We start from the raw sequence: 70,568 nt of genomic DNA, 5'->3' as shown, positions 1-70,568 counted from the left end.
CGTGGATTTCCTGTAAGGAGTCTGTACGTTCTCTCCGTGACCGTGTAGGTTTCCTGTAAGGAGTCTGTACGTTCTCTCCGTGACCACGTGGGTTTCCTGTAAGGAGTCTATACGTTCTCTCCGTGACCACGTGGGTTTCCTGTAAGGAGTCTGTACACTCTCTCCGTGACCACGTGGGATTCCTGTAAGGAGTCTGTATGTTCTCTCCGTGACAATGCTGGTTTTCTGTAAGTAGTCTGTACACTCTCTCCGTGACCACGTGGGTTTCCTGTAAGGAGTCTGTTCGTTCTCTCCGTGACCACGTGGGTTTCCTGGAAGGAATCTGTACGTTCTCTCCGTGACAGTGTAGGTTTCCTGTAAGGAATCTGTCCGTTTTCTCCGTGACCATGTGGGTTTCCTGTAAGTAGTCTGTACACTCTCTCCGTGACCACGTGGGTTTCCTGTAAGGAGACTGTCCGTTCTCTCCGTGACCACGTGGGTTTCCTGTAAGTAGTCCATACGTTCTCTCAGTCACCACGTGTGTTTCCTGTAAGTAGTCTGTTCGTTCTCTCCGTGACCACGTGGGTTTCCTGTACGTAGTCTGTTCGTTCTCTTCGTGACCACGTGGGTTTCCTGTAAGAAATCTGTACGTTCTCTCCGCGACCACGTGGGTTTCCTTTAAGAATTCTGTACGTTCTCTCCGTGACCACGGGGGGTTCCTGTAAGGAGTCTGTACGTTCTCTCCGTGACCACGTGGATTCCCTGTAAATTGTCTGTACGTTCTCTCTGTGACATTGTGGCTTTCCTGTAAGGAGTCTGTACGTTCTCTCCATGACCACGTGGGTTTCTTGTAAGGAGACTGTACGTTCTCTCCGTGACCACGTGGGTTTCCTGTACGGGGTCTGTTTGTTCTCTCCGTGACAATGCGGGTTTCCTGTAAGTAGTCTGTACGTTCTGTCCGTGAGCACGTGGGTTTCCAGTAAGGAGTCCATACGTTCTCTCCGTGACCGTGTGTGTTTCCTGTAAAGAGTCTGTACGTTCTCTACCTGACCACGTGGGTTTCCTGTAAGTAATCTGTACGTTCTCTCCGTGACCACGTGCATTTCCTGTAAGGAGTATGTACGTTCTCTCCATGACCACGTGGGTTTACTGTAAGGACTCTGTTCGTTCTCTCCGTGACCACGTGGATTTCCTGTAAGGAGTCTGTACGTTCTCTCCATGACCACTAGGGTTTCCAGTAAGGAGTCTATACGTTCTCTCCGTGACCACTTGGTTTTCCTGTAAGGAGACTGTTCGTTCTCTCCGTGACCACGTGGGTTTCCTGTAAGTAGTCGGTACACTCTCTCCGTGACCACGTGGGTTTCCTGTAAGGAGTCTGTATGTTCTCTCCGTCACCACATGTGTTTCCTGTAAGTAGTCTGTACGTTCTCTCCATCACCACGTGTGTTTCCTGTAAGGAGACTGTTCATTCTCTCCGAGTCCACGTGGGTTTCGTGTAAGTAGTCCATACGTTCTCTCTGTCACCACGTGTGTTTCCTGTAAGTAGTCTGTACGTTCTCTCCGTCACGTCGTGTGTTTCCTGTAAGTAGTCTGTTCATTCTCTTCGTGACCACGTGGGTTTCCTGTAAGAAATCTGTACGTTCTCTCCGTGACCATGGGGTTTCCTGTACGGAGTCTCTACGTTCTCTCCATGACCACGAGGATTCCCTGTAAATTGTCTGTACGTTCTCTCTGTGACATTGTGGCTTTCCTGTAAGGAGTCTGTACGTTCTCTCCATGACCACGTGGGTTTCCTGTAAGCAGTCTGTACGTTCTCTCCGTGACCATGTGGGTTTCCTGTAAGGAGTCTGCACGTTCTCTCCGTGACCACGTCGGTTTCCTGAAAGTAGTCTGTACGTTTTCTCCGTGACCACGTGGGTTTCCTGTAAGGAGACTGTACGTTCTCTCCGTGACCACGTGGGTTTCCTGTACGGAGTCTGTTAGTTCTCTCCGTGAACACGCGGGTTTCCTGTAAGGAGTCTGTACGTTCTCTCCGTGACCACGCGGGTTTCTTGTAAGGAGACTGTTCGTTCTCTCCGTGACCACGTGGGTTTCCTGTAAGGAGTCTGTTCGTTCTCTCCGTGACCACATGGGTTTCCTGTAAGGAGTCTGTTTGTGCTCTCCGTGACCACGTGGATTTCCTGTAAGGAGTCTGTATGTTCTCTCCGTAACCACGTGGGTTACCTGTAAGGAGTCTGAACGTTCTCTCCGTGACCACGTGGGTTTCCTTTAAGGAGTCTATACGTTCTCTCTGTGACCACGTGGGTTTCCAGTACGGAGTCTGTACGTTCTCACCGTGACTATGGGGGTTTCCTGTACGGAGTCTGTTCGTTCTCTCCGTGACAATGCGGGTTTCCTGTAAGTAGTCTGTACGTTCTGTCCGTGACCACGTGGGTTTCCAGTAAGGAGTCTATACGTTCTCTCCGTGACCATGTGGGTTTCCTGTAAGGAGTCTGTACGTTCTCTACCTGACCACGTGGGTTCCCTGTAAGTAATCCCTACGTTTTCTCCGTGACCATGTGCATTTCCTGTAAGGAGTATGTACGTTCTCTCCATGACAACGTGGGTTTACTGTAAGGACTTTGTTCGTTCTCTCCGTGACCATGTGGATTTCCTGTAAGCAGTCTGTACGTTCTCTCCATGACAATGCGGGTTTCCTGTAAGTAGTCTGTACATTCTCTCCATGACCACATGGGTTTCCTGTAAGGAGTCTGTACGTTCTCTCCGTGACCGTGTAGGTTTCCTGTAAGGAATCTGTACGTTCTCTCCGTGACCACGTGGGTTTCCAGTACGGAGTCTGTAGGTTCTCTCCGTGACTATGGGGGTTGCCTGTACGGAGTCTGTTCGTTCTCTCCGTGACAATGCGGGTTTCCTGTAAGTAGTCTGTACATTCTGTCCGTGACCACGTGGGTTTCCAGTAAGGAGTCCATACGTTCTCTCCGTGACCATGTGTGTTTCCTGTAAGGAGTCTGTACGTTCTCTACCTGACCACGTGGGTTTCCTGTAAGTAATCTGTACGTTCTCTCCGTGACCACATGCATTTCCTGTAAGGAGTATGTACGTTCTCTCCATGACCACGTGGGTTTACTGTAAGGACTCTGTTCGTTCTCTCCGTGACCACGTGGATTTCCTGTAAGGAGTCTGTACGTTCTCTCCGTGACCGTGTAGGTTTCCTGTAAGGAATCTGTCCATTTTCTCCGTGACCACGTGGGTTTCCTGTAAGGAGTCTGTACGTTCTCTCCGTGACATTGTGGCTTTCCTGTAAGGATTCTATACGTTCTCTCCGTGACCATGTGGGTTTCCTGGAAGCAGTCTGTACGTTCTCTCCGTGACCACGTGGGTTTCCTGTAAGGAGACTGTTCGTTCTCTCCGTGACCACGTGGGTTTCATGTAAGGAGTCTGTACATTCTCTCCGTCACTACGGGGGTTTCCTGTAAGGAGTCTGTATGTTCTCTCCGGGACCACGTGGGTTTCCTGTACGGAGTCTGTAGGTTCTCTCCATGACTACAGGGGTTTCCTGTAAGGAGACTGTTCGTTCTCTCCGTGACCAGGTGGGTTTCATGTAAGGAGTCTGTACATTCTCTCCGTGACTACGGGGGTTTCCTGTAAGGAGTCTGTACGTTCTCTCCGTGACCACGTGGTTTTCCTGTAAGGAGACTGTCCGTTCTCTCCGTGACCACGTGGGTTTCCTGTAAGGAGTCTGTACACTCTCTCCGTAACCACGTGGTTTTCCTGTAAGGAGACTGTTCGTTCTCTCCGAGTCCACGTGGGTTTCCTGTAAGTAGTCTGTACGTTCTCTCCGTGAGCACGTGTGTTTCCTGTAAGTAGTCTGTTCGTTCTCTCCGTGACAACGTGGGTTTCCTGTACGTAGTCTGTTCGTTCTCTTCGCGACCACGTGGATTTCCTGTAAGAAATCTGTACATTCTCTCCGTGAGCACGTGGGTTTCCTGTAAGAAGTCTGTACGTTCTCTCCATGACCACTAGGGTTTCCAGTAAGGAGTCTATACGTTCTCTCCGTGACCACTTGGTTTTCCTGTAAGGAGACTGTTCGTTCTCTCCGTGACCACGTGGGTTTCCTGTAAGTAGTCTGTACACTCTCTCCGTGACCACGTGGGTTTCCTGTAAGGAGCCTGTATGTTCTCTCCGTGACCACGTGGGTTTCCTGTAAGGAGTCTGTACGTTCTCTCCGTGACCACGTGGGTTTCCTGTACGGAGTCTGTTAGTTCTCTCCGTGACCACGCGGGTTTCCTGTAAGAAGTCTGTACGTTCTCTCCGTGACCACGTGGGTTTCTTGTAAGGAGACTGTTCGTTCTCTCCGTGACCACATGGGTTTCCTATAAGGAGTCTGTTCGTTCTCTCCGTGACCACGTGGGTTTCCTGTAAGGAGTCTGTTTGTTCTCTCCGTGACCACGTGGATTTACTGTAAGGAGTCTGTATGTTCTCTCCGTAACCACGTGGGTTACCTGTAAGGAGTCTGAACGTTCTCTCCGTGACCACGTGGGTTTCCTTTAAGGAGTCTATACGTTCTCTCCGTGACCACGTGGGTTTCCAGTACGGAGTCTGTACGTTCTCACCGTGACTATGGGGGTTTCCTGTACGGAGTCTGTTCGTTCTCTCCGTGACAATGCGGGTTTCCTGTAAGTAGTCTGTACGTTCTGTCCGTGACCACGTGGGTTTCCAGTAAGGAGTCTATACGTTCTCTCCGTGACCATGTGGGTTTCCTGTAAGGAGTCTGTACGTTCTCTACCTGACCACGTGGGTTTCCTGTAAGTAATCCCTACGTTTTTTCCGTGACCATGTGGGTTTCCTGTAAGGAGTCTGTACATTCTCTCCGTCACTACGGGGGTTTCCTGTAAGGAGTCTGTATGTTCTCTCTTGGACCACGTGGGTTTCCTGTACGGAGTCTGTTCGTTCTCTCCGTGACCACATGGGTTTCCTGTAAGGAGTCTGTAGGTTCTCTCCATGACTACAGGGGTTTCCTGTAAGGAGACTGTTCGTTCTCTCCGTGACCACGTGGGTTTCATGTAAGGAGTCTGTACATTCTCTCCGTGACTACGGGGGTTTCCTGTAAGGAGTCTGTACGTTCTCTCCGTGACCACGTGGTTTTCCTGTAAGGAGACTGTCCGTTCTCTCCGTGACCACGTGGGTTTCCTGTAAGGAGTCTGTACACTCTCTCCGTAACCACGTGGTTTTCCTGAAGGAGACTGTTCGTTCTCTCCGAGTCCACGTGGGTTTCCTGTAAGTAGTCTGTACGTTCTCTCCGTGAGCACGTGTGTTTCCTGTAAGTAGTCTGTTCGTTCTCTCCGTGACAACGTGGGTTTCCTGTACGTAGTCTGTTCGTTCTCTTCGTGACCACGTGGATTTCCTGTAAGAAATCTGTACATTCTCTCCGTGACCACGTGGGTTTCCTGTAAGAAGTCTGTACGTTCTCTCCATGACCACTAGGGTTTCCAGTAAGGAGTCTATACGTTCTCTCCGTGACCACTTGGTTTTCCTGTAAGGAGACTGTTCGTTCTCTCCGTGACCACGTGGGTTTCCTGTAAGTAGTCTGTACACTCTCTCCGTGACCACGTGGGTTTCCTGTAAGGAGTCTGTATGTTCTCTCCGTGACCACGTGGGTTTCCTGGAAGTAGTCTGTACGTTCTCTCCGTGACCACGTGGGTTTCCTGTAAGGAGTCTGTACATTCTCTCCGTGACCACGTGGGTTTTCTGTAAGTAGTCTGTACATTCTCTCCGTGACCACGTGGGTTTTCTGTAAGGAGTCTGTACGTTCTCGCCGTGACTACGGGGGTTTCCTGTAAGGAGTCTGTATGTTCTCTCCGTGACCACGTGGGTTTCCTGTAAGGAGTCTGTAGGTTCTCTCCGTGACTATGGGGGTTTCCTGTACGGAGTCTGTTCGTTCTCTCCGTGACAATGCGGGTTTCCTGTAAGTAGTCTGTACGTTCTGTCCGTGAGCACGTGGGTTTCCAGTAAGGAGTCCATACGTTCTCTCCGTGACCGTGTGTGTTTCCTGTAAAGAGTCTGTACGTTCTCTACCTGACCACGTGGGTTTCCTGTAAGTAATCTGTACGTTCTCTCCGTGACCACGTGCATTTCCTGTAAGGAGTATGTACGTTCTCTCCATGACCACGTGGGTTTACTGTAAGGACTCTGTTCGTTCTCTCCGTGACCACGTGGATTTCCTGTAAGGAGTCTGTACGTTCTCTCCATGACCACTAGGGTTTCCAGTAAGGAGTCTATACGTTCTCTCCGTGACCACTTGGTTTTCCTGTAAGGAGACTGTTCGTTCTCTCCGTGACCACGTGGGTTTCCTGTAAGTAGTCGGTACACTCTCTCCGTGACCACGTGGGTTTCCTGTAAGGAGTCTGTATGTTCTCTCCGTCACCACATGTGTTTCCTGTAAGTAGTCTGTACGTTCTCTCCATCACCACGTGTGTTTCCTGTAAGGAGACTGTTCATTCTCTCCGAGTCCACGTGGGTTTCGTGTAAGTAGTCCATACGTTCTCTCTGTCACCACGTGTGTTTCCTGTAAGTAGTCTGTACGTTCTCTCCGTCACGTCGTGTGTTTCCTGTAAGTAGTCTGTTCATTCTCTTCGTGACCACGTGGGTTTCCTGTAAGAAATCTGTACGTTCTCTCCGTGACCATGGGGTTTCCTGTACGGAGTCTCTACGTTCTCTCCATGACCACGAGGATTCCCTGTAAATTGTCTGTACGTTCTCTCTGTGACATTGTGGCTTTCCTGTAAGGAGTCTGTACGTTCTCTCCATGACCACGTGGGTTTCCTGTAAGCAGTCTGTACGTTCTCTCCGTGACCATGTGGGTTTCCTGTAAGGAGTCTGCACGTTCTCTCCGTGACCACGTCGGTTTCCTGAAAGTAGTCTGTACGTTTTCTCCGTGACCACGTGGGTTTCCTGTAAGGAGACTGTACGTTCTCTCCGTGACCACGTGGGTTTCCTGTACGGAGTCTGTTAGTTCTCTCCGTGACCACGCGGGTTTCCTGTAAGGAGTCTGTACGTTCTCTCCGTGACCACGCGGGTTTCTTGTAAGGAGACTGTTCGTTCTCTCCGTGACCACGTGGGTTTCCTGTAAGGAGTCTGTTCGTTCTCTCCGTGACCACATGGGTTTCCTGTAAGGAGTCTGTTTGTGCTCTCCGTGACCACGTGGATTTCCTGTAAGGAGTCTGTATGTTCTCTCCGTAACCACGTGGGTTACCTGTAAGGAGTCTGAACGTTCTCTCCGTGACCACGTGGGTTTCCTTTAAGGAGTCTATACGTTCTCTCCGTGACCACGTGGGTTTCCAGTACGGAGTCTGTACGTTCTCACCGTGACTATGGGGGTTTCCTGTACGGAGTCTGTTCGTTCTCTCCGTGACAATGCGGGTTTCCTGTAAGTAGTCTGTACGTTCTGTCCGTGACCACGTGGGTTTCCAGTAAGGAGTCTATACGTTCTCTCCGTGACCATGTGGGTTTCCTGTAAGGAGTCTGTACGTTCTCTACCTGACCACGTGGGTTTCCTGTAAGTAATCCCTACGTGTTCTCCGTGACCATGTGCATTTCCTGTAAGGAGTATGTACGTTCTCTCCATGACAACGTGGGTTTACTGTAAGGACTTTGTTCGTTCTCTCCGTGACCATGTGGATTTCCTGTAAGCAGTCTGTACGTTCTCTCCATGACAATGCGGGTTTCCTGTAAGTAGTCTGTACATTCTCTCCATGACCACATGGGTTTCCTGTAAGGAGTCTGTACGTTCTCTCCGTGACCGTGTAGGTTTCCTGTAAGGAATCTGTACGTTCTCTCCGTGACCACGTGGGTTTCCAGTACGGAGTCTGTAGGTTCTCTCCGTGACTATGGGGGTTGCCTGTACGGAGTCTGTTCGTTCTCTCCGTGACAATGCGGGTTTCCTGTAGGTAGTCTGTACATTCTGTCCGTGACCACGTGGGTTTCCAGTAAGGAGTCCATACGTTCTCTCCGTGACCATGTGTGTTTCCTGTAAGGAGTCTGTACGTTCTCTACCTGACCACGTGGGTTTCCTGTAAGTAATCTGTACGTTCTCTCCGTGACCACATGCATTTCCTGTAAGGAGTATGTACGTTCTCTCCATGACCACGTGGGTTTACTGTAAGGACTCTGTTCGTTCTCTCCGTGACCACGTGGATTTCCTGTAAGGAGTCTGTACGTTCTCTCCGTGACCGTGTAGGTTTCCTGTAAGGAATCTGTCCATTTTCTCCGTGACCACGTGGGTTTCCTGTAAGGAGTCTGTACGTTCTCTCCGTGACATTGTGGCTTTCCTGTAAGGATTCTATACGTTCTCTCCGTGACCATGTGGGTTTCCTGGAAGCAGTCTGTACGTTCTCTCCGTGACCACGTGGGTTTCCTGTAAGGAGACTGTTCGTTCTCTCCGTGACCACGTGGGTTTCATGTAAGGAGTCTGTACATTCTCTCCGTCACTACGGGGGTTTCCTGTAAGGAGTCTGTATGTTCTCTCCGGGACCACGTGGGTTTCCTGTACGGAGTCTGTAGGTTCTCTCCATGACTACAGGGGTTTCCTGTAAGGAGACTGTTCGTTCTCTCCGTGACCAGGTGGGTTTCATGTAAGGAGTCTGTACATTCTCTCCGTGACTACGGGGGTTTCCTGTAAGGAGTCTGTACGTTCTCTCCGTGACCACGTGGTTTTCCTGTAAGGAGACTGTCCGTTCTCTCCGTGACCACGTGGGTTTCCTGTAAGGAGTCTGTACACTCTCTCCGTAACCACGTGGTTTTCCTGTAAGGAGACTGTTCGTTCTCTCCGAGTCCACGTGGGTTTCCTGTAAGTAGTCTGTACGTTCTCTCCGTGAGCACGTGTGTTTCCTGAAAGTAGTCTGTTCGTTCTCTCCGTGACAACGTGGGTTTCCTGTACGTAGTCTGTTCGTTCTCTTCGCGACCACGTGGATTTCCTGTAAGAAATCTGTACATTCTCTCCGTGACCACGTGGGTTTCCTGCAAGAAGTCTGTACGTTCTCTCCATGACCACTAGGGTTTCCAGTAAGGAGTCTATACGTTCTCTCCGTGACTACTTGGTTTTCCTGTAAGGAGACTGTTCGTTCTCTCCGTGACCACGTGGGTTTCCTGTAAGTAGTCTGTACACTCTCTCCGTGACCACGTGGGTTTCCTGTAAGGAGCCTGTATGTTCTCTCCGTCACCACGTGTGTTTCCTGTAAGGAGTCTGTATGTTCTCTCCGTGACCACGTGGGTTTCCTGGAAGTAGTCTGTACGTTCTCTCCGTGACCACGTGGGTTTCCTGTAAGGAGTCTGTACATTCTCTCCGTGACCACGTGGGTTTTCTGTAAGTAGTCTATACATTCTCTCCGTGACCACGTGGGTTTCCTGTACGGGATCTGTTTGTTCTCTCCGTGACCACGTGGGTTTCCTGTACGGAGTCTCTACGTTCTCTCCGTGACTACGGTGGTTTCCTGTACGGAGTCTGTACGTTCTCTCCGTGACTACGGGGGTTTCCTGTAAGGAGTCTGTAGGTTCTCTCCGTGACCGTGTAGGTTTCCTGTAAGGAATCTGTACGTTCTCTCCGTGACCATGTGGATTTCCTGTAAGCAGTCTGTACGTTCTCTCCATGACAATGCGGGTTTCCTGTAAGTAGTCTGGACATTCTCTCCATGACCACGTGGGTTTCCTGTAAGGAGTCTGTACGTTCTCTCCGTGACCGTGTAGGTTTCCTGTAAGGAATCTGTACGTTCTCTCCGTGACCACGTGGGTTTCCAGTACGGAGTCTGTAGGTTCTCTCCGTGACTATGGGGGTTGCCTGTACGGAGTCTGTTCGTTCTCTCCGTGACAATGCGGGTTTCCTGTAAGTAGTCTGTACGTTCTGTCCGTGAGCACGTGGGTTTCCAGTAAGGAGTCCATACGTTCTCTCCGTGACCGTGTGTGTTTCCTGTAAAGAGTCTGTACGTTCTCTACCTGACCACGTGGGTTTCCTGTAAGTAATCTGTACGTTCTCTCCGTGACCACGTGCATTTCCTGTAAGGAGTATGTACGTTCTCTCCATGACCACGTGGGTTTACTGTAAGGACTCTGTTCGTTCTCTCCGTGACCACGTGGATTTCCTGTAAGGAGTCTGTACGTTCTCTCCATGACCACTAGGGTTTCCAGTAAGGAGTCTATACGTTCTCTCCGTGACCACTTGGTTTTCCTGTAAGGAGACTGTTCGTTCTCTCCGTGACCACGTGGGTTTCCTGTAAGTAGTCGGTACACTCTCTCCGTGACCACGTGGGTTTCCTGTAAGGAGTCTGTATGTTCTCTCCGTCACCACATGTGTTTCCTGTAAGTAGTCTGTACGTTCTCTCCATCACCACGTGTGTTTCCTGTAAGGAGACTGTTCATTCTCTCCGAGTCCACGTGGGTTTCGTGTAAGTAGTCCATACGTTCTCTCTGTCACCACGTGTGTTTCCTGTAAGTAGTCTGTACGTTCTCTCCGTCACGTCGTGTGTTTCCTGTAAGTAGTCTGTTCATTCTCTTCGTGACCACGTGGGTTTCCTGTAAGAAATCTGTACGTTCTCTCCGTGACCATGGGGTTTCCTGTACGGAGTCTCTACGTTCTCTCCATGACCACGAGGATTCCCTGTAAATTGTCTGTACGTTCTCTCTGTGACATTGTGGCTTTCCTGTAAGGAGTCTGTACGTTCTCTCCATGACCACGTGGGTTTCCTGTAAGCAGTCTGTACGTTCTCTCCGTGACCATGTGGGTTTCCTGTAAGGAGTCTGCACGTTCTCTCCGTGACCACGTCGGTTTCCTGAAAGTAGTCTGTACGTTTTCTCCGTGACCACGTGGGTTTCCTGTAAGGAGACTGTACGTTCTCTCCGTGACCACGTGGGTTTCCTGTACGGAGTCTGTTAGTTCTCTCCGTGACCACGCGGGTTTCCTGTAAGGAGTCTGTACGTTCTCTCCGTGACCACGCGGGTTTCTTGTAAGGAGACTGTTCGTTCTCTCCGTGACCACGTGGGTTTCCTGTAAGGAGTCTGTTCGTTCTCTCCGTGACCACATGGGTTTCCTGTAAGGAGTCTGTTTGTGCTCTCCGTGACCACGTGGATTTCCTGTAAGGAGTCTGTATGTTCTCTCCGTAACCACGTGGGTTACCTGTAAGGAGTCTGAACGTTCTCTCCGTGACCACGTGGGTTTCCTTTAAGGAGTCTATACGTTCTCTCCGTGACCACGTGGGTTTCCAGTACGGAGTCTGTACGTTCTCACCGTGACTATGGGGGTTTCCTGTACGGAGTCTGTTCGTTCTCTCCGTGACAATGCGGGTTTCCTGTAAGTAGTCTGTACGTTCTGTCCGTGACCACGTGGGTTTCCAGTAAGGAGTCTATACGTTCTCTCCGTGACCATGTGGGTTTCCTGTAAGGAGTCTGTACGTTCTCTACCTGACCACGTGGGTTTCCTGTAAGTAATCCCTACGTTTTCTCCGTGACCATGTGCATTTCCTGTAAGGAGTATGTACGTTCTCTCCATGACAACGTGGGTTTACTGTAAGGACTTTGTTCGTTCTCTCCGTGACCATGTGGATTTCCTGTAAGCAGTCTGTACGTTCTCTCCATGACAATGCGGGTTTCCTGTAAGTAGTCTGTACATTCTCTCCATGACCACATGGGTTTCCTGTAAGGAGTCTGTACGTTCTCTCCGTGACCGTGTAGGTTTCCTGTAAGGAATCTGTACGTTCTCTCCGTGACCACGTGGGTTTCCAGTACGGAGTCTGTAGGTTCTCTCCGTGACTATGGGGGTTGCCTGTACGGAGTCTGTTCGTTCTCTCCGTGACAATGCGGGTTTCCTGTAAGTAGTCTGTACATTCTGTCCGTGACCACGTGGGTTTCCAGTAAGGAGTCCATACGTTCTCTCCGTGACCATGTGTGTTTCCTGTAAGGAGTCTGTACGTTCTCTACCTGACCACGTGGGTTTCCTGTAAGTAATCTGTACGTTCTCTCCGTGACCACATGCATTTCCTGTAAGGAGTATGTACGTTCTCTCCATGACCACGTGGGTTTACTGTAAGGACTCTGTTCGTTCTCTCCGTGACCACGTGGATTTCCTGTAAGGAGTCTGTACGTTCTCTCCGTGACCGTGTAGGTTTCCTGTAAGGAATCTGTCCATTTTCTCCGTGACCACGTGGGTTTCCTGTAAGGAGTCTGTACGTTCTCTCCGTGACATTGTGGCTTTCCTGTAAGGATTCTATACGTTCTCTCCGTGACCATGTGGGTTTCCTGGAAGCAGTCTGTACGTTCTCTCCGTGACCACGTGGGTTTCCTGTAAGGAGACTGTTCGTTCTCTCCGTGACCACGTGGGTTTCATGTAAGGAGTCTGTACATTCTCTCCGTCACTACGGGGGTTTCCTGTAAGGAGTCTGTATGTTCTCTCCGGGACCACGTGGGTTTCCTGTACGGAGTCTGTAGGTTCTCTCCATGACTACAGGGGTTTCCTGTAAGGAGACTGTTCGTTCTCTCCGTGACCAGGTGGGTTTCATGTAAGGAGTCTGTACATTCTCTCCGTGACTACGGGGGTTTCCTGTAAGGAGTCTGTACGTTCTCTCCGTGACCACGTGGTTTTCCTGTAAGGAGACTGTCCGTTCTCTCCGTGACCACGTGGGTTTCCTGTAAGGAGTCTGTACACTCTCTCCGTAACCACGTGGTTTTCCTGTAAGGAGACTGTTCGTTCTCTCCGAGTCCACGTGGGTTTCCTGTAAGTAGTCTGTACGTTCTCTCCGTGAGCACGTGTGTTTCCTGTAAGTAGTCTGTTCGTTCTCTCCGTGACAACGTGGGTTTCCTGTACGTAGTCTGTTCGTTCTCTTCGCGACCACGTGGATTTCCTGTAAGAAATCTGTACATTCTCTCCGTGACCACGTGGGTTTCCTGTAAGAAGTCTGTACGTTCTCTCCATGACCATGTGGGTTTCCAGTAAGGAGTCTATACGTTCTCTCCGTGACCACTTGGTTTTCCTGTAAGGAGACTGTTCGTTCTCTCCGTGACCACGTGGGTTTCCTGTAAGTAGTCTGTACACTCTCTCCGTGACCACGTGGGTTTCCTGTAAGGAGCCTGTATGTTCTCTCCGTCACCACGTGTGTTTCCTGTAAGGAGTCTGTATGTTCTCTCCGTGACCACGTGGGTTTCCTGGAAGTAGTCTGTACGTTCTCTCCGTGACCACGTGGGTTTCCTGTAAGGAGTCTGTACATTCTCTCCGTGACCACGTGGGTTTTCTGTAAGTAGTCTGTACATTCTCTCCGTGACCACGTGGGTTTCCTGTAAGGAGTCTGTACGTTCTCTCCGTGACCACGTGGGTTTCCTGTACGGAGTCTGTTAGTTCTCTCCGTGACCACGCGGGTTTCCTGTAAGAAGTCTGTACGTTCTCTCCGTGACCACGTGGGTTTCTTGTAAGGAGACTGTTCGTTCTCTCCGTGACCACATGGGTTTCCTGTAAGGAGTCTGTTCGTTCTCTCCGTGACCACGTGGGTTTCCTGTAAGGAGTCTGTTTGTTCTCTCCGTGACCACGTGGATTTACTGTAAGGAGTCTGTATGTTCTCTCCGTAACCACGTGGGTTACCTGTAAGGAGTCTGAACGTTCTCTCCGTGACCACGTGGGTTTCCTTTAAGGAGTCTATACGTTCTCTCCGTGACCACGTGGGTTTCCAGTACGGAGTCTGTACGTTCTCACCGTGACTATGGGGGTTTCCTGTACGGAGTCTGTTCGTTCTCTCCGTGACAATGCGGGTTTCCTGTAAGTAGTCTGTACGTTCTGTCCGTGACCACGTGGGTTTCCAGTAAGGAGTCTATACGTTCTCTCCGTGACCATGTGGGTTTCCTGTAAGGAGTCTGTACGTTCTCTACCTGACCACGTGGGTTTCCTGTAAGTAATCCCTACGTTTTCTCCGTGACCATGTGCATTTCCTGTAAGGAGTATGTACGTTCTCTCCATGACAACGTGGGTTTACTGTAAGGACTTTGTTCGTTCTCTCCGTGACCATGTGGATTTCCTGTAAGCAGTCTGTACGTTCTCTCCATGACAATGCGGGTTTCCTGTAAGTAGTCTGTACATTCTCTCCATGACCACATGGGTTTCCTGTAAGGAGTCTGTACGTTCTCTCCGTGACCGTGTAGGTTTCCTGTAAGGAATCTGTACGTTCTCTCCGTGACCACGTGGGTTTCCAGTACGGAGTCTGTAGGTTCTCTCCGTGACTATGGGGGTTGCCTGTACGGAGTCTGTTCGTTCTCTCCGTGACAATGCGGGTTTCCTGTAAGTAGTCTGTACATTCTGTCCGTGACCACGTGGGTTTCCAGTAAGGAGTCCATACGTTCTCTCCGTGACCATGTGTGTTTCCTGTAAGGAGTCTGTACGTTCTCTACCTGACCACGTGGGTTTCCTGTAAGTAATCTGTACGTTCTCTCCGTGACCACATGCATTTCCTGTAAGGAGTATGTACGTTCTCTCCATGACCACGTGGGTTTACTGCAAGGACTCTGTTCGTTCTCTCCGTGACCACGTGGATTTCCTGTAAGGAGTCTGTACGTTCTCTCCGTGACCGTGTAGGTTTCCTGTAAGGAATCTGTCCATTTTCTCCGTGACCACGTGGGTTTCCTGTAAGGAGTCTGTACGTTCTCTCCGTGACATTGTGGCTTTCCTGTAAGGATTCTATACGTTCTCTCCGTGACCATGTGGGTTTCCTGGAAGCAGTCTGTACGTTCTCTCCGTGACCACGTGGGTTTCCTGTAAGGAGACTGTTCGTTCTCTCCGTGACCACGTGGGTTTCATGTAAGGAGTCTGTACATTCTCTCCGTCACTACGGGGGTTTCCTGTAAGGAGTCTGTATGTTCTCTCCGGGACCACGTGGGTTTCCTGTACGGAGTCTATAGGTTCTCTCCATGACTACAGGGGTTTCCTGTAAGGAGACTGTTCGTTCTCTCCGTGACCAGGTGGGTTTCATGTAAGGAGTCTGTACATTCTCTCCGTGACTACGGGGGTTTCCTGTAAGGAGTCTGTACGTTCTCTCCGTGACCACGTGGTTTTCCTGTAAGGAGACTGTCCGTTCTCTCCGTGACCACGTGGGTTTCCTGTAAGGAGTCTGTACACTCTCTCCGTAACCACGTGGTTTTCCTGTAAGGAGACTGTTCGTTCTCTCCGAGTCCACGTGGGTTTCCTGTAAGTAGTCTGTACGTTCTCTCCGTGAGCACGTGTGTTTCCTGTAAGTAGTCTGTTCATTCTCTCCGTGACAACGTGGGTTTCCTGTACGTAGTCTGTTCGTTCTCTTCGCGACCACGTGGATTTCCTGTAAGAAATCTGTACGTTCTCTCCGTGACCACGTGGGTTTCCTGTAAGAAGTCTGTACGTTCTCTCCATGACCACTAGGGTTTCCAGTAAGGAGTCTATACGTTCTCTCCGTGACCACTTGGTTTTCCTGTAAGGAGACTGTTCGTTCTCTCCGTGACCACGTGGGTTTCCTGTAAGTAGTCTGTACACTCTCTCCGTGACCACGTGGGTTTCCTGTAAGGAGCCTGTATGTTCTCTCCGTCACCACGTGTGTTTCCTGTAAGGAGTCTGTATGTTCTCTCCGTGACCACGTGGGTTTCCTGGAAGTAGTCTGTACGTTCTCTCCGTGACCACGTGGGTTTCCTGTAAGGAGTCTGTACATTCTCTCCGTGACCACGTGGGTTTTCTGTAAGTAGTCTATACATTCTCTCCGTGACCACGTGGGTTTCCTGTAAGGAGTCTGTACGTTCTCTCCGTGACCACGTGGGTTTCCTGTACGGAGTCTGTTAGTTCTCTCCGTGAGCACGCGGGTTTCCTGTAAGAAGTCTGTACGTTCTCTCCGTGACCACGTGGGTTTCTTGTAAGGAGACTGTTCGTTCTCTCCGTGACCACATGGGTTTCCTGTAAGGAGTCTGTTCGTTCTCTCCGTGACCACGTGGGTTTCCTGTAAGGAGTCTGTTTGTTCTCTCCGTGACCACGTGGATTTACTGTAAGGAGTCTGTATGTTCTCTCCGTAACCACGTGGGTTACCTGTAAGGAGTCTGAACGTTCTCTCCGTGACCACGTGGGTTTCCTTTAAGGAGTATGTACGTTCTCTCCATGACCACGTGGGTTTCCTGTACGGAGTCTGTTCGTTCTCTCCGTGACAATGCGGGTTTCCTGTAAGTAGTCTGTACGTTCTGTCCGTGACCACGTGGGTTTCCAGTAAGGAGTCTATACGTTCTCTCCGTGACCATGTGGGTTTCCTGTAAGGAGTCTGTACATTCTCTCCGTGACCATGTGGGTTTCCTGGAAGCAGTCTGTACGTTCTCTCCGTGACCACGTGGGTTTCCTGTAAGGAGACTGTTCGTTCTCTCCGTGACCACGTGGGTTTCATGTAAGGAGTCTGTACATTCTCTCCGTCACTACGGGGGTTTCCTGTAAGGAGTCTGTATGTTCTCTCCGGGACCACGTGGGTTTCCTGTACGGAGTCTGTTCGTTCTCTCCGTGACCACGTGGGTTTCCTGTAAGGAGTCTGTAGGTTCTCTCCATGACTACAGGGGTTTCCTGTAAGGAGACTGTTCGTTCTCTCCGTGACCACGTGGGTTTCATGTAAGGAGTCTGTACATTCTCTCCGTGACTACGGGGGTTTCCTGTAAGGAGTCTGTACGTTCTCTCCGTGACCACGTGGTTTTCCTGTAAGGAGACTGTCCGTTCTCTCCGTGACCACGTGGGTTTCCTGTAAGGAGTCTGTACACTCTCTCCGTAACCACGTGGTTTTCCTGAAGGAGACTGTTCGTTCTCTCCGAGTCCACGTGGGTTTCCTGTAAGTAGTCTGTACGTTCTCTCCGTGAGCACGTGTGTTTCCTGTAAGTAGTCTGTTCGTTCTCTCCGTGACAACGTGGGTTTCCTGTACGTAGTCTGTTCGTTCTCTTCGTGACCACGTGGATTTCCTGTAAGAAATCTGTACATTCTCTCCGTGACCACGTGGGTTTCCTGTAAGAAGTCTGTACGTTCTCTCCATGACCACTAGGGTTTCCAGTAAGGAGTCTATACGTTCTCTCCGTGACCACTTGGTTTTCCTGTAAGGAGACTGTTCGTTCTCTCCGTGACCACGTGGGTTTCCTGTAAGTAGTCTGTACACTCTCTCCGTGACCACGTGGGTTTCCTGTAAGGAGTCTGTATGTTCTCTCCGTGACCACGTGGGTTTCCTGGAAGTAGTCTGTACGTTCTCTCCGTGACCACGTGGGTTTCCTGTAAGGAGTCTGTACATTCTCTCCGTGACCACGTGGGTTTTCTGTAAGTAGTCTGTACATTCTCTCCGTGACCACGTGGGTTTCCTGTAAGGAGTCTGTACGTTCTCTCCGTGACCACGTGGGTTTCCTGTACGGAGTCTGTTAGTTCTCTCCGAGACCACGCGGGTTTCCTGTAAGGAGTCTGTACGTTCTCTCCGTGACCACGTGGGTTTCTTGTAAGGAGACTGTTCGTTCTCTCCGTGACCACATGGGTTTCCTGTAAGGAGTATGCTCGTTCTCTCCGTGACCACGTGGGTTTCCTGTAAGGAGTCTGTTTGTTCTCTCCGTGACCACGTGGATTTCCTGTAAGGAGTCTATATGTTCTCTCCGTAACCACGTGGGTTACCTGTAAGGAGTCTGAACGTTCTCTCCATGACCACGTGGGTTTCCTTTAAGGAGTCTATACGTTCTCTCCGTGACCACGTGGGTTTCCAGTACGGAGTCTGTACGTTCTCACCGTGACTATGGGGGTTTCCTGTACGGAGTCTGTTCGTTCTCTCCGTGACAATGCGGGTTTCCTGTAAGTAGTCTGTACGTTCTGTCCGTGACCACGTGGGTTTCCAGTAAGGAGTCTATACGTTCTCTCCGTGACCATGTGGGTTTCCTGTAAGGAGTCTGTACGTTCTCTACCTGACCACGTGGGTTTCCTGTAAGTAATCCCTACGTTTTTTCCGTGACCACGTGCATTTCCTGTAAGGAGTATGTACGTTCTCTCCATGACCACGTGGGTTTACTGTAAGGACTCTGTACGTTCTCTCCGTGACCATGTGGATTTCCTGTAAGCAGTCTGTACGTTTTCTCCATGACAATGCGGGTTTCCTGTAAGTAGTCTGTACATTCTCTCCATGACCACGTGGGTTTCCTGTAAGGAGTCTGTACGTTCTCTCCGTGACCGTGTAGGTTTCCTGTAAGGAATCTGTACGTTCTCTCCGTGACCACGTGGGTTTCCAGTACGGAGTCTGTAGTTTCTCTCCGTGACTATGGGGGTTGCCTGTACGGAGTCTGTTCGTTCTCTCCGTGACAATGCGGGTTTCCTGTAAGTAGTCTGTACATTCTGTCCGTGACCACGTGGGTTTCCAGTAAGGAGTCCATACGTTCTCTCCATGACCACGTGGGTTTACTGTAAGGACTCTGTTCGTTCTCTCCGTGACCACGTGGATTTCCTGTAAGGAGTCTGTACGTTCTCTCCGTGACCGTGTAGGTTTCCTGTAAGGAATCTGTCCATTTTCTCCGTGACCACGTGGGTTTCCTGTAAGGAGTCTGTACGTTCTCTCCGTGACATTGTGGCTTTCCTGTAAGGATTCTATACGTTCTCTCCGTGACCATGTGGGTTTCCTGGAAGCAGTCTGTACGTTCTCTCCGTGACCACGTGGGTTTCCTGTAAGGAGACTGTTCGTTCTCTCCGTGACCACGTGGGTTTCATGTAAGGAGTCTGTACATTCTCTCCGTCACTACGGGGGTTTCCTGTAAGGAGTTTGTATGTTCTCTCCGGGACCACGTGGGTTTCCTGTACAGAGTCTGTTCGTTCTCTCCGTGACCACGTGGGTTTCCTGTAAGGAGTCTGTACGTTCTCTCCATGACTACAGGGGTTTCCTGTAAGGAGACTGTTCATTCTCTCCGTGACCACGTGGGTTTCATGTAAGGAGTCTGTACATTCTCTCCGTGACTACGGGGTTTCCTGTAAGGAGTCTGTACGTTCTCTCCGTGACCACGTGGTTTTCCTGTAAGGAGACTGTCCGTTCTCTCCGTGACCACGTGGGTTTCCTGTAAGGAGTCTGTACACTCTCTCCGTGACCACGTGGTTTTCCTGTAAGGAGACTGTTCGTTCTCTCCGAGTCCACGTGGGTTTCCTGTAAGTAGTCTGTACGTTCTCTCCGTGAGCACGTGTGTTTCCTGTAAGTAGTCTTTTCGTTCTCTCCGTGACAACGTGGGTTTCCTGTACGTAGTCTGTTCGTTCTCTTCGTGACCACGTGGATTTCCTGTAAGAAATCTGTACATTCTCTCCGTGACCACGTGGGTTTCCTGTAAGAAGTCTGTACGTTCTCTCCATGACCACTAGGGTTTCCAGTAAGGAGTCTATACGTTCTCTCCGTGACCACTTGGTTTTCCTGTAAGGAGACTGTTCGTTCTCTCCGTGACCACGTGGGTTTCCTGTAAGTAGTCTGTACACTCTCTCCGTGACCACGTGGGTTTCCTGGAAGTAGTCTGTACGTTCTCTCCGTGACCACATGGGTTTCCTGTAAGTAGTCTGTATGTTCTCTCCGTGACCACGTGGGTTTCCTGGAAGGTGTCTGTACATTCTCTCCGTGACCACGTGGGTTTCCCGTACGGAGTCGGTATGTTCTCTCCGTGACCACGTGGATTTCCTGTAAGGAGTCTGTACGTTCTCTCCGTGACCGTGTAGGTTTCCTGTAAGGAGTCTGTACGTTCTCTCCGTGACCACGTGGGTTTCCTGTAAGGAGTCTATACGTTCTCTCCGTGACCACGTGGGTTTCCTGTAAGGAGTCTGTACACTCTCTCCGTGACCACGTGGGATTCCTGTAAGGAGTCTGTATGTTCTCTCCGTGACAATGCTGGTTTTCTGTAAGTAGTCTGTACACTCTCTCCGTGACCACGTGGGTTTCCTGTAAGGAGTCTGTTCGTTCTCTCCGTGACCACGTGGGTTTCCTGGAAGGAATCTGTATGTTCTCTCCGTGACAGTGTAGGTTTCCTGTAAGGAATCTGTCCGTTTTCTCCGTGACCATGTGGGTTTCCTGTAAGTAGTCTGTACACTCTCTCCGTGACCACGTGGGTTTCCTGTAAGGAGACTGTCCGTTCTCTCCGTGACCACGTGGGTTTCCTGTAAGTAGTCCATACGTTCTCTCAGTCACCACGTGTGTTTCCTGTAAGTAGTCTGTTCGTTCTCTCCGTGACCACGTGGGTTTCCTGTACGTAGTCTGTTCGTTCTCTTCGTGACCACGTGGGTTTCCTGTAAGAAATCTGTACGTTCTCTCCGCGACCACGTGGGTTTCCTGTAAGAATTCTGTACGTTCTCTCCGTGACCACGGGGGGTTCCTGTAAGGAGTCTGTACGTTCTCTCCGTGACCACGTGGATTCCCTGTAAATTGTCTGTACGTTCTCTCTGTGACATTGTGGCTTTCCTGTAAGGAGTCTCTACGTTCTCTCCATGACCACGTGTGTTTCCTGTACGGAGTCTGTACATTCTCTCCGTGACCACGTGGGTTTCCTGTAAGCAGTCTGTACGTTCTCTCCGTGACCACGTGGGTTTCCTGGAAGTAGTCTGTACATTCTCTCCGTGACCACGTGGGTTTCCTGTAAGGAGTCTGTACATTCTCTCCGTGACCACGTGGGTTTTCTGTAAGTAGTCTGTATGTTCTCTCCGTGACCACGTGGGTTTCCTGGAAGGTGTCTGTACATTCTCTCCGTGACCACGTGGGTTTCCCGTACGGAGTCGGTATGTTCTCTCCGTGACCACGTGGATTTCCTGTAAGGAGTCTGTACGTTCTCTCCGTGACCGTGTAGGTTTCCTGTAAGGAGTCTGTACGTTCTCTCCGTGACCACGTGGGTTTCCTGCAAGGAGTCTGTACGTTCTCGCCGTGACTACGGGGGTTTCCTGTAAGGAGTCTGTACGTTCTCTCCGTGACCACGTGGGTTTCCTGTACGGAGTCTGTTCGTTCTCTCCGTGACCACGTGGGTTTCTTGTAAGGAGACTGTTCGTTCTCTCCGTGACCACGTGGGTTTCCTGTAAGGAGTCTGTACATTCTCTCCGTGACCACGTGGGTTTCCTGTAATGAGTCTGTACGTTCTCTCCGTGAGCACGTGTGTTTCCTGTAAGTAGTCTGTTCGTTCTCTCCGTGACCACGTGGGTTTCCTGTACGTAGTCTGTTCGTTCTCTTCGTGACCACGTGGGTTTCCTGTAAGAAATCTGTACATTCTCTCCGTGACCACGTGGGTTTCCTGTAAGAAGTCTGTACGTTCTCTCCATGACCACTAGGGTTTCCAGTAAGGAGTCTATACGTTCTCTCCGTGACCACTTGGTTTTCCTGTAAGGAGACTGTTCGTTCTCTCCGTGACCACGTGGGTTTCCTGTAAGTAGTCTGTACACTCTCTCCGTGACCACGTGGGTTTCCTGGAAGTAGTCTGTACGTTCTCTCCGTGACCACCTGGGTTTCCTGTAAGGAGTCTGTACATTCTCTCCGTGACCACATGGGTTTCCTTTAAGGAGTCTATACGTTCTCTCCGTGACCACGTGGGTTTCCTGTACGGAGTCTGTTCGTTCTCTCCGTGACAATGCGGGTTTCCTGTAAGTAGTCTGTACGTTCTGTCCGTGACCACGTGGGTTTCCAGTAAGGAGTCTATACGTTCTCTCCGTGACCATGTGGGTTTCCTGTAAGGAGTCTGTACATTCTCTACCTGACCACGTGGGTTTCCTTTAAGTAATCCCTACGTTTTCTCCGTGACCACGTGCATTTCCTGTAAGGGGTATGTACGTTCTCTCTGTGACCACGTGGTTTTCCTGTAAGGAGACTGTCCGTTCTCTCCGTGACCACGTGGGTTTCCTGTAAGTAGTCTGTACGTTGTCTCCGTGAGCACGTGTGTTTCCTGTAAGTAGTCTGTTCGTTCTCTTCGTGACCACGTGTGTTTCCTGTACGTAGTCTGTTCGTTCTCTTCGTGACCACGTGGATTTCCTGTAAGAAATCTGTACATTCTCTCCGTGACCACGTGGGTTTCCTGTAAGAAGTCTGTACGTTCTCTCCATGACCACTGGGGTTTCCAGTAAGGAGTCTGTACGTTCTCTCCATGACCACTGGGGTTTCCAGTAAGGAGTCTATACGTTCTCTCCGTGACCACTTGTTTTTCCTGTAAGGAGACTGTTCGTTCTCTCCGTGACCACGTGGGTTTCCTGTAAGGAGTCTGTACATTCTCTCCGTGACCACGTGGGTTTCCTGGAAGTAGTCTGTACGTTCTCTCCGTGACCACGTGGGTTTCCTGTAAGGAGTCTGTACATTCTCTCCGTGACCACGTGGGTTTTCTGTAAGTAGTCTGTATGTTCTCTCCGTGACCACGTGGGTTTCCTGGAAGGTGTCTGTACATTCTCTCCGTGACCACGTGGGTTTCCCGTACGGAGTCGGTATGTTCTCTCCGTGACCACGTGGATTTCCTGTAAGGAGTCTGTACGTTCTCTCCGTGACCGTGTAGGTTTCCTGTAAGGAGTCTGTACGTTCTCTCCGTGACCACGTGGGTTTCCTGTAAGGAGTCTATACGTTCTCTCCGTGACCACGTGGGTTTCCTGTAAGGAGTCTGTACACTCTCTCCGTGACCACGTGGGTTTCCTGTAAGGAGTCTGAATGTTCTCTCCGTGACAATGCTGGTTTTCTGTAAGTAGTCTGTACGTTCTGTCCGTGACCACGTGGGTTTCCAGTAAGGAGTCTATACGTTCTCTCCGTGACCACTTGGTTTTCCTGTAAGGAGACTGTTCGTTCTCTCCGTGACCACGTGGGTTTCCTGTAAGTAGTCTGTACACTCTCTCCGTGACCACGTGGGTTTCCTGGAAGTAGTCTGTACGTTCTCTCCGTGACCACCTGGGTTTCCTGTAAGGAGTCTGTACATTCTCTCCGTGACCACATGGGTTTCCTTTAAGGAGTCTATACGTTCTCTCCGTGACCACGTGGGTTTCCTGTACGGAGTCTGTTCGTTCTCTCCGTGACAATGCGGGTTTCCTGTAAGTAGTCTGTACGTTCTGTCCGTGACCACGTGGGTTTCCAGTAAGGAGTCTATACGTTCTCTCCGTGACCATGTGGGTTTCCTGTAAGGAGTCTGTACATTCTCTACCTGACCACGTGGGTTTCCTTTAAGTAATCCCTACGTTTTCTCCGTGACCACGTGCATTTCCTGTAAGGGGTATGTACGTTCTCTCTGTGACCACGTGGTTTTCCTGTAAGGAGTCTGTACGTTATCTCCGTGACCACGTGGGTTTCCTGTAAGTAGTCTGTACGTTGTCTCCGTGAGCACGTGTGTTTCCTGTAAGTAGTCTGTACGTTGTCTCCGTGAGCACGTGTGTTTCCTGTAAGTAGTCTGTTCGTTCTCTCCGTGACCACGTGGGTTTCCTGTACGTAGTCTGTTCGTTCTCTTCGTGACCACGTGGATTTCCTGTAAGTAGTCTGTTCGTTCTCTTCGTGACCACGTGGGTTTCCTGTACGTAGTCTGTTCGTTCTCTTCGTGACCACGTGGATTTCCTGTAAGAAATCTGTACATTCTCTCCGTGACCACGTGGGTTTCCTGTAAGAAGTCTGTACGTTCTCTCCATGACCACTGGGGTTTCCAGTAAGGAGTCTATACGTTCTCTCCGTGACCACTTGTTTTTCCTGTAAGGAGACTGTTCGTTCTCTCCGTGACCACGTGGGTTTCCTGTAAGGAGTCTGTACATTCTCTCCGTGACCACGTGGGTTTCCTGGAAGTAGTCTGTACGTTCTCTCCGTGACCACGTGGGTTTCCTGTAAGGAGTCTGTACATTCTCTCCGTGACCACGTGGGTTTTCTGTAAGTAGTCTGTATGTTCTCTCCGTGACCACGTGGGTTTCCTGGAAGGTGTCTGTACATTCTCTCCGTGACCACGTGGGTTTCCCGTACGGAGTCGGTATGTTCTCTCCGTGACCACGTGGATTTCCTGTAAGGAGTCTGTACGTTCTCTCCGTGACCGTGTAGGTTTCCTGTAAGGAGTCTGTACGTTCTCTCCGTGACCACGTGGGTTTCCTGTAAGGAGTCTATACGTTCTCTCCGTGACCACGTGGGTTTCCTGTAAGGAGTCTGTACACTCTCTCCGTGACCACGTGGGTTTCCTGTAAGGAGTCTGTATGTTCTCTCCGTGACAATGCTGGTTTTCTGTAAAGTAGTCTGTACACTCTCTCCGTGACCACGTGGGTTTCCTGTAAGGAGTCTGTTCGTTCTCCGCGTGACCACGTGGGTTTCCTGGAAGGAATCTGTTCGTTCTCTCCGTGACAATGCGGGTTTCCTGTAAGTAGTCTGTACGTTCTGTCCGTGACCACGTGGGTTTCCAGTAAGGAGTCTATACGTTCTCTCCGTGACCATGTGGGTTTCCTGTAAGGAGTCTGTACATTCTCTACCTGACCACGTGGGTTTCCTGTAAGTAATCCCTACGTTTTCTCCTTGACCACGTGCATTTCCTGTAAGGGGTATGTACGTTCTCTCTGTGACAATTGGTTTTCCTGTAAGGAGACTGTCCGTTCTCTCCGTGACCACGTGGGTTTCCTGTAAGTAGTCTGTACGTTGTCTCCGTGAGCACGTGTGTTTCCTGTAAGGAGTCTGTTCGTTCTCTTCGTGACCACGTGGGTTTCCTGTAAGAAATCTGTACGTTCTCTTCGTGACCACGTGGGTTTCCTGTAAGGAATCTGTACGTTCTCTCCGTGACCACGTGGGTTTCCTGTAAGAAGTCTGTACGTTCTCTCCATGACCACTAGGGTTTCCAGTAAGGAGTCTATACGTTCTCTCCGTGACCACTTGTTTTTCCTGTAAGGAGACTGTTCGTTCTCTCCGTGACCACGTGGGTTTCCTGTAAGTAGTCTGTACACTCTCTCCGTGACCACGTGGGTTTCCTGGAAGTAGTCTGTACGTTCTCTCCGTGACCACGTGGGTTTCCTGTAAGGAGTCTGTACATTCTCTCCGTGACGACGTGGGTTTTCTGTAAGTAGTCTGTATGTTCTCTCCGTGACCACGTGGGTTTCCTGGAAGGTGTCTGTACATTCTCTCCGTGACCACGTGGGTTTCCCGTACGGAGTCGGTATGTTCTCTCCGTGACCACGTGGATTTCCTGTAAGGAGTCTGTACGTTCTCTCCGTGACCGTGTAGGTTTCCTGTAAGGAGTCTGTTCGTTCTCTCCGTGACCACGTGGGTTTCCTGGAAGGAATCTGTACGTTCTCTCCGTGACAGTGTAGGTTTCCTGTAAGGAATCTGTCCGTTTTCTCCGTGACCATGTGGGTTTCCTGTAAGTAGTCTGTACACTCTCTCCGTGACCACGTGGGTTTCCTGTAAGGAGACTGTCCGTTCTCTCCGTGACCACGTGGGTTTCCTGTAAGTAGTCCATACGTTCTCTCAGTCACCACGTGTGTTTCCTGTAAGTAGTCTGTTCGTTCTCTCCGTGACCACGTGGGTTTCCTGTACGTAGTCTGTTCGTTCTCTTCGTGACCACGTGGGTTTCCTGTAAGAAATCTGTACGTTCTCTCCGCGACCACGTGGGTTTCCTGTAAGAATTCTGTACGTTCTCTCCGTGACCACGGGGGTTTCCTGTAAGGAGTCTGTACGTTCTCTCCGTGACCACGTGGATTCCCTGTAAATTGTCTGTACGTTCTCTCTGTGACATTGTGGCTTTCCTGTAAGGAGTCTCTACGTTCTCTCCATGACCACGTGTGTTTCCTGTACGGAGTCTGTACATTCTCTCCGTGACCACGTGGGTTTCCTGTAAGCAGTCTGTACGTTCTCTCCGTGACCACGTGGGTTTCCTGGAAGTAGTCTGTACATTCTCTCCGTGACCACGTGGGTTTCCTGTAAGGAGTCTGTACATTCTCTCCGTGACCACGTGGGTTTTCTGTAAGTAGTCTGTATGTTCTCTCCGTGACCACGTGGGTTTCCTGGAAGGTGTCTGTACATTCTCTCCGTGACCACGTGGGTTTCCCGTACGGAGTCGGTATGTTCTCTCCGTGACCACGTGGATTTCCTGTAAGGAGTCTGTACGTTCTCTCCGTGACCGTGTAGGTTTCCTGTAAGGAGTCTGTACGTTCTCTCCGTGACCACGTGGGTTTCCTGTAAGGAGTCTATACGTTCTCTCCGTGACCACGTGGGTTTCCTGTAAGGAGTCTGTACACTCTCTCCGTGACCACGTGGGTTTCCTGTAAGGAGTCTGTATGTTCTCTCCGTGACAATGCTGGTTTTCTGTAAGTAGTCTGTACACTCTCTCCGTGACCACGTGGGTTTCCTGTAAGGAGTCTGTTCGTTCTCTCCGTGACCACGTGGGTTTCCTGGAAGGAATCTGTACGTTCTCTCCGTGACAGTGTAGGTTTCCTGTAAGGAATCTGTCCGTTTTCTCCGTCACCATGTGGGTTTCCTGTAAGTAGTCTGTACACTCTCTCCGTGACCACGTGGGTTTCCTGTAAGGAGACTGTCCGTTCTCTCCGTGACCACGTGGGTTTCCTGTAAGTAGTCCATACCTTTCTCTCAGTCACCACGTGTGTTTCCTGTAAGTAGTCTGTTCGTTCTCTCCGTGACCACGTGGGTTTCCTGTACGTAGTCTGTTCGTTCTCTTCGTGACCACGTGGGTTTCCTGTAAGAAATCTGTACGTTCTCTCCGCGACCACGTGGGTTTCCTGTAAGAATTCTGTACGTTCTCTCCGTGACCACGGGGGTTTCCTGTAAGGAGTCTGTACGTTCTCTCCGTGACCACGTGGATTCCCTGTAAATTGTCTGTACGTTCTCTCTGTGACATTGTGGCTTTCCTGTAAGGAGTCTCTACGTTCTCTCCATGACCACGTGTGTTTCCTGTACGGAGTCTGTACATTCTCTCCGTGACCACGTGGTTTTCCTGTAAGCAGTCTGTACGTTCTCTCCGTGACCACGTGGGTTTCCTGTAAGCAGTCTGTACATTCTCTCCGTGACCACGTGGGTTTCCTGTAAGTAGTCTGTACATTCTCTCCGTGACCACGTGTGTTTCCTGTAAGCAGTCTGTACGTTCTCTCCGTGACCATGTGGGTTTCCTGTAAGTAGTCTGCACGTTCTCTCCGTGACCACGTGGGTTTCCTGTAAGGAGACTGTACGTTCTCTCCGTGACCACGTGGGTTTCCTGTACGGGGTCTGTTCATTCTCTCCGTGACCACGTGGGTTTCCTGTACGGAGTCTGTTCGTTCTCTCCGTGACAATGCGGGTTTCCTGTAAGTAGTCTGTACGTTCTGTCCGTGACCACGTGGGTTTCCAGTAAGGAGTCTATACGTTCTCTCCGTGACCATGTGGGTTTCCTGTAAGGAGTCTGTACATTCTCTACCTGACCACGTGGGTTTCCTGTAAGTAATCCCTACGTTTTCTCCGTGACCACGTGCATTTCCTGTAAGGGGTATGTACGTTCTCTCTGTGACCACGTGGTTTTCCTCTAAGGAGACTGTCCGTTCTCTCCGTGACCACGTGGGTTTCCTGTAAGTAGTCTGTACGTTGTCTCCGTGAGCACGTGTGTTTCCTGTAAGTAGTCTGTTCGTTCTCTCCGTGACCACGTGGGTTTCCTGTACGTAGTCTGTTCGTTCTCTTCGTGACCACGTGGGTTTCCTGTACGTAGTCTGTTCGTTCTCTTCGTGACCACGTGGATTTCCTGTAAGAAATCTGTACATTCTCTCCGTGACCACGTGGGTTTCCTGTAAGAAGTCTGTACGTTCTCTCCATGACCACTAGGGTTTCCAGTAAGGAGTCTATACGTTCTCTCCGTGACCACTTGGTTTTCCTGTAAGGAGACTGTTCGTTCTCTCCGTGACCACGTGGGTTTCCTGTAAGTAGTCTGTACACTCTCTCCGTGACCACGTGGGTTTCCTGGAAGTAGTCTGTACGTTCTCTCCGTGACCACCTGGGTTTCCTGTAAGGAGTCTGTACATTCTCTCCGTGACCACATGGGTTTCCTTTAAGGAGTCTATACGTTCTCTCCGTGACCACGTGGGTTTCCTGTACGGAGTCTGTTCGTTCTCTCCGTGACAATGCGGGTTTCCTGTAAGTAGTCTGTACGTTCTGTCCGTGACCACGTGGGTTTCCAGTAAGGAGTCTATACGTTCTCTCCGTGACCATGTGGGTTTCCTGTAAGTAGTCTGCACGTTCTCTCCGTGACCACGTGGGTTTCCTGTAAGGAGACTGTACGTTCTCTCCGTGACCACGTGGGTTTCCTGTACGGGGTCTGTTCATTCTCTCCGTGACCACGTGGGTTTCCTGTACGGAGTCTGTTCGTTCTCTCCGTGACAATGCGGGTTTCCTGTAAGTAGTCTGTACGTTCTGTCCGTGACCACGTGGGTTTCCAGTAAGGAGTCTATACGTTCTCTCCGTGACCATGTGGGTTTCCTGTAAGGAGTCTGTACATTCTCTACCTGACCACGTGGGTTTCCTGTAAGTAATCCCTACGTTTTCTCCGTGACCACGTGCATTTCCTGTAAGGGGTATGTACGTTCTCTCTGTGACCACGTGGTTTTCCTCTAAGGAGACTGTCCGTTCTCTCCGTGACCACGTGGGTTTCCTGTAAGTAGTCTGTACGTTGTCTCCGTGAGCACGTGTGTTTCCTGTAAGTAGTCTGTTCGTTCTCTCCGTGACCACGTGGGTTTCCTGTACGTAGTCTGTTCGTTCTCTTCGTGACCACGTGGATTTCCTGTAAGAAATCTGTACATTCTCTCCGTGACCACGTGGGTTTCCTGTAAGAAGTCTGTACGTTCTCTCCATGACCACTAGGGTTTCCAGTAAGGAGTCTATACGTTCTCTCCGTGACCACTTGGTTTTCCTGTAAGGAGACTGTTCGTTCTCTCCGTGACCACGTGGGTTTCCTGTAAGTAGTCTGTACACTCTCTCCGTGACCACGTGGGTTTCCTGGAAGTAGTCTGTACGTTCTCTCCGTGACCACCTGGGTTTCCTGTAAGGAGTCTGTACATTCTCTCCGTGACCACATGGGTTTCCTTTAAGGAGTCTATACGTTCTCTCCGTGACCACGTGGGTTTCCTGTACGGAGTCTGTTCGTTCTCTCCGTGACAATGCGGGTTTCCTGTAAGTAGTCTGTACGTTCTGTCCGTGACCACGTGGGTTTCCAGTAAGGAGTCTATACGTTCTCTCCGTGACCATGTGGGTTTCCTGTAAGGAGTCTGTACATTCTCTACCTGACCACGTGGGTTTCCTTTAAGTAATCCCTACGTTTTCTCCGTGACCACGTGCATTTCCTGTAAGGGGTATGTACGTTCTCTCTGTGACCACGTGGTTTTCCTGTAAGGAGACTGTCCGTTCTCTCCGTGACCACGTGGGTTTCCTGTAAGTAGTCTGTACGTTGTCTCCGTGAGCACGTGTGTTTCCTGTAAGTAGTCTGTTCGTTCTCTCCGTGACCACGTGGGTTTCCTGTACGTAGTCTGTTCGTTCTCTTCGTGACCACGTGGGTTTCCTGTACGTAGTCTGTTCGTTCTCTTCGTGACCACGTGGATTTCCTGTACGTAGTCTGTTCGTTCTCTTCGTGACCACGTGGGTTTCCTGTACGTAGTCTGTTCGTTCTCTTCGTGACCACGTGGATCTCCTGTAAGAAATCTGTACATTCTCTCCGTGACCACGTGGGTTTCCTGTAAGAAGTCTGTACGTTCTCTCCATGACCACTGGGGTTTCCAGTAAGGAGTCTATACGTTCTCTCCGTGACCACTTGTTTTTCCTGTAAGGAGACTGTTCGTTCTCTCCGTGACCACGTGGGTTTCCTGTAAGGAGTCTTTACATTCTCTCCGTGACCACGTGGGTTTCCTGGAAGTAGTCTGTACGTTCTCTCCGTGACCACGTGGGTTTCCTGTAAGGAGTCTGTACATTCTCTCCGTGACCACGTGGGTTTTCTGTAAGTAGTCTGTATGTTCTCTCCGTGACCACGTGGGTTTCCTGGAAGGTGTCTGTACATTCTCTCCGTGACCACGTGGGTTTCCCGTACGGAGTCGGTATGTTCTCTCCGTGACCACGTGGATTTCCTGTAAGGAGTCTGTACGTTCTCTCCGTGACCGTGTAGGTTTCCTGTAAGGAGTCTGTACGTTCTCTCCGTGACCACGTGGGTTTCCTGTAAGGAGTCTATACGTTCTCTCCGTGACCACGTGGGTTTCCTGTAAGGAGTCTGTACACTCTCTCCGTGACCACGTGGGTTTCCTGTAAGGAGTCTGTATGTTCTCTCCGTGACAATGCTGGTTTTCTGTAAGTAGTCTGTACACTCTCTCCGTGACCACGTGGGTTTCCTGTAAGGAGTCTGTTCGTTCTCTCCGTGACCACGTGGGTTTCCTGGAAGGAATCTGTTCGTTCTCTCCGTGACAATGCGGGTTTCCTGTAAGTAGTCTGTACATTCTCTACCTGACCACGTGGGTTTCCTGTAAGTAATCCCTACGTTTTCTCCGTGACCACGTGCATTTCCTGTAAGGGGTATGTACGTTCTCTCTGTGACAATTGGTTTTCCTGTAAGGAGACTGTCCGTTCTCTCCGTGACCACGTGGGTTTCCTGTAAGTAGTCTGTACGTTGTCTCCGTGAGCACGTGTGTTTCCTGTAAGTAGTCTGTTCGTTCTCTCCGTGACCACGTGGGTTTCCTGTACGTAGTCTGTTCGTTCTCTTCATGACCACGTGGGTTTCCTGTAAGTAGTCTGTTCGTTCTCTTCGTGACCACGTGGGTTTCCTGTACGTAGTCTGTTCGTTCTCTTCGTGACCACGTGGATTTCCTGTACGTAGTCTGTTCGTTCTCTTCGTGACCACGTGGGTTTCCTGTACGTAGTCTGTTCGTTCTCTTCGTGACCACGTGGATTTCCTGTAAGAAATCTGTACATTCTCTCCGTGACCACGTGGGTTTCCTCTAAGAAGTCTGTACGTTCTCTCCATGACCACTAGGGTTTCCAGTAAGGAGTCTATACGTTCTCTCCGTGACCACTTGTTTTTCCTGTAAGGAGACTGTTCGTTCTCTCCGTGACCACGTGGGTTTCCTGTAAGTAGTCTGTACACTCTCTCCGTGACCACGTGGGTTTCCTGGAAGTAGTCTGTACGTTCTCTCCGTGACCACGTGGGTTTCCTGTAAGGAGTCTGTACATTCTCTCCGTGACCACGTGGGTTTTCTGTAAGTAGTCTGTATGTTCTCTCCGTGACCACGTGGGTTTCCTGGAAGGTGTCTGTACATTCTCTCCGTGACCACGTGGGTTTCCCGTACGGAGTCGGTATGTTCTCTCCGTGACCACGTGGATTTCCTGTAAGGAGTCTGTACGTTCTCTCCGTGACCGTGTAGGTTTCCTGTAAGGAGTCTGTACGTTCTCTCCGTGACCACGTGGGTTTCCTGTAAGGAGTCTATACGTTCTCTCCGTGACCACGTGGGTTTCCTGTAAGGAGTCTGTACACTCTCTCCGTGACCACGTGGGTTTCCTGTAAGGAGTCTGTATGTTCTCTCCGTGACAATGCTGGTTTTCTGTAAGTAGTCTGTACACTCTCTCCGTGACCACGTGGGTTTCCTGTAAGGAGTCTGTTCGTTCTCTCCGTGACCACGTGGGTTTCCTGGAAGGAATCTGTACGTTCTCTCCGTGACAGTGTAGGTTTCCTGTAAGGAATCTGTCCGTTTTCTCCGTGACCATGTGGGTTTCCTGTAAGTAGTCTGTACACTCTCTCCGTGACCACGTGGGTTTCCTGTAAGGAGACTGTCCGTTCTCTCCGTGACCACGTGGGTTTCCTGTAAGTAGTCCATACGTTCTCTCAGTCACCACGTGTGTTTCCTGTAAGTAGTCTGTTCGTTCTCTCCGTGACCACGTGGGTTTCCTGTACGTAGTCTGTTCGTTCTCTTCGTGACCACGTGGGTTTCCTGTAAGAAATCTGTACGTTCTCTCCGCGACCACGTGGGTTTCCTGTAAGAATTCTGTACGTTCTCTCCGTGACCACGGGGGTTTCCTGTAAGGAGTCTGTACGTTCTCTCCGTGACCACGTGGATTCCCTGTAAATTGTCTGTACGTTCTCTCTGTGACATTGTGGCTTTCCTGTAAGGAGTCTCTACGTTCTCTCCATGACCACGTGTGTTTCCTGTACGGAGTCTGTACATTCTCTCCGTGACCACGTGGGTTTCCTGTAAGCAGTCTGTACGTTCTCTCCGTGACCACGTGGGTTTCCTGGAAGTAGTCTGTACGTTCTCTCCGTGACCACGTGGGTTTCCTGTAAGGAGTCTGTACATTCTCTCCGTGACCACGTGGGTTTTCTGTAAGTAGTCTGTATGTTCTCTCCGTGACCACGTGGGTTTCCTGGAAGGTGTCTGTACATTCTCTCCGTGACCACGTGGGTTTCCCGTACGGAGTCGGTATGTTCTCTCCGTGACCACGTGGATTTCCTGTAAGGAGTCTGTACGTTCTCTCCGTGACCGTGTAGGTTTCCTGTAAGGAGTCTGTACGTTCTCTCCGTGACCACGTGGGTTTCCTGTAAGGAGTCTATACGTTCTCTCCGTGACCACGTGGGTTTCCTGTAAGGAGTCTGTACACTCTCTCCGTGACCACGTGGGTTTCCTGTAAGGAGTCTGAATGTTCTCTCCGTGACAATGCTGGTTTTCTGTAAGTAGTCTGTACGTTCTGTCCGTGACCACGTGGGTTTCCAGTAAGGAGTCTATACGTTCTCTCCGTGACCATGTGGGTTTCCTGTAAGGAGTCTGTACATTCTCTACCTGACCACGTGGGTTTCCTGTAAGTAATCCCTACGTTTTCTCCGTGACCATGTGCATTTCCTGTAAGGGGTATGTACGTTCTCTCTGTGACAATTGGTTTTCCTGTAAGGAGACTGTCCGTTCTCTCCGTGACCACTTGGTTTTCCTGTAAGGAGACTCTTCGTTCTCTCCGTGACCACGTGGGTTTCCTGTAAGTAGTCTGTACACTCTCTCCGTGACCACGTGGGTTTCCTGTAAGGAGTCTGTATGTTCTCTCCGTCACCACGTGTGTTTCCTGTAAGGAGTCTGTATGTTCTCTCCGTGACCACGTGGGTTTCCTGGAAGTAGTCTGTACGTTCTCTCCGTGACCACGTGGGTTTCCTGTAAGGAGTCTGTACATTCTCTCCGTGACCACGTGGGTTTTCTGTAAGTAGTCTGTACATTCTCTCCGTGACCACGTGGGTTTTCTGTAAGTAGTCTGTATGTTCTCTCCGTGACCACGTGGGTTTCCTGGAAGGTGTCTGTACATTCTCTCCGTTACCACGTGGGTTTCCCGTACGGAGTCGGTATGTTCTCTCCGTGACCACGTGGATTTCCTGTAAGGAGTCTGTACACTCTCTCCGTGACCACGTGGGTTTCCTGTAAGGAGTCTGTATGTTCTCTCCGTGACAATGCTGGTTTTCTGTAAGGAGTCTGTACACTCTCTCCGTGACAACGTGGGTTTCCTGTAAGGAGTCTGTTCGTTCTCTCCGTGACCACGTGGGTTTCCTGGAAGGAATCTGTACGTTCTCTCCGTGACCGTGTAGGTTTCCTGTAAGGAATCTGTCCGTTTTCTCCGTGACCATGTGGGTTTCCTGTAAGTAATCTGTACACTCTCTCCGTGACCACGTGGGTTTCCTGTAAGGAGACTGTCCGTTCTCTCCGTGACCACGTGGGTTTCCTGTAAGTAGTCCATACGTTCTCTCAGTCACCACGTGTGTTTCCTGTAAGTAGTCTGTTCGTTCTCTCCGTGACCACGTGGGTTTCCTGTACGTAGTCTGTTCGTTCTCTTCGTGACCACGTGGGTTTTCCTGTAAGAAATCTGTACGTTCTCTCCGCGACCACGTGGGTTTCCTGTAAGAATTCTGTACGTTCTCTCCGTGACCACTAGGGTTTCCAGTAAGGAGTCTGTACGTTCTCTCCGTGACCACGGGGGTTTCCTGTAAGGAGTCTGTACGTTCTCTCCGTGACCACGTGGATTCCCTGTAAATTGTCTGTACGTTCTCTCTGTGACATTGTGGCTTTCCTGTAAGGAGTCTCTACGTTCTCTCCATGACCACGTGTGTTTCCTGTACGGAGTCTGTACATTCTCTCCGTGACCACGTGGGTTTCCTGTAAGCAGTCTGTACGTTCTCTCCGTGACCACGTGGGTTTCCTGTAAGCAGTCTGTACATTCTCTCCGTGACCACGTGGGTTTCCTGTAAGTAGTCTGTACATTCTCTCCGTGACCACGTGTGTTTCCTGTAAGCAGTCTGTACGTTCTCTCCGTGACCATGTGGGTTTCCTGTAAGTAGTCTGCACGTTCTCTCCGTGACCACGTCGGTTTCCTGAAAGTAGTCTGTACGTTCTCTCCGTGACCACGTGGGTTTCCTGTAAGGAGACTGTACGTTCTCTCCGTGACCACGTGGGTTTCCTGTACGGTGTCTGTTCATTCTCTCCGTGACCACGTGTGTTTCCTGTACGGAGTCTCTACGTTCTCTCCGTGACTACGGTGGTTTCCTGGAAGGAGTCTGTACGTTCTCGCCGTGACTACGGGGGTTTCCAGTAAGGAGTCTATACGTTCTCTCCGTGACCATGTGGGTTTCCTGTAAGGAGTCTGTACATTCTCTACCTGACCACGTGGGTTTCCTGTAAGTAATCCCTACGTTTTCTCCGTGACCATGTGCATTTCCTGTAAGGGGTATGTACGTTCTCTCTGTGACAATTGGTTTTCCTGTAAGGAGACTGTCCGTTCTCTCCGTGACCACTTGGTTTTCCTGTAAGGAGACTCTTCGTTCTCTCCGTGACCACGTGGGTTTCCTGTAAGTAGTCTGTACACTCTCTCCGTGACCACGTGGGTTTCCTGTAAGGAGTCTGTATGTTCTCTCCGTCACCACGTGTGTTTCCTGTAAGGAGTCTGTATGTTCTCTCCGTGACCACGTGGGTTTCCTGGAAGTAGTCTGTACGTTCTCTCCGTGACCACGTGGGTTTCCTGTAAGGAGTCTGTACATTCTCTCCGTGACCACGTGGGTTTTCTGTAAGTAGTCTGTACATTCTCTCCGTGACCACGTGGGTTTTCTGTAAGTAGTCTGTATGTTCTCTCCGTGACCACGTGGTTTTCCTGGAAGGTGTCTGTACATTCTCTCCGTGACCACGTGGGTTTCCCGTACGGAGTCGGTATGTTCTCTCCGTGACCACGTGGATTTCCTGTAAGGAGTCTGTACACTCTCTCCGTGACCACGTGGGTTTCCTGTAAGGAGTCTGTATGTTCTCTCCGTGACAATGCTGGTTTTCTGTAAGGAGTCTGTACACTCTCTCCGTGACAACGTGGGTTTCCTGTAAGGAGTCTGTTCGTTCTCTCCGTGACCACGTGGGTTTCCTGGAAGGAATCTGTACGTTCTCTCCGTGACCGTGTAGGTTTCCTGTAAGGAATCTGTCCGTTTTCTCCGTGACCATGTGGGTTTCCTGTAAGTAGTCTGTACACTCTCTCCGTGACCACGTGGGTTTCCTGTAAGGAGACTGTCCGTTCTCTCCGTGACCACGTGGGTTTCCTGTAAGTAGTCCATACGTTCTCTCAGTCACCACGTGTGTTTCCTGTAAGTAGTCTATTCGTTCTCTCCGTGACCACGTGGGTTTCCTGTACGTAGTCTGTTCGTTCTCTTCGTGACCACGTGGGTTTTCCTGTAAGAAATCTGTACGTTCTCTCCGCGACCACGTGGGTTTCCTGTAAGAATTCTGTACGTTCTCTCCGTGACCACGTGGGTTTCCTGTAAGCAGTCTGTACATTCTCTCCGTGACCACGTGGGTTTCCTGTAAGTAGTCTGTACATTCTCTCCGTGACCACGTGTGTTTCCTGTAAGCAGTCTGTACGTTCTCTCCGTGACCATGTGGGTTTCCTGTAAGTAGTCTGCACGTTCTCTCCGTGACCACGTCGGTTTCCTGAAAGTAGTCTGTACGTTCTCTCCGTGACCACGTGGGTTTCCTGTAAGGAGACTGTACGTTCTCTCCGTGACCACGTGGGTTTCCTGTACGGTGTCTGTTCATTCTCTCCGTGACCACGTGTGTTTCCTGTACGGAGTCTCTACGTTCTCTCCGTGACTACGGTGGTTTCCTGGAAGAAGTCTGTACGTTCTCGCCGTGACTACGGGGGTTTCCTGTAAGGAGTCTGTACGTTCTCTCCGTGACCACGTGGGTTTCCTGTACGGAGTCTGTTCGTTCTCTCCGTGACCACGTGGGTTTCTTGTAAGGAGACTGTTCGTTCTCTCCGTGACCACGTGGATTTCCTGTAAGGAGTCTGTATGTTCTCTCCGTAACCACGTGGGTTTCCTGTAAGGAGTCTGAACGTTCTCTCCGTGACCACATGGGTTTCCTTTAAGGAGTCTGTACGTTCTCTCTGTGACGATGTGGGTTTCCTGTACGGAGTCTGTTCGTTCTCTCCGTGACGATGTGGGTTTCCTGTACGGAGTCTGTTCGTTCTCTCCGTGACAATGCGGGTTTCCTGTAAGTAGTCTGTACGTTCTGTCCGTGACCACGTGGGTTTCCAGTAAGGAGTCTATACGTTCTCTCCGTGACCATGTGGCTTTCCTGTAAGGAGTCTGTACGTTCTCTACCTGACCACGTGGGTTTCCTGTAAGTAATCCCTACGTTTTCTCCGTGACCACGTGCATTTCCTGTAAGGAGTATGTACGTTCTCTCTGTGACCACGTGGTTTTCCTGTAAGGAGACTGTCCGTTCTCTCCGTGACCACGTGGGTTTCCTGTAAGTAGTCTGTACGTTCTCTCCGTGAGCACGTGTGTTTCCTGTAAGTAGTCTGTTCGTTCTCTCCGTGACCACGTGGGTTTCCTGTACGTAGTCTGTTCGTTCTCTTCGTGACCACGTGGGTTTCCTGTAAGAAATCTGTACATTCTCTCCGTGACCACGTGGGTTTCCTGTAAGAAGTCTGTACGTTCTCTCCATTACCACTAGCGTTTCCAGTAAGGAGTCTATACGTTCTCTCCGTGACCACTTGGTTTTCCTGTAAGGAGACTGTTCGTTCTCTCCGTGACCACGTGGGTTTCCTGTAAGTAGTCTGTACACTCTCTCCGTGACCACGTGGGTTTCCTGTAAGGAGTCTGTATGTTCTCTCCGTCACCACATGTGTTTCCTGTAAGTAGTCTGTATGTTCTCTCCGTGACAATGCTGGTATCCTGTAAGGAGTCTGTATGTTCTCTCCGTCACCATGTGGATTTCCTGTAAGGAGTCTGTACGTTCTATCCGTGACCGTGTAGGTTTCCTGTAAGGAATCTGTATGTTCTCTCCGTGACCACGTGGGTTTCCTGTAAGGAGTCTGTACGTTCTCTCCGTGACCACATGGGTTTCCTTTAAGGAGTCTATACGTTCTCTCCGTGACCACGTGGGTTTCCTGTACGGAGTCTGTTCGTTCTCTCCGTGACAATGCGGGTTTCCTGTAAGTAGTCTGTACGTTCTGTCCGTGACCACGTGGGTTTCCAGTAAGGAGTATGTACGTTCTCTCCATGACCACGTGGGTTTACTGTAAGGACTCTGTTCGTTCTCTCCGTGACCACTTGGATTTCCTGTAAGGAGTCTGTACCTTCTCTCCGTGACCGTGTAGGTTTCCTGTACGGAATCTGACCGTTTTCTCCGTGACCACGTGGGTTTCCTGTAAGGATTCTATACGTTCTCTCCGTGACCATGTGGGTTTCCTGGAAGCAGTCTGTACGTTCTCTCCGTGACCACGTGGGTTTCCTGTAAGGAGTCTGTACATTCTCTCCGTGACCACGTGGGTTTCCTGTAAGGAGTCTGTACGTTCTCTCCGTGACCACGTGGGTTTCCTGTAAGGAGACTGTACGTTCTCTCCGTGACCACGTGGATTCCCTGTAAATTGTCTGTACGTTCTCTCTGTGACATTGTGGCTTTCCTGGAAGCAGACTGTACGTTCTCTCCATGACCACGTGGGTTTCCTGTAAGCAGTCTGCACGTTCTCTCCGTGACCACGTTGGTTTCCTGTAAGGAGACTGTACGTTCTCTCCGTGACCACGTGGGTTTCCTGTACGGGGTCTGTTTGTTCTCTACGTGACCACGTGGGTTTCCTGTATGGAGTCTCTACGTTCTTTCCGTGACTACGGTGGTTTCCTGTAAGGAGACTGTACGTTCTCTCCATGACCACGTGGATTCCCTGTAAATTGTCTGTACGTTCTCTCTGTGACATTGTGGCTTTCCTGTAAGGAGTCTGTACGTTCTCTCCATGACCACGTCGGTTTCTTGTAAGGAGACTGTACGTTCTCTCCGTGACCACGTGGGTTTCCTGTACGGGGTCTGTTTGTTCTCTACGTGACCACGTGGGTTTCCTGTATGGAGTCTCTACGTTCTCTCCGTGACTACGGTGGTTTCCTGTAAGGAGTCTGTACGTTCTCTCCATGACCACGTGGATTCCCTGTAAATTGTCTGTACGTTCTCTCTGTGACATTGTGGCTTTCCAGTAAGGATTCTATACGTTCTCTCCGTGACCATGTGGGTTTCCTGTAAGGAGTCTGTACGTTCTCTCCGTGACCACGTGGGTTTCCTGTAAGGAGTCTGTACATTCTCTCCGTTACCACGTGGGTTTCCTGTAAGGAGTCTGTATGTTCTCTCCGTGACCACGTGGTTTTCCTATAAGGAGACTGTCCGTTCTCTCCGTGACCACGTGGGTTTCCTGTAAGTAGTCTGTACACTCTCTCCGTGACCACGTGGTTTTCCTGTAAGGAGACTGTTCGTTCTCTCCGAGTCCACGTGGGTTTCCTCTAAGTAGTCCATACGTTCTCTACGTCACCACGTGTGATTCCTGTAAGTAGTCTGTTCGTTCTCTCCGTGACCACATGGGTTTCCTGTACGTAGTCTGTTCGTTCTCTTCGTGACCACGTGGGTTTCCTGTAAGAAATGTGTACTTTCTCTCCGCGACCACGTGGGTTTCCTGTAAGAAGTCTGTACGTTCTCTCCGTAACCACTAGGGTTTCCAGTAAGGAGTCTGTACGTTCTCTCCGTGACCACGGGGGTTTCCTGTACGGAGTCTCTACGTTCTCTCCATGACCACGTGGGTTTCCTGTAAGCAGTCTGTACGTTCTCTCCGTGACCATGTGGGTTTCCTGTAAGTAGTCTGCACGTTCTCTCCGTGACCACGTGGGTTTCCTGTACGGGGTCTGTTTGTTCTCTCCGTGACCACGTGGGTTTCCTGTACGGAGTCTCTACGTTCTCTCCGTGACTACGGTGGTTTCCTGTACGGAGTCTGTACGTTCTCTCCGTGACTACGGGGGTTTCCTGTAAGGAGTCTGTACCTTCTCTCCGTGACTACGGGGGTTTCCTGTAAGGAGTCTGTACGTTCTCTCCATGACCACGTGGGTTTCCTGTACGGAGTCTGTTCGTTCTCTCCTTGACCACGTGGGTTTCCTGTACGGAGTCTGTTCGTTCTCTCCGTGACCACGCGTGTTTCCTGTAAGGAGTCTGTACGTTCTCTCCGTGACCACGTGGGTTTCTTGTAAGGAGACTGTTCGTTCTCTCCGTGACCAGGTGGGTTTCCTGTAAGGAGTCTGTACATTCTCTCCGTGACCACGTGGGTTTCCTCTAATGAGTCTGTACGTTCTCTCCGTGAGCACGTGGGTTTCCTTTCCGGAGTCTGTACGTTCTCTCCGTGACTACGGGGGTTTCCTGTAAGGAGTCTGTATGTTCTCTCCGTGACGATGTGGGTTTCCTGTACGGAGTCTGTTCGTTCTCTCCGTGACCACGTAGGTTTCCTGTAAGGAGTCTGTTCGTTCTCTCCGTGACCACGTGGATTTCCAGTAAGGAGTCTGTATGTTCTCTCCGTAACCACGTGGGTTTCCTGTAAGGGGTCTGAACGTTCTCTCCGTGACCACGTGGGTTTCCTTTAAGGAGTCTATACGTTCTCTCCGTGACCACGTGGGTTTCCAGTATGGTGTCTGTACGTTCTCTCCGTGACTATGGGGTTTCCTGTACGGAGTCTGTTCGTTCTCTCCATGACAATGCGGGTTTCCTGTAAGTAGTCTGTACGTTCTGTCCGTGACTACGTGGGTTTCCAGTAAGGAGTCTATACGTTCTCTCCGTGACCATGTGGGTTTCCTGTAAGGAGTCTGTACGTACTCTACCTGACCACGTGGCTTTCCTGTAAGTAATCCCTACGTTTTCTCCGTGACCACGTGCATTTCCTGTAAGGAGTATGTACGTTCTCTCCGTGACCACGTGGATTTCCTGTAAGCAGTCTGTACGTTCTCTCCATGACAATGCGGGTTTCCTGTAAGTAGTCTGTACATTCTCTACATGTCCACGTGGGTTTCCTGTAAGGAGTCTGTAGCTTCTCTCCGTGACTATGGGGGTTTCCTGTACGGAGTCTGTTCGTTCTCTCCGTGACAATGCGGGTTTCCTGTAAGTAGTCTGTACGTTCTGTCCGTGACCACGTGGGTATCCAGTAAGGAGTCCATACGTACTTTCCGTGACCATGTGGGTTTCCTGTGAGGAGTCTGTTCGTTCTCTCCGTGACCACGTGGATTTCCTGTAAGCAGTCTGTACTTTCTCTCCATGACAATGCGGGTTTCCTGTAAGTAGTCTGTACATTCTCTCCATGTCCACGTGGGTTTCCTGTAAGGAGTCTGTACGTTCTCTCCGTGACCACGTGGGTTTCCAGTACGGAGTCTGTAGGTCCTCTCCGTGACTATGGGGGTTACCTCTACGGAGTCTGTTCGTTCTCTCCGTGACAATGCGGGTTTCCTGTAAGTAGTCTGTACGTTCTGTCCGTGACCACGTGGGTTTCCAGTAAGGAGTCAATACGTTCTCTCCGTGACCATGTGGGTTTCCTGTGAGGAGTCTGTACGTTCTCTCCGTGACCATGTGTGTTTCCTGTAAGGAGTCTGTACGTTCTCTACCTGACCACGTGGGTTTCCTGTAAGTAATCTGTACGTTCTCTCCATGACCACGTGCATTTCCTGTAAGGAGTATGTACGCTCTCTCCATGACCACGTGGGTTTACTGTAAGGACTCTGTTCGTTCTCTCCGTGACCACTTGGATTTCCTGTAAGGAGTCTGTACCTTCTCTCCATGACCGTGTAGGTTTCCTGTACGGAATCTGACCGTTTTCTCCGTGACAACGTGGGTTTCCTGTAAGGATTCTATACGTTCTCTCCGTGACCATGTGGGTTTCCTGGAAGCAGTCTGTACGTTCTCTCCGTGACCACGTGGGTTTCCTGTAAGGAGTCTGTACATTCTCTCCGTGACCACGTGGGTTTCCTGTAAGGAGTCTGTACGTTCTCTCCGTAACCACTAGGGTTTCCAGTAAGGAGTCTGTACGTTCTCTCCGTGACCACGGGGGTTTCCTGTACGGAGTCTCTACGTTCTCTCCATGACCACGTGGGTTTCCTGTAAGCAGTCTGTACGTTCTCTCCGTGACCATGTGGGTTTCCTGTAAGTAGTCTGCACGTTCTCTCCGTGACCACGTGGGTTTCCTGTACGGGGTCTGTTTGTTCTCTCCGTGACCACGTGGGTTTCCTGTACGGAGTCTCTACGTTCTCTCCGTGACTACGGTGGTTTCCTGTACGGAGTCTGTACGTTCTCTCCGTGACTACGGGGGTTTCCTGTAAGGAGTCTGTACCTTCTCTCCGTGACTACGGGGGTTTCCTGTAAGGAGTCTGTACGTTCTCTCCATGACCACGTGGGTTTCCTGTACGGAGTCTGTTCGTTCTCTCCTTGACCACGTGGGTTTCCTGTACGGAGTCTGTTCGTTCTCTCCGTGACCACGCGTGTTTCCTGTAAGGAGTCTGTACGTTCTCTCCGTGACCACGTGGGTTTCTTGTAAGGAGACTGTTCGTTCTCTCCGTGACCAGGTGGGTTTCCTGTAAGGAGTCTGTACATTCTCTCCGTGACCACGTGGGTTTCCTCTAATGAGTCTGTACGTTCTCTCCGTGAGCACGTGGGTTTCCTTTCCGGAGTCTGTACGTTCTCTCCGTGACTACGGGGGTTTCCTGTAAGGAGTCTGTATGTTCTCTCCGTGACGATGTGGGTTTCCTGTACGGAGTCTGTTCGTTCTCTCCGTGACCACGTAGGTTTCCTGTAAGGAGTCTGTTCGTTCTCTCCGTGACCACGTGGATTTCCAGTAAGGAGTCTGTATGTTCTCTCCGTAACCACGTGGGTTTCCTGTAAGGGGTCTGAACGTTCTCTCCGTGACCACGTGGGTTTCCTTTAAGGAGTCTATACGTTCTCTCCGTGACCACGTGGGTTTCCAGTATGGTGTCTGTACGTTCTCTCCGTGACTATGGGGTTTCCTGTACGGAGTCTGTTCGTTCTCTCCATGACAATGCGGGTTTCCTGTAAGTAGTCTGTACGTTCTGTCCGTGACTACGTGGGTTTCCAGTAAGGAGTCTATACGTTCTCTCCGTGACCATGTGGGTTTCCTGTAAGGAGTCTGTACGTACTCTACCTGACCACGTGGCTTTCCTGTAAGTAATCCCTACGTTTTCTCCGTGACCACGTGCATTTCCTGTAAGGAGTATGTACGTTCTCTCCGTGACCACGTGGATTTCCTGTAAGCAGTCTGTACGTTCTCTCCATGACAATGCGGGTTTCCTGTAAGTAGTCTGTACATTCTCTACATGTCCACGTGGGTTTCCTGTAAGGAGTCTGTAGCTTCTCTCCGTGACTATGGGGGTTTCCTGTACGGAGTCTGTTCGTTCTCTCCGTGACAATGCGGGTTTCCTGTAAGTAGTCTGTACGTTCTGTCCGTGACCACGTGGGTATCCAGTAAGGAGTCCATACGTACTTTCCGTGACCATGTGGGTTTCCTGTGAGGAGTCTGTTCGTTCTCTCCGTGACCACGTGGATTTCCTGTAAGCAGTCTGTACTTTCTCTCCATGACAATGCGGGTTTCCTGTAAGTAGTCTGTACATTCTCTCCATGTCCACGTGGGTTTCCTGTAAGGAGTCTGTACGTTCTCTCCGTGACCACGTGGGTTTCCAGTACGGAGTCTGTAGGTCCTCTCCGTGACTATGGGGGTTACCTCTACGGAGTCTGTTCGTTCTCTCCGTGACAATGCGGGTTTCCTGTAAGTAGTCTGTACGTTCTGTCCCTGACCACGTGGGTTTCCAGTAAGGAGTCAATACGTTCTCTCCGTGACCATGTGGGTTTCCTGTGAGGAGTCTGTACGTTCTCTCCGTGACCATGTGTGTTTCCTGTAAGGAGTCTGTACGTTCTCTACCTGACCACGTGGGTTTCCTGTAAGTAATCTGTACGTTCTCTCCATGACCACGTGCATTTCCTGTAAGGAGTATGTACGTTCTCTCCATGACCACGTGGGTTTACTGTAAGGACTCTGTTCGTTCTCTCCGTGACCACTTGGATTTCCTGTAAGGAGTCTGTACCTTCTCTCCGTGACCGTGTAGGTTTCCTGTACGGAATCTGACCGTTTTCTCCGTGACAACGTGGGTTTCCTGTAAGGATTCTATACGTTCTCTCCGTGACCATGTGGGTTTCCTGGAAGCAGTCTGTACGTTCTCTCCGTGACCACGTGGGTTTCCTGTAAGGAGTCTGTACATTCTCTCCGTGACCACGTGGGTTTCCTGTAAGGAGTCTGTACGTTCTCTCCGTGACCACGTGGGTTTCCTGTAAGGAGACTGTACGTTCTCTCCGTGACCACGTGGATTCCCTGTAAATTGTCTGTACGTTCTCTCTGTGACATTGTGGCTTTCCTGGAAGCAGTCTGTACGTTCTCTCCATGACCACGTGGGTTTCCTGTAAGCAGTCTGCACGTTCTCTCCGTGACCACGTTGGTTTCCTGTAAGGAGACTGTACGTTCTCTCCGTGACCACGTGGGTTTCCTGTACGGGGTCTGTTTGTTCTCTACGTGACCACGTGGGTTTCCTGTAAGGAGTCTGTACGTTCTCTCCGTGACTACGGTGGTTTCCTGTAAGGAGACTGTACGTTCTCTCCATGACCACGTGGATTCCCTGTAAATTGTCTGTACGTTCTTTCTGTGACATTGTGGCTTTCCAGTAAGGATTCTATACGTTCTCTCCGTGACCATGTGGGTTTCGTGTAAGGAGTCTGTACGTTCTCTCCGTGACCACGTGGGTTTCCTGTAAGGAGTCTGTACATTCTCTCCGTTACCACGTGGGTTTCCTGTAAGGAGTCTGTATGTTCTCTCCGTGACCACGTGGTTTTCCTATAAGGAGACTGTCCGTTTTCTCCGTGACCACGTGGGTTTCCTGTAAGTAGTCTGTACACTCTCTCCGTGACCACGTGGTTTTCCTGTAAGGAGACTGTTCGTTCTCTCCGAGTCCACGTGGGTTTCCTCTAAGTAGTCCATACGTTCTCTACGTCACCACGTGTGATTCCTGTAAGTAGTCTGTTCGTTCTCTTCGTGACCACGTGGGTTTCCTGTAAGAAATGTGTACTTTCTCTCCGCGACCACGTGGGTTTCCTGTAAGAAGTCTGTACGTTCTCTCCGTGACCACTAGGGTTTCCAGTAAGGAGTCTGTACGTTCTCTCCGTGACCACGGGGGTTTCCTGTATGGAGTCTCTACGTTCTCTCCATGACCACGTCGGTTTCCTGTAAGCAGTCTGTACGTTCTCTCCGTGACCATGTGGGTTTCCTGTAAGTAGTCTGCACGTTCTCTCCGTGACCACGTGGGTTTCCTGTACGGGGTCTGTTTGTTCTCTCCGTGACCACGTGGGTTTCCTGTACGGAGTCTCTACGTTCTCTCCGTGACTACGGTGGTTTCCTGTACGGAGTCTGTACGTTCTCTCCGTGACTACGGGGGTTTCCTGTAAGGAGTCTGTACCTTCTCTCCGTGACTACGGGGGTTTCCTGTAAGGAGTCTGTACGTTCTCTCCATGACCACGTGGGTTTCCTGTACGGAGTCTGTTCGTTCTCTCCTTGACCACGTGGGTTTCCTGTACGGAGTCTGTTCGTTCTCTCCGTGACCACGAGGGTTTCCTGTAAGGAGTCTGTACGTTCTCTCCGTGACCACGTGGGTTTCTTGTAAGGAGACTGTTCGTTCTCTCCGTGACCACGTGGGTTTCCTGTAAGGAGTCTGTACATTCTCTCCGTGACCACGTGGGTTTCCTCTAATGAGTCTGTACGTTCTCTCCGTGAGCACGTGGGTTTCCTGTCCGGAGTCTGTACGTTCTCTCCGTGACTACGGGGGTTTCCTGTAAGGAGTCTGTATGTTCTCTCCGTGACGATGTGGGTTTCCTGTACGGAGTCTGTTCGTTCTCTCCGTGACCACGTGGGTTTCCTGTAAGGAGTCTGTTCGTTCTCTCCGTGACCACGTGGATTTCCTGTAAGGAGTCTGTATGTTCTCTCCGTAACCACGTGGGTTTCCTGTAAGGGGTCTGAACGTTCTCTCCGTGACCACGTGGGTTTCCTTTAAGGAGTCTATACGTTCTCTCCGTGACCACGTGGGTTTCCAGTATGGTGTCTGTACGTTCTCTCCGTGACTATGGGGTTTCCTGTACGGAGTCTGTTCGTTCTCTCCATGACAATGCGGGTTTCCTGTAAGTAGTCTGTACGTTCTGTCCGTGACTACGTGGGTTTCCAGTAAGGAGTCTATACGTTCTCTCCGTGACCATGTGGGTTTCCTGTAAGGAGTCTGTACGTACTCTACCTGACCACGTGGCTTTCCTGTAAGTAATCCCTACGTTTTCTCCGTGACCACGTGCATTTCCTGTAAGGAGTATGTACGTTCTCTCCGTGACCACGTGGATTTCCTGTAAGCAGTCTGTACGTTCTCTCCATGACAATGCGGGTTTCCTGTAAGTAGTCTGTACATTCTCTACATGTCCACGTGGGTTTCCTGTAAGGAGTCTGTACGTTCTCTCCGTGACCACGTGGGTTTCCAGTACGGAGTCTGTAGGTTCTCTCCGTGACTATGGGGGTTTCCTGTACGGAGTCTGTTCGTTCTCTCCGTGACAATGCGGGTTTCCTGTAAGTAGTCTGTACGTTCTGTCCGTGACCACGTGGGTATCCAGTAAGGAGTCCATACGTACTCTCCGTGACCATGTGGGTTGCCTGTGAGGAGTCTGTTCGTTCTCTCCGTGACCACGTGGATTTCCTGTAAGCAGTCTGTACGTTCTCTCCATGACAATGCGGGTTTCCTGTAAGTAGTCTGTACATTCTCTCCATGTCCACGTGGGTTTCCTGTAAGGAGTCTGTACGTTCTCTCCGTGACCACGTGGGTTTCCAGTACGGAGTCTGTAGGTTCTCTCCGTGACTATGGGGGTTTCCTCTACGGAGTCTGTTCGTTCTCTCCGTGACAATGCGGGTTTCCTGTAAGTAGTCTGTACGTTCTGTCCGTGACCACGTGGGTTTCCAGTAAGGAGTCCATACGTTCTCTCCGTGACCATGTGGGTTTCCTGTGAGGAGTCTGTACGTTCTCTCCGTGACCATGTGTGTTTCCTGTAAGGAGTCTGTACGTTCTCTACCTGACCACGTGGGTTTCCTGTAAGTAATCTGTACGTTCTCTCCATGACCACGTGCATTTCCTGTAAGGAGTATGTACGTTCTCTCCATGACCACGTGGGTTTACTGTAAGGACTCTGTTCGTTCTCTCCGTGACCACTTGGATTTCCTGTAAGGAGTCTGTACCTTCTCTCCGTGACCGTGTAGGTTTCCTGTACGGAATCTGACCGTTTTCTCCGTGACCACGTGGGTTTCCTGTAAGGATTCTATACGTTCTCTCCGTGACCATGTGGGTTTCCTGGAAGCAGTCTGTACGTTCTCTCCGTGACCACGTGGGTTTCCTGTAAGGAGTCTGTACATTCTATCCGTGACCACGTGGGTTTCCTGTAAGGAGTCTGTACGTTCTCTCCGTGACCACGTGGGTTTCCTGTAAGGAGACTGTACGTTCTCTCCGTGACCACGTGGATTCCCTGTAAATTGTCTGTACGTTCTCTCTGTGACATTGTGGCTTTCCTGGAAGCAGTCTGTACGTTCTCTCCATGACCACGTGGGTTTCCTGTAAGCAGTCTGCACGTTCTCTCCGTGACCACGTTGGTTTCCTGTAAGGAGACTGTACGTTCTCTCCGTGACCACGTGGGTTTCCTGTACGGGGTCTGTTTGTTCTCTACGTGACCACGTGGGTTTCCTGTATGGAGTCTCTACGTTCTCTCCGTGACTACGGTGGTTTCCTGTAAGGAGACTGTACGTTCTCTCCATGACCACGTGGATTCCCTGTAAATTGTCTGTACGTTCTCTCTGTGACATTGTGGCTTTCCTGGAAGCAGTCTGTACGTTCTCTCCATGACCACGTGGGTTTCCTGTAAGCAGTCTGCACGTTCTCTCCGTGACCACGTTGGTTTCCTGTAAGGAGACTGTACGTTCTCTCCGTGACCACGTGGGTTTCCTGTACGGGGTCTGTTTGTTCTCTATGTGACCACGTGGGTTTCCTGTATGGAGTCTCTACGTTCTCTCCGTGACTACGGTGGTTTCCTGTAAGTATTCTGTACGTTCTCTCCATGACCACGTGGATTCCCTGTAAATTGTCTGTACGTTCTCTCCATGACCACGTGGATTCCCTGTAAATTGTCTGTACGTTCTCTCTGTGACATTGTGGCTTTCCTGTAAGGAGTCTGTACGTTCTCTCCATGACCACGTGGGTTTCTTGTAAGGAGACTGTACGTTCTCTCCGTGACCACGTGGGTTTCCTGTACGGGGTCTGTTTGTTCTCTACGTGACCACGTGGGTTTCCTGTATGGAGTCTCTACGTTCTCTCCGTGACTACGGTGGTTTCCTGTAAGGAGTCTGTACGTTCTCTCCATGACCACGTGGATTCCCTGTAAATTGTCTGTACGTTCTCTCGTGACATTGTTGCTTTCCTGTAAGGAGTCTGTACGTTCTCTCCATGACCACGTGGGTTTCCTGTAAGCAGTCTGCACGTTCTCTCCGTGACCACTTCGGTTTCCTGATAGTAGTCTGTACGTTCTCTCCGTGACCACGTGGGTTTCCTGTAAGGAGACTGTACGTTCTCTCCGTGACCACGTGGGTTTCCTGTACGGAGTCTGTTTGTTCTCTCCGTGACCACGTGGGTTTCCTGTACGGAGTCTCTACGTTCTCTCCGTGACTAAGGTGGTTTCCTGTAAGGAGTCTGTACGTTCTCGCAGTGACTACGGGGGTTTCCTGTAAAGAGTCTGTACGTTCTCTCCGTGACTACGGGGGTTTCCTGTAAGGAGTCTGTACGTTCTCTCCATGACCACGTGCATTTCCTGTAAGGAGTATGTACGTTCTCTCCATGACCACGTGGGTTTACTGTAAGGACTCTGTTCGTTCTCTCCGTGACCACTTGGATTTCCTGTAAGGAGTCTGTACCTTCTCTCCGTGACCGTGTAGGTTTCCTGTACGGAATCTGACCGTTTTCTCCGTGACCACGTGGGTTTCCTGTAAGGATTCTATACGTTCTCTCCGTGACCATGTGGGTTTCCTGTAAGTAGTCTGTACGTTCTCTCCGTGACCACGTGGGTTTCCTGTAAGGAGTCTGTACATTCTATCCGTGACCACGTGGGTTTCCTGTAAGGAGTCTGTACGTTCTCTCCGTGACCACGTGGGTTTCCTGTAAGGAGACTGTACGTTCTCTCCATGACCACGTGGATTCCCTGTAAATTGTCTGTACGTTCTCTCTGTGACATTGTGGCTTTCCTGGAAGCAGTCTGTACGTTCTCTCCATGACCACGTGGGTTTCCTGTAAGCAGTCTGCACGTTCTCTCCGTGACCACGTTGGTTTCCTGTAAGGAGACTGTACGTTCTCTCCGTGACCACGTGGGTTTCCTGTACGGGGTCTGTTTGTTCTCTACGTGACCACGTGGGTTTCCTGTATGGAGTCTCTACGTTCTCTCCGTGACTACGGTGGTTTCCTGTAAGGAGACTGTACGTTCTCTCCATGACCACGTGGATTCCCTGTAAATTGTCTGTACGTTCTCTCTGTGACATTGTGGCTTTCCTGGAAGCAGTCTGTACGTTCTCTCCATGACCACGTGGGTTTCCTGTAAGCAGTCTGCACGTTCTCTCCGTGACCACGTTGGTTTCCTGTAAGGAGACTGTACGTTCTCTCCGTGACCACGTGGGTTTCCTGTACGGGGTCTGTTTGTTCTCTACGTGACCACGTGGGTTTCCTGTATGGAGTCTCTACGTTCTCTCCGTGACTACGGTGGTTTCCTGTAAGTATTCTGTACGTTCTCTCCATGACCACGTGGATTCCCTGTAAATTGTCTGTACGTTCTCTCTGTGACATTGTGGCTTTCCTGTAAGGAGTCTGTACGTTCTCTCCATGACCACGTGGGTTTCTTGTAAGGAGACTGTACGTTCTCTCCGTGACCACGTGGGTTTCCTGTACGGGGTCTGTTTGTTCTCTACGTGACCACGTGGGTTTCCTGTATGGAGTCTCTACGTTCTCTCCGTGACTACGGTGGTTTCCTGTAAGGAGTCTGTACGTTCTCTCCATGACCACGTGGATTCCCTGTAAATTGTCTGTACGTTCTCTCGTGACATTGTTGCTTTCCTGTAAGGAGTCTGTACGTTCTCTCCATGACCACGTGGGTTTCCTGTAAGCAGTCTGCACGTTCTCTCCGTGACCACTTCGGTTTCCTGAAAGTAGTCTGTACGTTCTCTCCGTGACCACGTGGGTTTCCTGTAAGGAGACTGTACGTTCTCTCCGTGACCACGTGGGTTTCCTGTACGGAGTCTGTTTGTTCTCTCCGTGACCACGTGGGTTTCCTGTACGGAGTCTCTACGTTCTCTCCGTGACTAAGGTGGTTTCCTGTAAGGAGTCTGTACGTTCTCGCCGTGACTACGGGGGTTTCCTGTAAAGAGTCTGTACGTTCTCTCCGTGACTACGGGGGTTTCCTGTAAGGAGTCTGTTCGTTGTCTCCGTGACCACGAGGGTTTCCTGTAAGGAGTCTGTACATTCTCTCCGTGACCACGTGGGTTTCCTGTAATGAGTCTGTACGTTCTCTCCGTGAGCACGTGGGTTTCCTGTCCGGAGTCTGTACGTTCTCTCCGTGACTACGGGAGTTTCCTGTAAGGAGTCTGTATGTTCTCTCCGTGACGACGTGGGTTTCCTGTACGGAGTCTGTTCGTTCTCTCCGTGACCATGTGGGTTTCCTGTAAGGAGTCTGTATGTTCACTCCGTAACCACGTGGGTTTCTTTTAAGGAGTCTATACGTTCTCTCCGTGACCACGTGGGTTTCCAGTACGGAGTCTGTACGTTCTCTCCGTGACTATGGGGTTTCCTGTACGGAGTCTGTTCGTTCTCTCCGTGACAATGCGGGTTTCCTGTAAGTAGTCTGTACGTTCTGTCCGTGACTACGTGGGTTTCCAGTAAGGAGTCTATACGTTCACTCCGTGACCATGTGGGTTTCCTGTAAGGAGTCTGTTCTTTCTCTACCTGACCACGTGGGTTTCCTGTAAGTAATCCCTACGTTTTCTCCGTGACCACGTGCATTTCCTGTAAGGAGTATGTACGTTCTCTCCATGACCACGTGGGTTTACTGTAAGGACTCTGTTCGTTCTCTCCGTGACCACGTGGATTTCCTGTAAGCAGTCTGTACGTTCTCTCCATGACAATGCGGGTTTCCTGTAAGTAGTCTGTACATTCTCTCCATGTCCACGTGGGTTTCCTGTAAGGAGTCTGTACGTTCTCTCCGTGACCAGGTGGGTTTCCAGTACGGAGTCTGTAGGTTCTCTCCGTGACTATGGGGGTTTCCTGTACGGAGTCTGTTCGTTCTCTCCGTGACAATGCGGGTTTCCTGTAAGTATTCTGTACGTTCTGTCCGTGACCACGTGGGTTTCCAGTAAGGAGTCCATACGTTCTCTCCGTGACCTTGTGGGTTTCCTGTAAGGAGACTGTTCGTTCTCTCCGTGACCACGTGGATTTCCTGTAAGGAGTCTGTATGTTCTCTCCGTAACCACGTGGGTTTCTTGTAAGGGGTCTGTACGTTCTCTCCGTGACCACGTGGGTTTCCTTTAAGGAGTCTATACGTTCTCTCCGTGACCACGTGGGTTTCCAGTACGGTGTCTGTACGTTCTCTCCGTGACTATGGTGTTTCCTGTAAGGAGACTGTACGTTCTCTCCGTGACCACGTGGGTTTCCTGTACGGGGTCTGTTTGTTCTCTACGTGACCACGTGGGTTTCCTGTATGGAGTCTCTACGTTCTCTCCGTGACTACAGTGGTTTCCTGTAAGGAGACTGTACGTTCTCTCCATGACCACGTGGATTCCCTGTAAATTGTCTGTACGTTCTCTCTGTGACATTGTGGCTTTCCTGTAAGGAGTCTGTACGTTCTCTCCATGACCACGTGGGTTTCTTGTAAGGAGACTGTACGTTTTCTCCGTGACCACGTGGGTTTCCTGTACGGGGTCTGTTTGTTCTCTACGTGACCACGTGGGTTTCCTGTATGGAGTCTCTACGTTCTCTCCGTGACTACGGTGGTTTCCTGTAAGGAGACTGTACGTTCTCTCCATGACCACGTGGATTCCCTGTAAATTGTCTGTACGTTCTCTCTGTGACATTGTGGCTTTCCTGGAAGCAGTCTGTACGTTCTCTCCATGACCACGTGGGTTTCCTGTAAGCAGTCTGCACGTTCTCTCCGTGACCACGTTGGTTTCCTGTAAGGAGACTGTACGTTCTCTCCGTGACCACGTGGGTTTCCTGTACGGGGTCTGTTTGTTCTCTACGTGACCACGTGGGTTTCCTGTATGGAGTCTCTACGTTCTCTCCGTGACTACGGTGGTTTCCTGTAAGTATTCTGTACGTTCTCTCCATGACCACGTGGATTCCCTGTAAATTGTCTGTACGTTCTCTCTGTGACATTGTGGCTTTCCTGTAAGGAGTCTGTACGTTCTCTCCATGACCACGTGGGTTTCTTGTAAGGAGACTGTACGTTTTCTCCGTGACCACGTGGGTTTCCTGTACGGGGTCTGTTTGTTCTCTACGTGACCACGTGGGTTTCCTGTATGGAGTCTCTACGTTCTCTCCGTGACTACGGTGGTTTCCTGTAAGGAGACTGTACGTTCTCTCCATGACCACGTGGATTCCCTGTAAATTGTCTGTACGTTCTCTCTGTGACATTGTGGCTTTCCTGGAAGCAGTCTGTACGTTCTCTCCATGACCACGTGGGTTTCCTGTAAGCAGTCTGCACGTTCTCTCCGTGACCACGTTGGTTTCCTGTAAGGAGACTGTACGTTCTCTCCGTGACCACGTGGGTTTCCTGTACGGGGTCTGTTTGTTCTCTACGTGACCACGTGGGTTTCCTGTATGGAGTCTCTACGTTCTCTCCGTGACTACGGTGGTTTCCTGTAAGTATTCTGTACGTTCTCTCCATGACCACGTGGATTCCCTGTAAATTGTCTGTACGTTCTCTCTGTGACATTGTGGCTTTCCTGTAAGGAGTCTGTACGTTCTCTCCGTGACCACTTCGGTTTCCTGATAGTAGTCTGTACGTTCTCTCCGTGACCACGTGGGTTTCCTGTAAGGAGACTGTACGTTCTCTCCGTGACCACGTGGGTTTCCTGTACGGAGTCTGTTTGTTCTCTCCGTGACCACGTGGGTTTCCTGTACGGAGTCTCTACGTTCTCTCCGTGACTAAGGTGGTTTCCTGTAAGGAGTCTGTACGTTCTCGCAGTGACTACGGGGGTTTCCTGTAAAGAGTCTGTACGTTCTCTCCGTGACTACGGGGGTTTCCTGTAAGGAGTCTGTACGTTCTCTCCATGACCACGTGCATTTCCTGTAAGGAGTATGTACGTTCTCTCCATGACCACGTGGGTTTACTGTAAGGACTCTGTTCGTTCTCTCCGTGACCACTTGGATTTCCTGTAAGGAGTCTGTACCTTCTCTCCGTGACCGTGTAGGTTTCCTGTACGGAATCTGACCGTTTTCTCCGTGACCACGTGGGTTTCCTGTAAGGATTCTATACGTTCTCTCCGTGACCATGTGGGTTTCCTGGAAGCAGTCTGTACGTTCTCTCCGTGACCACGTGGGTTTCCTGTAAGGAGTCTGTACATTCTATCCGTGACCACGTGGGTTTCCTGTAAGGAGTCTGTACGTTCTCTCCGTGACCACGTGGGTTTCCTGTAAGGAGACTGTACGTTCTCTCCGTGACCACGTGGATTCCCTGTAAATTGTCTGTACGTTCTCTCTGTGACATTGTGGCTTTCCTGGAAGCAGTCTGTACGTTCTCTCCATGACCACGTGGGTTTCCTGTAAGCAGTCTGCACGTTCTCTCCGTGACCACGTTGGTTTCCTGTAAGGAGACTGTACGTTCTCTCCGTGACCACGTGGGTTTCCTGTACGGGGTCTGTTTGTTCTCTACGTGACCACGTGGGTTTCCTGTATGGAGTCTCTACGTTCTCTCCGTGACTACGGTGGTTTCCTGTAAGGAGACTGTACGTTCTCTCCATGACCACGTGGATTCCCTGTAAATTGTCTGTACGTTCTCTCTGTGACATTGTGGCTTTCCTGGAAGCAGTCTGTACGTTCTCTCCATGACCACGTGGGTTTCCTGTAAGCAGTCTGCACGTTCTCTCCGTGACCACGTTGGTTTCCTGTAAGGAGACTGTACGTTCTCTCCGTGACCACGTGGGTTTCCTGTACGGGGTCTGTTTGTTCTCTACGTGACCACGTGGGTTTCCTGTATGGAGTCTCTACGTTCTCTCCGTGACTACGGTGGTTTCCTGTAAGTATTCTGTACGTTCTCTCCATGACCACGTGGATTCCCTGTAAATTGTCTGTACGTTCTCTCTGTGACATTGTGGCTTTCCTGTAAGGAGTCTGTACGTTCTCTCCATGACCACGTGGGTTTCTTGTAAGGAGACTGTACGTTCTCTCCGTGACCACGTGGGTTTCCTGTACGGGGTCTGTTTGTTCTCTACGTGACCACGTGGGTTTCCTGTATGGAGTCTCTACGTTCTCTCCGTGACTACGGTGGTTTCCTGTAAGGAGTCTGTACGTTCTCTCCATGACCACGTGGATTCCCTGTAAATTGTCTGTACGTTCTCTCGTGACATTGTTGCTTTCCTGTAAGGAGTCTGTACGTTCTCTCCATGACCACGTGGGTTTCCTGTAAGCAGTCTGCACGTTCTCTCCGTGACCACTTCGGTTTCCTGAAAGTAGTCTGTACGTTCTCTCCGTGACCACGTGGGTTTCCTGTAAGGAGACTGTACGTTCTCTCCGTGACCACGTGGGTTTCCTGTACGGAGTCTGTTTGTTCTCTCCGTGACCACGTGGGTTTCCTGTACGGAGTCTCTACGTTCTCTCCGTGACTAAGGTGGTTTCCTGTAAGGAGTCTGTACGTTCTCGCCGTGACTACGGGGGTTTCCTGTAAAGAGTCTGTACGTTCTCTCCGTGACTACGGGGGTTTCCTGTAAGGAGTCTGTTCGTTGTCTCCGTGACCACGAGGGTTTCCTGTAAGGAGTCTGTACATTCTCTCCGTGACCACGTGGGTTTCCTGTAATGAGTCTGTACGTTCTCTCCGTGAGCACGTGGGTTTCCTGTCCGGAGTCTGTACGTTCTCTCCGTGACTACGGGAGTTTCCTGTAAGGAGTCTGTATGTTCTCTCCGTGACGACGTGGGTTTCCTGTACGGAGTCTGTTCGTTCTCTCCGTGACCATGTGGGTTTCCTGTAAGGAGTCTGTATGTTCACTCCGTAACCACGTGGGTTTCTTTTAAGGAGTCTATACGTTCTCTCCGTGACCACGTGGGTTTCCAGTACGGAGTCTGTACGTTCTCTCCGTGACTATGGGGTTTCCTGTACGGAGTCTGTTCGTTCTCTCCGTGACAATGCGGGTTTCCTGTAAGTAGTCTGTACGTTCTGTCCGTGACTACGTGGGTTTCCAGTAAGGAGTCTATACGTTCACTCCGTGACCATGTGGGTTTCCTGTAAGGAGTCTGTTCTTTCTCTACCTGACCACGTGGGTTTCCTGTAAGTAATCCCTACGTTTTCTCCGTGACCACGTGCATTTCCTGTAAGGAGTATGTACTTTCTCTCCATGACCACGTGGGTTTACTGTAAGGACTCTGTTCGTTCTCTCCGTGACCACGTGGATTTCCTGTAAGCAGTCTGTACGTTCTCTCCATGACAATGCGGGTTTCCTGTAAGTAGTCTGTACATTCTCTCCATGTCCACGTGGGTTTCCTGTAAGGAGTCTGTACGTTCTCTCCGTGACCAGGTGGGTTTCCAGTACGGAGTCTGTAGGTTCTCTCCGTGACTATGGGGGTTTCCTGTACGGAGTCTGTTCGTTCTCTCCGTGACAATGCGGGTTTCCTGTAAGTATTCTGTACGTTCTGTCCGTGACCACGTGGGTTTCCAGTAAGGAGTCCATACGTTCTCTCCGTGACCTTGTGGGTTTCCTGTAAGGAGACTGTTCGTTCTCTCCGTGACCACGTGGATTTCCTGTAAGGAGTCTGTATGTTCTCTCCGTAACCACGTGGGTTTCTTGTAAGGGGTCTGTACGTTCTCTCCGTGACCACGTGGGTTTCCTTTAAGGAGTCTATACGTTCTCTCCGTGACCACGTGGGTTTCCAGTACGGTGTCTGTACGTTCTCTCCGTGACTATGGTGTTTCCTGTAAGGAGACTGTACGTTCTCTCCGTGACCACGTGGGTTTCCTGTACGGGGTCTGTTTGTTCTCTACGTGACCACGTGGGTTTCCTGTATGGAGTCTCTACGTTCTCTCCGTGACTACAGTGGTTTCCTGTAAGGAGACTGTACGTTCTCTCCATGACCACGTGGATTCCCTGTAAATTGTCTGTACGTTCTCTCTGTGACATTGTGGCTTTCCTGTAAGGAGTCTGTACGTTCTCTCCATGACCACGTGGGTTTCTTGTAAGGAGACTGTACGTTTTCTCCGTGACCACGTGGGTTTCCTGTACGGGGTCTGTTTGTTCTCTACGTGACCACGTGGGTTTCCTGTATGGAGTCTCTACGTTCTCTCCGTGACTACGGTGGTTTCCTGTAAGGAGACTGTACGTTCTCTCCATGACCACGTGGATTCCCTGTAAATTGTCTGTACGTTCTCTCTGTGACATTGTGGCTTTCCTGGAAGCAGTCTGTACGTTCTCTCCATGACCACGTGGGTTTCCTGTAAGCAGTCTGCACGTTCTCTCCGTGACCACGTGGGTTTCCTGTAAGCAGTCTGCACGTTCTCTCCGTGACCACGTTGGTTTCCTGTAAGGAGTCTGTACGTTCTCTCCATGACCACGTGGGTTTCTTGTAAGGAGACTGTACGTTTTCTCCGTGACCACGTGGGTTTCCTGTACGGGGTCTGTTTGTTCTCTACGTGACCACGTGGGTTTCCTGTATGGAGTCTCTACGTTCTCTCCGTGACTACGGTGGTTTCCTGTAAGGAGACTGTACGTTCTCTCCATGACCACGTGGATTCCCTGTAAATTGTCTGTACGTTCTCTCTGTGACATTGTGGCTTTCCTGGAAGCAGTCTGTACGTTCTCTCCATGACCACGTGGGTTTCCTGTAAGCAGTCTGCACGTTCTCTCCGTGACCACGTTGGTTTCCTGTAAGGAGACTGTACGTTCTCTCCGTGACCACGTGGGTTTCCTGTACGGGGTCTGTTTGTTCTCTACGTGACCACGTGGGTTTCCTGTATGGAGTCTCTACGTTCTCTCCGTGACTACGGTGGTTTCCTGTAAGTATTCTGTACGTTCTCTCCATGACCACGTGGATTCCCTGTAAATTGTCTGTACGTTCTCTCTGTGACATTGTGGCTTTCCTGTAAGGAGTCTGTACGTTCTCTCCATGACCACGTGGGTTTCTTGTAAGGAGACTGTACGTTCTCTCCGTGACCACGTGGGTTTCCTGTACGGGGTCTGTTTGTTCTCTACGTGACCACGTGGGTTTCCTGTATGGAGTCTCTACGTTCTCTCCGTGACTACGGTGGTTTCCTGTAAGGAGTCTGTACGTTCTCTCCATGACCACGTGGATTCCCTGTAAATTGTCTGTACGTTCTCTCGTGACATTGTTGCTTTCCTGTAAGGAGTCTGTACGTTCTCTCCATGACCACGTGGGTTTCCTGTAAGCAGTCTGCACGTTCTCTCCGTGACCACTTCGGTTTCCTGAAAGTAGTCTGTACGTTCTCTCCGTGACCACGTGGGTTTCCTGTAAGGAGACTGTACGTTCTCTCCGTGACCACGTGGGTTTCCTGTACGGAGTCTGTTTGTTCTCTCCGTGACCACGTGGGTTTCCTGTACGGAGTCTCTACGTTCTCTCCGTGACTAAGGTGGTTTCCTGTAAGGAGTCTGTACGTTCTCGCCGTGACTACGGGGGTTTCCTGTAAAGAGTCTGTACGTTCTCTCCGTGACTACGGGGGTTTCCTGTAAGGAGTCTGTTCGTTGTCTCCGTGACCACGAGGGTTTCCTGTAAGGAGTCTGTACATTCTCTCCGTGACCACGTGGGTTTCCTGTAATGAGTCTGTACGTTCTCTCCGTGAGCACGTGGGTTTCCTGTCCGGAGTCTGTACGTTCTCTCCGTGACTACGGGAGTTTCCTGTAAGGAGTCTGTATGTTCTCTCCGTGACGACGTGGGTTTCCTGTACGGAGTCTGTTCGTTCTCTCCGTGACCATGTGGGTTTCCTGTAAGGAGTCTGTATGTTCACTCCGTAACCACGTGGGTTTCTTTTAAGGAGTCTATACGTTCTCTCCGTGACCACGTGGGTTTCCAGTACGGAGTCTGTACGTTCTCTCCGTGACTATGGGGTTTCCTGTACGGAGTCTGTTCGTTCTCTCCGTGACAATGCGGGTTTCCTGTAAGTAGTCTGTACGTTCTGTCCGTGACTACGTGGGTTTCCAGTAAGGAGTCTATACGTTCACTCCGTGACCATGTGGGTTTCCTGTAAGGAGTCTGTTCTTTCTCTACCTGACCACGTGGGTTTCCTGTAAGTAATCCCTACGTTTTCTCCGTGACCACGTGCATTTCCTGTAAGGAGTATGTACGTTCTCTCCATGACCACGTGGGTTTACTGTAAGGACTCTGTTCGTTCTCTCCGTGACCACGTGGATTTCCTGTAAGCAGTCTGTACGTTCTCTCCATGACAATGCGGGTTTCCTGTAAGTAGTCTGTACATTCTCTCCATGTCCACGTGGGTTTCCTGTAAGGAGTCTGTACGTTCTCTCCGTGACCAGGTGGGTTTCCAGTACGGAGTCTGTAGGTTCTCTCCGTGACTATGGGGGTTTCCTGTACGGAGTCTGTTCGTTCTCTCCGTGACAATGCGGGTTTCCTGTAAGTATTCTGTACGTTCTGTCCGTGACCACGTGGGTTTCCAGTAAGGAGTCCATACGTTCTCTCCGTGACCTTGTGGGTTTCCTGTAAGGAGACTGTTCGTTCTCTCCGTGACCACGTGGATTTCCTGTAAGGAGTCTGTATGTTCTCTCCGTAACCACGTGGGTTTCTTGTAAGGGGTCTGTACGTTCTCTCCGTGACCACGTGGGTTTCCTTTAAGGAGTCTATACGTTCTCTCCGTGACCACGTGGGTTTCCAGTACGGTGTCTGTACGTTCTCTCCGTGACTATGGTGTTTCCTGTAAGGAGACTGTACGTTCTCTCCGTGACCACGTGGGTTTCCTGTACGGGGTCTGTTTGTTCTCTACGTGACCACGTGGGTTTCCTGTATGGAGTCTCTACGTTCTCTCCGTGACTACAGTGGTTTCCTGTAAGGAGACTGTACGTTCTCTCCATGATCACGTGGATTCCCTGTAAATTGTCTGTACGTTCTCTCTGTGACATTGTGGCTTTCCTGTAAGGAGTCTGTACGTTCTCTCCATGACCACGTGGGTTTCTTGTAAGGAGACTGTACGTTCTCTCCGTGACCACGTGGGTTTCCTGTACGGGGTCTGTTTGTTCTCTACGTGACCACGTGGGTTTCCTGTATGGAGTCTCTACGTTCTCTCCGTGACTACGGTGGTTTCCTGTAAGGAGTCTGTACGTTCTCTCCATGACCACGTGGATTCCCTGTAAATTGTCTGTACGTTCTCTCTGTGACATTGTTGCTTTCCTGTAAGGAGTCTGTACGTTCTCTCCATGACCACGTGGGTTTCCTGTAAGCAGTCTGCACGTTCTCTCCGTGACCACGTCGGTTTCCTGAAAGTAGTCTGTACGTTCTCTCCGTGACCACGTGGGTTTCCTGTAAGGAGACTGTACGTTCTCTCCGTGACCACGTGGGTTTCCTGTACGGAGTCTGTTTGTTCTCTCCGTGACCACGTGGGTTTCCTGTACGGAGTCTCTACGTTCTCTCCGTGAGCACGTGGGTTTCCTGTCCGGAGTCTGTACGTTCTCTCCGTGACTACGGGAGTTTCCTGTAAGGAGTCTGTATGTTCTCTCCGTGACCATGTGGGTTTCCTGTAAGGAGTCTGTATGTTCTCTCCGTAACCACGTGGGTTTCCTTTAAGGAGTCTATACGTTCTCTCCGTGACCACGTGGGTTTCCAGTACGGAGTCTGTACGTTCTCTCCGTGACTATGGGGTTTCCTGTACGGAGTCTGTTCGTTCTCTCCGTGACAATGCGGGTTTCCTGTAAGTAGTCTGTACGTTCTGTCCGTGACTACGTGGGTTTCCAGTAAGGAGTCTATACGTTCACTCCGTGACCATGTGGGTTTCCTGTAAGGAGTCTGTTCTTTCTCTACCTGACCACGTGGGTTTCCTGTAAGTAATCCCTACGTTTTCTCCGTGACCACGTGCATTTCCTGTAAGGAGTATGTACGTTCTCTCCATGACCACGTGGGTTTACTGTAAGGACTCTGTTCGTTCTCTCCGTGACCACGTGGATTTCCTGTAAGCAGTCTGTACGTTCTCTCCATGACAATGCGGGTTTCCTGTAAGTAGTCTGTACATTCTCTCCATGTCCACGTGGGTTTCCTGTAAGGAGTCTGTACGTTCTCTCCGTGACCAGGTGGGTTTCCAGTACGGAGTCTGTAGGTTCTCTCCGTGACTATGGGGGTTTCCTGTACGGAGTCTGTTCGTTCTCTCCGTGACAATGCGGGTTTCCTGTAAGTATTCTGTACGTTCTGTCCGTGACCACGTGGGTTTCCAGTAAGGAGTCCATACGTTCTCTCCGTGACCTTGTGGGTTTCCTGTAAGGAGACTGTTCGTTCTCTCCGTGACCACGTGGATTTCCTGTAAGGAGTCTGTATGTTCTCTCCGTAACCACGTGGGTTTCTTGTAAGGGGTCTGTACGTTCTCTCCGTGACCACGTGGGTTTCCTTTAAGGAGTCTATACGTTCTCTCCGTGACCACGTGGGTTTCCAGTACGGTGTCTGTACGTTCTCTCCGTGACTATGGTGTTTCCTGTAAGGAGACTGTACGTTCTCTCCGTGACCACGTGGGTTTCCTGTACGGGGTCTGTTTGTTCTCTACGTGACCACGTGGGTTTCCTGTATGGAGTCTCTACGTTCTCTCCGTGACTACGGTGGTTTCCTGTAAGGAGACTGTACGTTCTCTCCATGACCACGTGGATTCCCTGTAAATTGTCTGTACGTTCTCTCTGTGACATTGTGGCTTTCCTGTAAGGAGTCTGTACGTTCTCTCCATGACCACGTGGGTTTCTTGTAAGGAGACTGTACGTTCTCTCCGTGACCACGTGGGTTTCCTGTACGGGGTCTGTTTGTTCTCTACGTGACCACGTGGGTTTCCTGTATGGAGTCTCTACGTTCTCTCCGTGACTACGGTGGTTTCCTGTAAGGAGTCTGTACGTTCTCTCCATGACCACGTGGATTCCCTGTAAATTGTCTGTACGTTCTCTCTGTGACATTGTTGCTTTCCTGTAAGGAGTCTGTACGTTCTCTCCATGACCACGTGGGTTTCCTGTAAGCAGTCTGCACGTTCTCTCCGTGACCACGTCGGTTTCCTGAAAGTAGTCTGTACGTTCTCTCCGTGACCATGTGGTTTCCAGTACGGTGTCTGTACGTTCTCTCCGTGACTATGGGGTTTCCTGTACGGAGTCTGTTCGTTCTCTCCGTGACAATGCGGGTTTCCTGTAAGTAGTCTGTACGTTCTGTCCGTGACTACGTGGGTTTCCAGTAAGGAGTCTATACGTTCACTCCGTGACCATGTGGGTTTCCTGTAAGGAGTCTGTTCTTTCTCTACCTGACCACGTGGGTTTCCTGTAAGTAATCCCTACGTTTTCTCCGTGACCACGTGCATTTCCTGTAAGGAGTATGTACGTTCTCTCCATGACCATGTGGGTTTACTGTAAGGACTCGGTTCGTTCTCTCCGTGACCACGTGGATTTCCTGTAAGCAGTCTGTACGTTCTCTCCATGACAATGCGGGTTTCCTGTAAGTAGTCTGTACATTCTCTCCATGTCCACGTGGGTTTCCTGTAAGGAGTCTGTACGTTCTCTCCGTGACCACGTGGGTTTCCAGTACGGAGTCTGTAGGTTCTCTCCGTGACTATGGGGGTTTCCTCTACGGAGTCTGTTCGTTCTCTCCGTGACAATGCGGGTTTCCTGTAAGTAGTCTGTACGTTCTGTCCGTGACTACGTGGGTTTCCAGTAAGGAGTCTATACGTTCACTCCGTGACCATGTGTGTTTCCTGTAAGGAGTCTGTTCTTTCTCTACCTGACCACGTGGGTTTCCTGTAAGTAATCCCTACGTTTTCTCCGTGACCACGTGCATTTCCTGTAAGGAGTATGTACGTTCTCTCCATGACCACGTGGGTTTACTGTAAGGACTCTGTTCGTTCTCTCCGTGACCACGTGGATTTCCTGTAAGCAGTCTGTACGTTCTCTCCATGACAATGCGGGTTTCCTGTAAGTAGTCTGTACATTCTCTCCATGTCCACGTGGGTTTCCTGTAAGGAGTCTGTACGTTCTCTCCGTGACCAGGTGGGTTTCCAGTACGGAGTCTGTAGGTTCTCTCCGTGACTATGGGGGTTTCCTGTACGGAGTCTGTTCGTTCTCTCCGTGACAATGCGGGTTTCCTGTAAGTATTCTGTACGTTCTGTCCGTGACCACGTGGGTTTCCAGTAAGGAGTCCATACGTTCTCTCCGTGACCTTGTGGGTTTCCTGTAAGCAGACTGTTCGTTCTCTCCGTGACCACGTGGATTTCCTGTAAGGAGTCTGTATGTTCTCTCCGTAACCACGTGGGTTTCTTGTAAGGGGTCTGTACGTTCTCTCCGTGACCACGTGGGTTTCCTTTAAGGAGTCTATACGTTCTCTCCGTGACCACGTGGGTTTCCAGTACGGTGTCTGTACGTTCTCTCCGTGACTATGGTGTTTCCTGTAAGGAGACTGTACGTTCTCTCCGTGACCACGTGGGTTTCCTGTACGGGGTCTGTTTGTTCTCTACGTGACCACGTAGGTTTCCTGTATGGAGTCTCTACGTTCTCTCCGTGACTACGGTGGTTTCCTGTAAGGAGACTGTACGTTCTCTCCATGACCACGTGGATTCCCTGTAAATTGTCTGTACGTTCTCTCTGTGACATTGTGGCTTTCCTGTAAGGAGTCTGTACGTTCTCTCCATGACCACGTGGGTTTCTTGTAAGGAGACTGTACGTTCTCTCCGTGACCACGTGGGTTTCCTGTACGGGGTCTGTTTGTTCTCTACGTGACCACGTGGGTTTCCTGTATGGAGTCTCTACGTTCTCTCCGTGACTACGGTGGTTTCCTGTAAGGAGTCTGTACGTTCTCTCCATGACCACGTGGATTCCCTGTAAATTGTCTGTACGTTCTCTCTGTGACATTGTTGCTTTCCTGTAAGGAGTCTGTACGTTCTCTCCATGACCACGTGGGTTTCCTGTAAGCAGTCTGCACGTTCTCTCCGTGACCACGTCGGTTTCCTGAAAGTAGTCTGTACGTTCTCTCCGTGACCACGTGGGTTTCCAGTACGGTGTCTGTACGTTCTCTCCGTGACTATGGGGTTTCCTGTACGGAGTCTGTTCGTTCTCTCCGTGACAATGCGGGTTTCCTGTAAGTAGTCTGTACGTTCTGTCCGTGACTACGTGGGTTTCCAGTAAGGAGTCTATACGTTCACTCCGTGACCATGTGGGTTTCCTGTAAGGAGTCTGTTCTTTCTCTACCTGACCACGTGGGTTTCCTGTAAGTAATCCCTACGTTTTCTCCGTGACCACGTGCATTTCCTGTAAGGAGTATGTACGTTCTCTCCATGACCATGTGGGTTTACTGTAAGGACTCTGTTCGTTCTCTCCGTGACCACGTGGATTTCCTGTAAGCAGTCTGTACGTTCTCTCCATGACAATGCGGGTTTCCTGTAAGTAGTCTGTACATTCTCTCCATGTCCACGTGGGTTTCCTGTAAGGAGTCTGTACGTTCTCTCCGTGACCAGGTGGGTTTCCAGTACGGAGTCTGTAGGTTCTCTCCGTGACTATGGGGGTTTCCTGTACGGAGTCTGTTCGTTCTCTCCGTGACAATGCGGGTTTCCTGTAAGTATTCTGTACGTTCTGTCCGTGACCACGTGGGTTTCCAGTAAGGAGTCCATACGTTCTCTCCGTGACCTTGTGGGTTTCCTGTAAGGAGACTGTTCGTTCTCTCCGTGACCACGTGGATTTCCTGTAAGGAGTCTGTATGTTCTCTCCGTAACCACGTGGGTTTCTTGTAAGGGGTCTGTACGTTCTCTCCGTGACCACGTGGGTTTCCTTTAAGGAGTCTATACGTTCTCTCCGTGACCACGTGGGTTTCCAGTACGGTGTCTGTACGTTCTCTCCGTGACTATGGTGTTTCCTGTAAGGAGACTGTACGTTCTCTCCGTGACCACGTGGGTTTCCTGTACGGGGTCTGTTTGTTCTCTACGTGACCACGTGGGTTTCCTGTATGGAGTCTCTACGTTCTCTCCGTGACTACGGTGGTTTCCTGTAAGGAGACTGTACGTTCTCTCCATGACCACGTGGATTCCCTGTAAATTGTCTGTACGTTCTCTCTGTGACATTGTGGCTTTCCTGTAAGGAGTCTGTACGTTCTCTCCATGACCACGTGGGTTTCTTGTAAGGAGACTGTACGTTCTCTCCGTGACCACGTGGGTTTCCTGTACGGGGTCTGTTTGTTCTCTACGTGACCACGTGGGTTTCCTGTATGGAGTCTCTACGTTCTCTCCGTGACTACGGTGGTTTCCTGTAAGGAGTCTGTACGTTCTCTCCATGACCACGTGGATTCCCTGTAAATTGTCTGTACGTTCTCTCTGTGACATTGTTGCTTTCCTGTAAGGAGTCTGTACGTTCTCTCCATGACCACGTGGGTTTCCTGTAAGCAGTCTGCACGTTCTCTCCGTGACCACGTCGGTTTCCTGAAAGTAGTCTGTACGTTCTCTCCGTGACCACGTGGGTTTCCTGTAAGGAGACTGTACGTTCTCTCCGTGACCACGTGGGTTTCCTGTACGGAGTCTGTTTGTTCTCTCCGTGACCACGTGGGTTTCCTGTACGGAGTCTCTACGTTCTCTCCGTGACTAAGGTGGTTTCCTGTAAGGAGTCTGTACGTTCTCGCCGTGACTAAGGGGGTTTCCTGTAAAGAGTCTGTACGTTCTCTCCGTGACTACGGGGGTTTCCTGTAAGGAGTCTGTTCGTTGTCTCCGTGACCACGAGGGTTTCCTGTAAGGAGTCTGTACATTCTCTCCGTGACCACGTGGGTTTCCTGTAATGAGTCTGTACGTTCTCTCCGTGAGCACGTGGGTTTCCTGTCCGGAGTCTGTACGTTCTCTCCGTGACTACGGGAGTTTCCTGTAAGGAGTCTGTATGTTCTCTCCGTGACGACGTGGGTTTCCTGTACGGAGTCTGTTCGTTCTCTCCGTGACCATGTGGGTTTCCTGTAAGGAGTCTGTATGTTCTCTCCTTAACCACGTGGGTTTCCTTTAAGGAGTCTATACGTTCTCTCCGTGACCACGTGGGTTTCCAGTACGGAGTCTGTACGTTCTCTCCGTGACTATGGGGTTTCCTGTACGGAGTCTGTTCGTTCTCTCCGTGACAATGCGGGTTTCCTGTAAGTAGTCTGTACGTTCTGTCCGTGACTACGTGGGTTTCCAGTAAGGAGTCTATACGTTCTCTCCGTGACCATGTGGGTTTCCTGTAAGGAGTCTGTACTTTCTCTACCTGACCACGTGGGTTTCCTGTAAGTAATCCCTACGTTTTCTCCGTGACCACGTGCATTTCCTGTAAGGAGTATGTACGTTCTCTCCATGACCACGTGGGTTTACTGTAAGGACTCTGTTCGTTCTCTCCGTGACCACGTGGATTTCCTGTAAGCAGTCTGTACGTTCTCTCCATGACAATGCGGGTTTCCTGTAAGTAGTCTGTACATTCTCTCCATGTCCACGTGGGTTTCCTGTAAGGAGTCTGTACGTTCTCTCCGTGACCAGGTGGGTTTCCAGTACGGAGTCTGTAGGTTCTCTCCGTGACTATGGGGGTTTCCTGTACGGAGTCTGTTCGTTCTCTCCGTGACAATGCGGGTTTCCTGTAAGTATTCTGTACGTTCTGTCCGTGACCACGTGGGTTTCCAGTAAGGAGTCCATACGTTCTCTCCGTGACCTTGTGGGTTTCCTGTAAGGAGACTGTTCGTTCTCTCCGTGACCACGTGGATTTCCTGTAAGGAGTCTGTATGTTCTCTCCGTAACCACGTGGGTTTCCTGTAAGGGGTCTGTACGTTCTCTCCGTGACCACGTGGGTTTCCTTTAAGGAGTCTATACGTTCTCTCCGTGACCACGTGGGTTTCCAGTACGGTGTCTGTACGTTCTCTCCGTGACTATGGTGTTTCCTGTACGGAGTCTGTTCGTTCTCTCCGTGACAATGCGGGTTTCCTGTAAGTAGTCTGTACGTTCTGTCCGTGACTACGTGGGTTTCCAGTAAGGAGTCTATACGTTCTCTCCGTGACCATGTGGGTTTCCTGTAAGGAGTCTGTACGTACTCTACCTGACCACGTGGCTTTCCTGTAAGTAATCCCTACGTTTTCTCCGTGACCAAGTGCATTTCCTGTAAGGAGTATGTACGTTATCTCCGTGACCACGTGGATTTCCTGTAAGCAGTCTGTACGTTCTCTCCATGACAATGCAGTTTTCCTGTAAGTAGTCTGTACATTCTCTACATGTCCACGTGGGTTTCCTGTAAGGAGTCTGTACGTTCTCTCCGTGACCACGTGGGTTTCCAGTACGGAGTCTGTAGGTTCTCTCCGTGACTATGGGGGTTTCCTGTACGGAGTCTGTTCGTTCTCTCCGTGACAATGCGGGTTTCCTGTAAGTAGTCTGTACGTTCTGTCCGTGACCACGTGGGTATCCAGTAAGGAGTCCATACGTTCTCTCCGTGACCATGTGGGTTTCCTGTGAGGAGTCTGTTCGTTCCCTCCGTGACCACGTGGATTTCCTGTAAGCAGTCTGTACGTTCTCTCCATGACAATGCGGGTTTCCTGTAAGTAGTCTGTACATTCTCTCCATGTCCACGTGGGTTTCCTGTAAGGAGTCTGTACGTTCTCTCCGTGACCACGTGGGTTTCCAGTACGGAGTCTGTAGGGTCTCTCCGTGACTATGGGGGTTTCCTGTACGGAGTCTGTTCGTTCTCTCCGTGACAATGCGGGTTTCCTTTAAGTAGTCTGTACGTTCTGTCCGTGACCACGTGGGTTTCCAGTAAGGAGTCCATACGTTCTCTCCGTGACCATGTGGGTTTCCTGTGAGGAGTCTGTATGTTCTCTCCGTGACCATGTGTGTTTCCTGTAAGGAGTCTGTACGTTCTGTACCTGACCACGTGGGTTTCCTGTAAGTAATCTGTACGTTCTCTCCATGACCACGTGCATTTCTTGTAAGGAGTATGTACGTTCTCTCCATGACCACGTGGGTTTACTGTAAGGACTCTGTTCGTTCTCTCCGTGACCACTTGGATTTCCTGTAAGGAGTCTGTACCTTCTCTCCGTGACCGTGTAGGTTTCCTGTAAGGAATCTGACCGTTTTCTCCGTGACCACGTGGGTTTCCTGTAAGGATTCTATACGTTCTCTCCGTGACCATGTGGGTTTCCTGGAAGCAGTCTGTACGTTCTCTCCGTGACCACGTGGGTTTCCTGTAAGGAGTCTGTACATTCTCTCCGTGACCACGTGGGTTTCCTGTAAGGAGACTGTACGTTCTCTCCGTGACCACGTGGATTCCCTGTAAATTGTCTGTACGTTCTCTCTGTGACATTGTGGCTTTCCTGGAAGCAGTCTGTACGTTCTCTCCATGACCACGTGGGTTTCCTGTAAGCATTCTGCACGTTCTCTCCGTGACCACGTTGGTTTCCTGTAAGGAGACTGTACGTTCTCTCCGTGACCACGTGGGTTTCCTGTACGGGGTCTGTTTGTTCTCTACGTGACCACGTGGGTTTCCTGTATGGAGTCTCTACGTTCTCTCCGTGACTACGGTGGTTTCCTGTAAGGAGACTGTACGTTCTCTCCATGACCACGTGGATTCCCTGTAAATTGTCTGTACGTTCTCTCTGTGACATTGTGGCTTTCCTGTAAGGAGTCTGTACGTTCTCTCCATGACCACGTGGGTTTCTTGTAAGGAGACTGTACGTTTTCTCCGTGACCACGTGGGTTTCCTGTACGGGGTCTGTTTGTTCTCTACGTGACCACGTGGGTTTCCTGTATGGAGTCTCTACGTTCTCTCCGTGACTACGGTGGTTTCCTGTAAGGAGTCTGTACGTTCTCTCCATGACCACGTGGATTCCCTGTAAATTGTCTGTACGTTCTCTCTGTGACATTGTTGCTTTCCTGTAAGGAGTCTGTACGTTCTCTCCATGACCACCTGGGTTTCCTGTAAGCAGTCTGCACGTTCTCTCCGTGACCACGTGGGTTTCCTGTAAGTAATCTGTACGTTCTCTCCATGACCACGTGCATTTCCTGTAAGGAGTATGTACGTTCTCTCCATGACCACGTGGGTTTACTGTAAGGACTCTGTTCGTTCTCTCCGTGACCACTTGGTTTCCTGTAAGGAGTCTGTATCTTCTCTCCGTGACCGTGTAGGTTTCCTGTAAGGAATCTGACCGTTTTCTCCGTGACCATGTGGGTTTCCTGTAAGGATTCTATACGTTCTCTCCGTGACCATGTGGGTTTCCTGGAAGCAGTCTGTACGTTCTCTCCGTGACCACGTGGGTTTCCTGTAAGGAGTCTGTACATTCTCTCCGTGACCACGTGGGTTTCCTGTAAGGAGTCTGTACGTTCTCTCCGTGACCACGTGGGTTTCCTGTAAGGAGACTGTACGTTCTCTCCGTGACCACGTGGATTCCCTGTAAGTTGTCTGTACGTTCTCTCTGTGACATTCTGGCTTTCCTGGAAGCAGTCTGTACGTTCTCTCCATGACCACGTGGGTTTCCTGTAAGCAGTCTGCACGTTCTCTCCGTGACCACGTTGGTTTCCTGTAAGGAGAGTGTACGTTCTCTCCGTGACCACGTGGGTTTCCTGTACGGGGTCTGTTTGTTCTCTACGTGACCACGTGGGTTTCCTGTATGGAGTCTCTACGTTCTCTCCGTGACTACGGTGGTTTCCTGTAAGGAGACTGTACGTTCTCTCCATGACCACGTGGATTCCCTGTAAATTGTCTGTACGTTCTCTCTGTGACATTGTGGCTTTCCTCTAAGGAGTCTGTACGTTCTCTCCATGACCACGTGGGTTTCTTGTAAGGAGACTGTACGTTCTCTCCGTGACCACGTGGGTTTCCTGTACGGGGTCTGTTTGTTCTCTACGTGACCACGTGGGTTTCCTGTATGGAGTCTCTACGTTCTCTCCGTGACCACGTGGGTTTCCTTTAAGGAGTCTATACGTTCTCTCCGTGACCACGTGGGTTTCCTGTACGGTGTCTGTACGTTCTCTCCGTGACTATGGGGTTTCCTGTACGGAGTCTGTTCGTTCTCTCCGTGACAATGCGGGTTTCCTGTGAGGAGTCTGTACGTTCTCTCCGTGACCATGTGTGTTTCCTGTAAGGAGTCTGTACGTTCTCTACCTGACCACGTGGGTTTCCTGTAAGTAATCTGCACGTTCTCTCCATGACCACGTGCATTTCCTGTAAGGAGTATGTACGTTCTCTCCATGACCACGTGGGTTTACTGTAAGGACTCTGTTCGTTCTCTCCGTGACCACGTGGATTTCCTGTAAGCAGTCTGTACGTTCTCTCCATGACAATGCGGGTTTCCTGTAAGTAGTCTGTACATTCTCTCCATGTCCACGTGGGTTTCCTGTAAGGAGTCTGTACGTTCTCTCCGTGACCACGTGGGTTTCCAGTACGGAGTCTGTAGGGTCTCTCCGTGACTATGGGGGTTTCCTGTACGGAGTCTGTTCGTTCTCTCCGTGACAATGCGGGTTTCCTGTAAGTAGTCTGTACGTTCTGTCCGTGACCACGTGGGTTTCCAGTAAGGAGTCCATACGTTCTCTCCGTGACCATGTGGGTTTCCTGTACGGAGTCTGTACCTTCTCTCCGTGACCACGTGGGATTCCTGTAAGGAGTCTGTACGTTCTCTCCGTGACCACTTGGGTTTCTCGTAAGGAGTCAGTACGTTCTCTCCGTGACCACGTGGGTTTCCTGAATGGAGTCTGTACATTCTCTCCATGACCACGTGGGTTTCCTGTAAGGAGTCTGTACGTTCTCTCCGTGAGCACGTGGGTTTCCTGTCCGGAGTCTGTACGTTCTCTCCGTGACTACGGGAGTTTCCTGTAAGGAGTCTGTATGTTCTCTCTGTGACGACGTGGGTTTCCTGTACGGAGTCTGTTCGTTCTCTACGTGACCATGTGGGTTTCCTGTTAGGAGTCTGTATGTTCTCTCCGTAACCACGTGGGTTTCCTTTAAGGAGTCTATACGTTCTCTCCGTGACAACGTGGGTTTCCAGTACGGAGTCTGTACGTTCTCTCCGTGACTATGGGGTTTCCTGTACGGAGTCTGTTCGTTCTCTCCGTGACAATGCGGGTTTCCTGTAAGTAGTCTGTACGTTCTGTCCGTGACTACGTGGGTTTCCAGTAAGGAGTCTATACGTTCTCTCCGTGACCATGTGGGTTTCCTGTAAGGAGTCTGTACTTTCTCTACCTGACCACGTGGGTTACCTGTAAGTAATCCCTACGTTTTCTCCGTGACCACGTGCATTTCCTGTAAGGAGTATGTACGTTCTCTCCATGACCACATGGGTTTACTGTAAGGACTCTGTTCGTTCTCTCCGTGACCACGTGGATTTCCTGTAAGCAGTCTGTACGTTCTCTCCATGACAATGCGGGTTTCCTGTAAGTAGTCTGTACATTCTCTCCATGTCCACGTGGGTTTCCTGTAAGGAGTCTGTACGTTCTCTCCGTGACCAGGTGGGTTTCCAGTACGGAGTCTGTAGGTTCTCTCCGTGACTATGGGGGTTTCCTGTACGGAGTCTGTTCGTTCTCTCCGTGACAATGCGGGTTTCCTGTAAGTATTCTGTACGTTCTGTCCGTGACCACGTGGGTTTCCAGTAAGGAGTCCATACGTTCTCTCCGTGACCACGTGGGTTTCCTGTAAGGAGTCTGTTCGTTCTCTCCGTGACAACGCGGATTTCCTGTAAGGAGTCTGTATGTTCTCTCCGTAACCACGTGCATTTCCTGTAAGGAGTATGTACGTTCTCCCCATGACCACGTGGGTTTACTGTAAGGACTCTGTTCGTTCTCTCCGTGACCGCGTGGGTTTCCTGTAAGGAGTCTGAACGTTCTCTCG

Source organism: Hypanus sabinus, chromosome 4, assembly GCF_030144855.1.
Source record: "Hypanus sabinus isolate sHypSab1 chromosome 4, sHypSab1.hap1, whole genome shotgun sequence".
NCBI classification, from domain to species: domain Eukaryota; kingdom Metazoa; phylum Chordata; class Chondrichthyes; order Myliobatiformes; family Dasyatidae; genus Hypanus; species Hypanus sabinus.
Note: the sequence above shows the minus strand (reverse complement) of the source record.